Raw genomic sequence first — 72,089 nt, 5'->3', positions numbered from 1 at the left:
TTTGAGCTAAACTTTGAAAAAATATAGTAAATTCTATAGATTTCCAAAAATAGGGAAACAAAATTTGTTAGGTTCACAAAAATGCTATCTATAAATGGTGTAGTTAGTTTATAGTTAGCTATGATAATGATGGATTCATAAATTCAATTTAGGAAGCCTAGTATTAGTTAGCTTAATATCTGTAGGAATTTTTGTGGCAATTTGATGATAGCTTTAGCCATGAAATTTTTATAGTAGGTTCATCAGATTATTATGTACTCACTGTAATTTTTGTAGCCTTAGAGTAGGTTGATAAATAGAGTAGCTAGTACTCTTTGTTTTATCATAAATAGAGTAAATCGGTATTAAGAGTAAGAATGCCTTTAGTTGCTAAGATAGTACATGCCATGTTTCATACTTGTTGGTGATAACAATAGGTAACTTAGCACCTTAGTTGGTAGAACTAGCTTAGTAGCTTGATAGATGTATTTTATTTTAAGAGTTGCTGTTGTCGTATTACTAAGTGTTGCATCATCATTTCATGCATGTAGATCATGAGTTGGTAGAGTTCGTGCCTGCATAGTTCGTGCCTGCATATGAACAAGACTACGAGGAGATTATTAAGGAGTACGAGGAGGAGGTGTCATACAGGAGGGAGCCCTGGAGCCGTTCGTTGCCTAACTTTGTTGACACACCGCTTATCCAAGGACAAGCCCCGGTGCATAATCCCTATTTTTGAATGATCACTGAATATATATATGATGTGCATTTACTGTTATAGGCATTTTATGAAAACTACCTGCATAGATATACTTACCTATGAGTCCTACTAGTATAGGTCGAGTAGCTGCTATGCTCAGTGTATCGGTAGCGTGAGTAACCTACCGTTTCTCACAATAGGTGAAAATTTTGATCACTCAATGATAAAATGGTGGAAAGGAAAAATGGAGACCGGACAGGGATATGGTTTGGGTATTGGTGGGTGTAAGAGGCTATGTCCTAGTGGCCAACAGAGCATAGCTTGGTTATACTTTTTTCATGTCTGTATCGATTAAAGACCGACCGTTGCATTGGGTTCTAGGCAAGTCATAGACTTATTATCCCAAGCACATAGTTGGGTATGGGCTTAGGGAAGACTTGTTGCTCTCTTATCGTGGCTTCCAGCTCTTTCTGGACCGATTGATTAGAGGCGGGGATGGTGGAGGTCCTTGCACCGCACTGAGTCTGGGACTTAGGAGCAGGAGCTTAGAGTCCAAGGTTGGACAGGGGACCTAGACCCCGTGACAGGAGAGTGATGGGTTGGTCCTGCTTATGCCTAGGGTACAAGTGGGGCATGTGTTTTTAGGGGTACCCAGCTGGGGCATTGATTCGTGAATCACCGGGGTTCTGGTATGGTTTGTCTATAGTCTAGTACCGTAGTAAGAACTGAAAGATAAAAGGTGATGAAATAAAACTGATTGCTCAACCCTTGCTTGAAAATAGAACAGGTGCTTACATAGAATGTCTAGATAATAAATTAATCATGACTGCTAATAAGAACATAACTAAGGACTCACTATTAGAATTGCTTTCTGCAAAAGAAACCTAGCAAATCATAAAGCTTTGCATATCTCGTGGAGTCAAGAAATTATTTCCACTAGGTCGGATAAGTCTTGCGAGTACATTGTGTACTTAGGGTTTATTTACCCCTATTGTAGGTTCAACTTGAGGAAGTACTCATTGTGTGAAGGATTCTTCTAGTGGGCACAGACGAATCCTTGTTCATTATCGATAGATGTTTATTATCATTCCGCTTGTTTAATATTCCGCACTCTAAATTTGGCAATGTAATAATGAATTTCTAAAAACTCTGGATGTATGAAATGGATTAAGTATTGTAACTCGTTCTCATTATTAGATCCTTGGGAAAAATGTGGACTATTTAGTCTTTCCCTTGAGGTGTGCCCGATGGAACCCGCCCGCTCGAGCTTAGCTTTCGGGGTGTTTAATGTCTAGGTGGAAGACGAGCACCTTCAGTAAATGAGTTATTTCAGGGCGGCTTCTACCACAAATACCCTACGAAACTAGTCTCTTCATCCCCTAGGCATTTTGGGCTAGTTTCTGAAGGGGGTTTTAGTGTTCCAGGAGGACAAATCCACTTATAAATTATTTGAAGGGAATTTGGTTGGTTTCTTGACAGACAAAATCAGATGGATCAGGGTCACCCATAGGCCCAGAGAAAATAGACATTGGGAGGAACAACTGATAGAATCAAGATGTCGTTCCTCATTTCCTATAAATCAGATTAAATAAATTTGAGAAGAAAGGAAGTGTTGGGTAGCGGCTGTTACTTGGAAAGCAGGGAACTTGGAAGCATACCATAGGGATGCGATCGCTGGTCGCCATTGCAGCCAAAATAGATCTGAATCTAGGAAGGGTTGCTTGAAGAATAGCTTGATGAAGCAGAGGATTTGCTAGGATTGAGGCCTTGGCGATGGCGGCTTTGGTTGTTAAGATTTGCTTGAGAAAGAAGGGAAAAGCAAATGGGTCGAGTGAGTTGGAAAAGATACTGTTGGGATATTATATAAGACTTGGACCGAGAAGTCAGGAGTCAAGCGTATATCTCGGAATAAAACGGTTGTGACGTCGTAAACAGATAAATAGGAATTTTGGAATAAAATCACTTTTATCTCAAAATTAGGGAGCATGTGTGTACATTAAAATTTGGAAAGAAGAACAGCAGGAACTCAAAGCTTCTAATATTATGTCAATCAAGGAATCGATTGCATAAGAATCGATATCAGCTGATTCAAATGCGGCACTGGAATCGGCTCTCTTCGAATGATGTCAGCAGATAACGACAATGAGATACTGGTTGACGTCGGGAAATACATAGTCAGACTCTACAAAAGGGAAAGATTATGGTCCAAGTTATCTTAAGATAGGAATGTTTTCTTTTATACCAAATATTATAATGAGTCGTACTTGAGTAGGATTCATGCTTAGGCTCCGGGTATAAATATTGGACCCTGGCTATTGTAAAAAGATATCCAATTAATCAATATAAGTTACTTTTTTTCGTCTTTATGCCGACCCTTAGGAGTAGGAGTAGTATAGATCTCGGTGAGTTCTTCAACAAGTAGGGCTGCATCGGTCCGGCCGACCTTCGGCTTGTCTGTAAGTACCGTCATGGCTTATACTTCTGTTTGTATAGCTGCATCGGTTATGTTTGACCTCCACTGTGAACTCTAGTATAAGCTAGTTATCGACTCTTATCTAGTTTAAGTACGGCTGCATCGGTTAAGTTCGACCTCCACTGCTCGAATTAGATTAAGGTCAAGTTATCGGCTCTACCTGAGAGTGGCATCCTTTGGGTAGATTCATTAAGTTACCGATCTTGCTGATGTTTTTATTGTCATTAATTTTCAGCAACATCAACCCGCCCAGTCAAGATCGATCTAGATCGGCCTTACATCCTTTTAGTCCGTCGTTTGTTTTGTTATAATACGATGTTTCTTACTTTGAGCGACGGGTTATGTTTCATTGGTTGTTCTATTTCAATCTTGATCGTGCATAGTACGCGGTTAAGGCATGTTTGATCTTGAGGAGGTTTGCTGGCTGGTTAAATCTGGTCTATAGTTCGCTGTTATGGCTGCAACGATCCGGTCGATCTCCACTGATGGCACTTTAGATCAGAGGATGCTAGTTAGGTAGATTTGTTCTCGATCAGACGTGACCTTAACTGTTTACTATGCCTGCATTGGCTAAATAGCCGATCGCCTATGCTTTAATGCCTACAATGTGTCTTCATAATTCTGTTAAATGTGAATAAATTTGTTTACTTTGAAGGTTTGATTTATTATCTTTATCACGGCTGCCATCGATCTGGTCGAACCCCACTGTTAGAGATAGCAAGTGAAGTATGATGAGTTCATAGATTTATCCATGTTAAATAGTCGATTCTTCACATGTTGTAGTCCTTTTTCCACCTGAATCGTCTATTTTAGCCGATTCGCTTGAGCTTTCACGTATATAGCATGTCTTTTGGAAAGCCTGACAATGTATAGATGGTTTTACGGATTCTTCGGTTTTGGTTTGTTATTATCATCATAGCTGTCGTCGATCTGGTCAAATCTCACTGTTGATGATAACAGATTAGATTCAGAGCGTTTGTAGATCCTATTTATACTGAACAGTTGATTTATTCGCATGTTATAGTCCTTTCTCGTTAGATTCATGGGTCCAATGCTTTACACTGGTAATACTCACCTAGCTGATGATTTTACTCAAACCTACGTGTATTGTACTTGTCAACATAAAATCAATTATGATCCATGAGCTTTACAGTCCATAACAGCCGATTTCTTCGCGTATCGGCCATTTAGTCGATTTTTTCTGTCTGACTGCTCCCGAAGCGGCACACTTAGAACTGTCTGTGTAAAACCGGCATGTTCCACCTTAAATTACTGATAAACTTTCTCTCCTTATCAATTGCAGGTCAAATTGACTGGCACGTGTCGGGAGGAATTCGCAGGGTCGGCTAGCCTTACGATTGAAGCCAAGCGGATCTCCAGGCTCATCCTAAGCAGATCCTTCCGGCTTGCTTTGTGCTTGGCGCATCGACACGTTTTTGCGTCGACAACATCAAACTGAAGCAAGAGCATAGTTGACAGCAAGCTGAAGTAAGAGCTTAGAAGCACAATAGTAGTGCTAAAGGTTCATTTTGAATAATACATGAATGCTCGGATAATTTCTATATGGAAAACTAACTATATCCTACAATTCTCTATGCAAAATTCATTCTAGACAGGCCGTGCATTATTGGACTTAAGCATTTGTATGAGATGAAAGGTTTGTGGAATTTTCAGACGAAGCAAAGACATCTGTTGCCAACCAAAGGATAACAAAGATTAACTAACCATATTAGCAAATTGGTTCATAAAGGGATGGATTGAAAAACCATTATCCACAAAATAAACTTGAAATTTTATACAATCTATATCTAATATCAAAGAGCCAAAATTTCTACCATATTTTTCTACCTATCAGTCCCGTGTTTTTTTATCAGCTCCGCCTCCCGTATTAGTTTTGATCCGTGGTCAGTTATTTTGGAGTTGATTTGTTGTTTGCTCTGTGTTTCTGTTTCTTCTTTGTTGTGCTCGCTCGGTTATCCGATTTGTCGTTTGGTGTTTTCTTTTTTCCATTGATTTATCGTCTGCTCCATGTCCGGTGTTTCAGTTTTTTCCATTTCTTTGTTGTGCTCAGTTATCGGTTATCCAATTTGTTGTTCACTCCACATTTGGTTGTTTTTTATTTTCTGAGGGTTTTTTGCGCTCCATGTTGTTTTCCTTTTTCCTTTTTTCCACTTGTTATTTGGGTCTAGATTTTTCTTGTTCATTCTGACAACTATAAAAAACAAACAATAATTCAAATTATTGGTCTTTGAACCATTGACCATTCCATAAAAACAAAGATTTATACTACTAAGTGGCTAATGTAGTTTTGGTTAAAAACAAAAAAAACTCATTCTTATTATAATTGATCGCCTGATGGTCCAACCAATCAAACGCAAATTGAGTCTTATTCAGTCTAAATAAATGTATCTCTGCAATCCCCAACGAAGGGTGCCATGTGAAACATCGAGAGAGGTCTCGCTTCATAATCATCGACAGACAAACCAATCCGCAAGTAACTCTTACCGACTTTAATTAGAGATTGAATTACATATTTTTATGGATCCTCAAAGAAAATCAAGTAAGAGCTATCAAAGTTATGATATATTTATGTCTAAATATTTCTCTGCTTTGCAACAGGAACTATCAAAGTTGTATTTTAACTCGATACAGGCTTAATAAAATATTGTTATATTATTGCCAACGTTAACTTATATTATTGTTGTCATGCTTGTCATAAAATAAATTATGGATTCAAAATTTTATAGAAAGAATAAAACATAAATAAATATGTATGATTCTACTCATCATTTTTTACTAATATTTTATAGTTTTTTTTATTTACTAGATTTACTAAAGTTTCTTCGACCATTTCTCAGTTAATGAAGGGGCAACAATAGAAGCTCAGTCCATAATGCACACAATGTTTACAATCAATGACTAGGATAGAGTCTATAGTATACTAACGGATCAAGAGACGTCCCAATCATAATCTTCAGAACAATTATACTTGTTAATTTCTCTATCCCACCATTCAAAGCACATTCAGCAAAAACCAAATTAAACAAGGAGAAAATCGCTCACCTGGAATGCCCGGCTTTGTTGTGGTAGGGAAATTGCCACCGACCAGGAGCCCTCAAGAACCCACCCTCCCTCTAGGAGCCTGATGGAGAATCAAGAGAGAGAGAGAGGAGGGAGGGAGGGAGGAGGAGGAGGAGAAGAAGAAGAAGATCAAAGGGAGAGGACATGGAACAATGGCAAATCTCACAAAAAAACCATGGATTTGAGAGGGTTGTCGGAGGAGAGTCTAGGTTGCCGATGAAGGGAGTGGCACACTAAGGGCGACATGCACACATGGGTCAATAAAGATGTGGATGCTGAAGTGGAAGGTACGAGGAAGCCTCCCGCCGTAAATTGACACCGTGCGAGAGGCAAAGCAGCGTGGAAGAGGGCGGCGAAGAGCACACCGGAAGGACCAGGGGCGGCGGGGTATGATTTTTGTCGGATTTGTGACTCCGTGAAGGGAACGGGTAGCACTAGGAGGGGAGAGGTCCAAACAACGGTACCCATTCAGGCTGTGAATCATTGATGGGATGGCCAAACAGCCTCTAAATGTGGCTGAGGCTGAGAAGAGGAACGAAGGTTGATCTGAACGGCTTCACGCTGCTCGGAGTATTGCTAACTGAAGTTGATGTCCTAGAGATACAAACCCAGTCGATCACCCACTGGCCAAGGATATTATTGCGGGCCACCAAGGATGCTCGTGCTCAAGGAGACATACATGTACATATTCTCTGTTTTGTTTTTTCCTTAGTTTTCCCCCATATCTGTTCATGTTGACCAATGACGACGGTTTATTCCTATCCAAAAAACATAACCTTGTTTTGTTCTAGTCTTCTGCTTGAAGCTGTAGCTAGGATATGATTATAAGAAATATAGACTTGAAATTCCCATTTGGATCATTCAGGAAAAATCCCTGATATAGGTATTTTTCCCTACTCATGCATGAGACTCGTTCTGCTTTTTTGTTTTTGCCACACCACAAAAATGGTAGGATGGTAAGGTGAAGGATGCAGAAGGTGCTATCAGTAGCACTCGTCATCAAGCATCTTCTAACACACTGCACTCGAGCGCTCGTGCTGGCCTGGACCTGCTGGGGGAAACGCTGTTCATGCGATTTTCTCTCGTCCGGTAGTCTGTGCCTCTTTCGTGACCACGGACCACCGTCTCCGTCAGGCTCTGTTCACAGCCACGATGATCACCGAGGTCGAGGTCTCGCCTACACTGCCTGTCCACCTTACCTTTCCTCCGAGCGTTGCTGCTGCTCACAGCCACGATGATCACCGAGGTCTTGGCCTCCGTTTACATCTTGCCCTCTAGCTAGTTGGCGCGTGCTTCACACAGTGTGCCACCTGCTGGTCGCCCACATGCTCGCGTGGCACGTCCGCCCGTCAATGCAGTACATAGCGGTCGGCCCATCCAGTTAAGCTAAAAGCTAAATGGGCTAGTCATGAAGCTTGCCGTTAGTTCCTAGTTGTTGATTAGCTGTGTTCTCTAGATGCTTAGGATCAAGTCGTTGTCAGGAGCTATATATGTGTGTGTACGTGTTGCTTAATTAAGGTGCATATCCAAGTGCATTCGTGCTGCAATCGTGAAGCTTGCTGTTTAGTTTCATTGTTTGGTTGTCAGATGTTCATGACACGGGTTATTTGTTCAAGAGCTACTTGTGTTTGTTTTTTGAGGGAACAGGATCGCCCCTCAGAAATTTATTTTTTAAAAAAAAAGAAAGAAAGAAAGAAACACAATACAAGAAAGGGCTAAGGACGGAGTCCAGCCAAGTAGTTCAAGAAACAAAAAAGATGAGCTCAATTACACAAGTTGCTCTAGCCATAAACTAATTGCAGGGAGATATTTTTTCTTCGTCTGTAGAATAACTGGCCAAAGGCATTTTTGAAGACACTTTTGTATTTCTGGGTATTACCCTCCTCTCCTGTGAAGATGGGGTTATTTTTCACTGTCCAGATGCTCCAGGACATGATGATGATGATCTCCATGAAGAAAGAAGCTACTTGCGTTTGTTGGTCAAGGATGATGGGACTAGTGATGAATCTAGGCATTACCTGGGGGGCATATGGCCCCACAGGTTTTGTCCAAACATGTTTAACCCTTCATATAATTTGTCAAAATTTATACTAATTGATTTAAAATTAATAAGCTTGGCTCCATAGGATTTGAATCTGTGGATCCGCCGCTGGATGGGACTCATGTGAGGTCCGTTCCGTAGACGACGCTCTCGGCTCTGGCAGTGGAGACAGTGGAGACGGATCGGAGGTGGACGGACCGAGGAGCCACAGGGAGAAACACACGTTTAGAAGAAACCCAAGTTCGTTTAGAAGAAGGCCGAAACACACGTTTGGTCCACTCCACGGGCTTAGCTCAGCTTTTAAGACAAGCTCTTCGTCCAATAAACTGTTCTAATAAACAGGCCTATAAGTTTTTCAAAAAAAAAACATAAACAGGCCTATGCCCAACGTGGTTTTGGTTCAGTTGCTCGGCCCTTAGCTCGCGTTGTCTAGGACTGTCGTTCGTCACTGTGATTTGCCTGAAAGAAACAACCAAAGATGCAAGGCTGTTGTCAAAAAAAAAATCCAAAGATGCAAGGCTCATAAAAAGCAACAAAGATTTATACATTGTATATGTAATAAATAAAACGAAAAATAATAAATGCCCTGTCTACCGGGCAGGGTCACGAGTGCACTCATGGTCTAATTCAACAAGGTACAAAACCAAGGATCTGTCGACCACACATAATCAGCAATGAAATTAAGTAAGAGCAAAAGAAACCTCTTGCTACGTTACAAACAAGGATCAGGAGGACAAACCTAATAGAAATCCTGTGAGTGCAGAAACCCTGCACCAAGCCGTTCTCTTACATGCTTTTCAATTTTGCTAACTTCAAATGTGTTCCAACTTGAACACCGGCACTTAAGCGCCGAGTTAGCTTTTCAAAGACATGTACCAAAGCATTTTCACTTGATCTTTACCATGTCACTAGGTTAATGCACATGCACAAGTAGACAACACCTAGTGTTACTAGACAACCGTAATTGCATTAGAGTTACCCTCTTGATAGTACGACTATCTATCATAAACCCGACAATGCACTCTATTGCATCTCAGCCAGCAAAAACAAAGCCCCATTTTTGATATACCTTTGCCTTCGGGCATGCTTTCCATCTCCCTCTCTTCTCTCCATGGGTGAGCACTTGCTTCGAATGGTCATGATCATCATCTTCACATCTCCTCGCATTTATCAACTCCATCAAGTGGACCAAGCTTAATCATCTCCATTGAAAGCATTTGTCGGGTTCATAAACTCGGGGTCCCTCATGGACCGGCTTCCCAGCAAAAGCTCGGCCCAGCAGACGATGTTGCGAACGACGCGCAAACTCCTGGGCCAACCCAAACAACTAAACGACAGGCCAGAAGGGCGATCCAATCTCCGACCGGAAGGCCTCGCTAAGGAGGAACAACGCTCGCTTCCGACTCCGGCCCGTCTCTCCGACCGGAAGGCCTGGCCAAAGAGGAACAGCGCTCGCTTCCGACTCCGACCCGCCTCTCCGACCGGAAGGCCTGACTGAACACCGCTTTCCCTACCACAACCGCCATTCGACCGGTTCCTCTATGGCCTCGCATCCCCCGCGGACGCATACGCTCGGGGGCTTCAAAGGACGCTGGCGCCGTCCCCTCTCACATCCAAATTCGTGGGAATGGCGAGCTGTGCTCCCACCACTTTCCACGAACTCCTGGAGGACGAGGTTGAGAGCGACAGCTTCAGCATCGGTGATGTGGCACCTAGCCACCGTTCGTCCTAGGAGTGCGCTATGGTGGATGCTCCAGGACAGCCACCGGTGGTAGCGGAGTCCTTACAGACTCACACCCCTCTAGACCCTCGTGCGTCGGCCCTCACGCTTGCACAAGAGCACGCCGAGGAGCTTTGACAACGGCGGCAGAGCCAGCCATCACCTGCGTCGGAGCGCTCGGTGCAACACGTTGTGCCCCATGCACGTAACCCAGCGAGCGGTGCCCGGGGTCACGCCCGCTAGGTTCAGCGTGACATCATGGACGAGGGGAACGACCCCCCATAGTTTGCTCGGGCTAGCCAGAACATCGCCACTGCGGCAATGCTTCTGCGTGGCGTTCCCGAGCCCATCGACCCCAGGAGTGGGCGGTCCACCGAAACCTTCAGGCACTGGTGGAAGCCACCGCCGTTTAATAGGCGGAAAGCTCCGCATCAAGACTCTGACTCGTGGCCTCTCTCCCCACCAGGGGAGTGGGGATGCACTAGACGGGTCGCTCCATCCGCTCACCGCTACAGCCACCAAGCACGGCACAGGAGGCCACAGCTGTGCCACGGTCCCACCTAGCGCCTGCTCCACACCAACCATCGGTACGCGAATAGCTCGGTCCGCACCAAGATGCTCGCAGCGTCATCAGCAACCGGCATCAGGCCCAGCATGATGATGACGTCCATCAGGCGGCGGTGAGGGCAGGTGACACGGGCCCTAGCCCGACCATCGAGGGGAGCGGAGAAACGTGCCCTAGGCATGTCATCGGCCAGACGACTGGAGTCCTAGTCCAGATAGCCTAGGACCACAAGCCTTTGGCCGGTGTATCCATAGAGCGTCGTTCCCACAGCGCTTCCGACCACCCACCAACATCGCCAAGTACAGCAAGGAGACAAACCCTAGTATTTGGCTTGAAGATTTTTGGCTCGCCTATCGAGCCAGAGGGGTGGATGATGACCATTTCATCATTCAATATCTCTCCACCTGCGTGGGGGAACATGTTCGGGCATTGCTTGAATTCCTCCAGCACGACAGCATTTACGATTGGGCGGACCTCAAGAGGATGTTTGTCAGAAATTTCCAAGGGTCATATGTCCACCCTGGTAACTCCTAGGACCTCAAGAGCTACGAGCAGGAGCCCAGCGAGTCCCTGCGGGATTACATCCGCAGGTTCTCCCAATGATGCAACTACCTCCCTGATGTCGTCGACGTGGGTCATCAGTGCATTACTCTCTAGGACAACCTACGAGTCCCTGATCCACAAGCTTGGTTGTCTGAAGCCCCATACCACCCATGACCTACCCAACGTCGCCACAAACCACGCCTTCCGCGAGGAGGCGGTTGGAGCGATCTTCAACGGAGTCTGGGACAAAGGCAAGGCCAAGCGCGAGGACCAAGACAATGGCCCCTCCACGCAGAGGGGCAAAAAGAACAAAAAGGATCAGCGTCGCTCAGCCAACACCGCGTTGGTCACCGCAGCTGATCGCGTGGGTAGGTAGCCCTAGCAGGGCCTGCCTAACCACTTCAACAAGCTCATGGATAGCCCGTGCACCAACCACGCCTACCCCCATCAAACACCTCAACAAGGACTGCGAGCTCCTCAAATGTTTCCTATGATAGGCCGATGGGCCAAAAGAAGGAGACGACAAAGAGGCAGCAGCCAAGAAAGGACGCATGGTGAGCAAGGATGGGGACAACTTCCCTAACCCTAAGGAATGCATCATGTTCTTCGGGGGATCCGACACCATCTGCTCCAATCACCAGCACAAGGTACGCTATAGAGAGGCATGCATCACCAAGACGACCGTCCCCTCCTTCCTTAGCTGGTTAGAATCTCCGATCACCTTTGATCAGAGGGACCATCCCTCCCACGTTGCTAGACCAGGATGCTACTCGCTCATCGTTGATCCCATTGTCTACATGAAGCGCCTCACCAAGGTGCTGATGGACAGAGGTAGTGGCCTCAACATCCACTATGTCGACACCCTCAACGCCATGTCCATCCCCTGATTGGACCTCCACCCAGTGGGCTCTCCCTTCCATGGCATGATCCTGGGAGCGCAGGCATACCCGCTCGGGAGATCGACCTGCCCGTCACATTTAGCAACCGAGCCAACTTTTGCTCGGAGGTCCTCACCTTCAAAGTGGTGGACTTCCCAGGGTCCTACCACGCCATCTTGGGGTGGCCATGCTACGCCAAATTTATGATGATCCCCAACTATACCTACAACAAGCTAAAGATGCCGGGACCGAACGGCGTCATCACCGTGGGCAGCACCTTCTCGCATGCCTTCACCTGCGACCGCAAGCATTTCGAGCTCGCTACCATGGTCATCAACTTGTCCGAGCTCCCGCAGCTCGGGGAGTCATCGACCCCTACAGTCTCGGACTGCAACAAACCAACCTCCTCGATGGCCTTCCGCCCACTCGAGGAAACCAAGGCGATGGGGATTGACCCCACTAACCCAACCAAGATGGTGCGGATCGGGACCCAGCTCCCGACCAAATAGGAATGTGAGCGTGTCGACTTCCCGCGCACCAATCACAATGTCATTGCATGGAAGCCATCTGACATGCCGAGCATACCACGGGGCATCACCGAGCATGCACTATGCCTCATCCTAAGCTTGAAGACCGCTAAGCAATGCCTACATCGCTTCGACGATGAGAGGCGTAGGGCCATAGGTGAAGAGATCGCCAAACTCCTAGCAGCCGGATTTATCATAGAGGTATTCCACTTTGACTGGCTTGCTAATCCTATTCTTGTTAAAAAGAAGACCAGGAAATAGAGAATGCATGTTGATTATACTAGCCTCAACAAAGCATGTCCAAAGAATCACTTTCCTTTACCACGCATAGACTAGATAGTCGACTCCACCTCGGGATGCAAGATCCTCTCCTTTCTGGATACCTACTCAGGCTATCAACAGATTGTGATGAAAGAGTCTGATCAACTCGCAACCTCGTTCATCACCCTATATGGTTCATACTGTTACATAACCATGCCTTTTGGTCTGAAGAACGCTGGCGCCACCTACCAAAGGTGCATGCAGCAATGCTTCACCGACCAAATCAACCCGCTCGATCAGTCTGATCAAACCGAGCAGCCAAAATCAGCAATCATCGTCTATGTTGATGACATAGTGATCAAAATGGCTCAAGCTTGCGACCTGATCGCAAACTTGGCCACAATGTTCATGAACCTCCAAAGGTTCAACATCAGATTGAATCTCGAGAAATGTGTTTTCGAGGTTCCGAAGGGGAAGCTGCTTGGATACATTGTGTCCGAGCACGGCATCAAAGCCAACCCCAAAAAAATCATGGCCATCTCCAATATGGGTCCTATATGCAACATCAAGGGCGTACAAAGACTCATTGGTTCATTAGCTGCCTTGAGCCGATTCATCTCCTGGCTTGGTGAACGGGGGATGCCACTCTACAAACTCCTTAAAAAGACGATCACCTTCGTCTGGACTAAGGAAGCTCAGTAGGATTTGGAGAGCCTCAAAGCGTCACTGATGTCGGCCCCAATCCTTGTCGCTCCTGAATAGGGAGAACCCCTCCTCCTCTATGTCATAGCAAGCAACCATGTGGTGAGCACCGTCCTAGTCGTTGAAAGGGAGGAGCCGAGACACCACCTTAAGGTCCAGCGACCCATATACTTCATCAGGGAGGTACTCATCGACCCCAAGGTCTAGTACCCCTAGGTGCAGAAACTCCTATATGCCATGCTGATGGTGACCCAGAAGCTCTTGCAGTACTTCACCGACCACGAAGTCGTGGTCGTCACTTTATACCCGCTCGGGGACATCGTCCGCAATCGCGACACTGCGGGATGGATCTCCAACTGGCACTCGAACTCATGGGCCATGACATCAGGTATATCCCCTGTACCGCTATTAAAACTTAGGCTCTCGTAGATTTTGTAACCGAATGGATGGAGGTCCAGCTATCGATCCCGGACGTCACCCATGGGTACTGGACAATGTACTTCGATGGGTCCGTAATGGCACCCGGCTCAGGGGCTGGAGTGGTTCTAATCTCCCCGGATGGGAGTAGGCTCCGCTACACCATCCACCTCCATTTTTCAACCTCAAATAACGCCGTGGAATACAAGGCCTTCATCAACAGGCTATGCATCGCCATCGAGCTCGGCGCTATGCGACTCTACGTCCACGGTGACTCAGAGTTGGTCATTGACCAAGTCATGAAGGAGTCCTCCTGCAAAACCTCCCTCATGGTAGCATACTGCTAGGTGGTGCGCAAGCTCGAGGACAAATTCCAAGGGATCAAGCTACATCACGTCCCTCGAAAGGACAACGATGCCGCCGATTTTCTCGCAAAATTGGCCGCCAGGCGGGATCCGTCTCCAAGCGGGATCTTCATCAATGATCTCCATGAGTCATTTGCCCGTGTCTTGGAAGGTCCAATCCTGACACACCCCGATGCCAAGCCGACACCTGGGGGCTCTGACCCTAGTGCCTCCATGACGACGTCGCCCGCCAACGTCACCGTGTTGGCACTCGATCAAATCGACTAGCAAGCACCGCTAGTCACCTACCTCCTCGAGGAGATTCTCCCACCCAAAAGGATTAAAGCCCAATAGATCGCTCAACATGCCAGGACCTTCGTCATGCTTGATGATGAACTCTACAAATGGAGTCCATCGGGGGTGCTCATGAAGTGCATCCTTACCAACCAGGAGAAGTAGCTTCTCCTCGAGGTCCATGCCAGGATCTACGGACATCATGCAGCCCCGAGGTTGCTAGTCGGAAAAGCCTTTCGCCAAGGTTTTTACTAGCCCACCACACTATGAGATGTAGAGGAGGTCGTCTGGAGGTGTGAGGGATACCAATTCTATGCTCGGTAAACTCATTTGCTGGCACAAGAGCTTCAAACCATCCCCATCACCTGGCCATTTATGGTCTAGGGCCTCGACATGGTAGGACCCCTCAAAAAGGGGTTGGGTGGCTTCACTCACCTGCTCATAGCAGTCAACAAGTTCACCAAGTGGATAGAGGCCAAGCCCATCACCAACATCCGCTTGAAAGAGGTGGTCAAATTCTTCCTCGACATCATCTACCGGTTCGGCGTTCCTAACTATATCATCACTGACCACAGGACTAACTTCACTGGGAAGAAGTTCCTGGACTTTAGTGATGGATACATCATCAGGATCAACTGGGCCTCGGTCAGACATCCACGTACTAACGGTCAGGTCGAGCATGCTAATGGCATGGTCCTCCAAGGACTTAAGCCACACATCTTCAATCGACTCAACAAGTACGTTGGGTGATAGGTTGCAGAGGTCCCAGCGATCCTCTGGAGCCTGAGAATGACCCCGAACCAATCCATAGGGTTCACACCCTTCTTCCTGGCGTACAGAGCTAAAGTAGTGCTACCCTAAGACCTCGACCACGGCGCCCCAAAAGTGAAGGCTTTCGGCCGTAACCAAGCCACGGAGGCTCAGCAAGATGTAGTCGACCTGCTCAAGGAGGCCCGCGAGACGACCATCATCCACTCTGCTCGCTACCAGCAAACTCTTCGTAGGTACCACGAAAGGAAGATCAGGGGGAGGATCCTCGAAGTCGGTGATCTCATACTCCGGAGGACCCAATCAACGAAGGAGAAACACAAGCTCTCTCCACTATGGGAAGGCCCTATACGGTGATCGAAGTGATCTGACTAGGCGCCTACCAACTGAAGGATGACAACGACAATGTTCTCACCAACACTTGGAACATTGAACAGCTATGTCATTTTTTCCCTAAATTTGATCTTACCGCTTTTATTCAACACTTGCTCCTATAAAGCACCCTAGCCTGAACACTTTCAACCCGGATCGCTCGGGGGCTCCATGAGGGTACAATACTAAATACTACCTCTCTTTTTTACAATCACATGGTAAACACTTTCTGCCCAAACAAAGGGGTGTTGCCCGAGCAAAAGGGCATTCCATTCCTTTTTTATTACCCTACATGACTTTGTTTTTGCTCCCGACCGAGCACACCCCACCATGACCTATGGTTACAAGCAGCCAAGCCTCATAGGCCACTCCTAGGTTCTTAAAGTTGCAACCTACGAAACAAACGGGCAGGTGCGAAAAATAAAGGATAAAAACAAAGCTATGCTAGAATAAAAAACAAGGAACAGATAGTGATTCTATCACAAAGCAGAACTGATGTATTCATTAATATAAAAAACTGTTCACACGGGGGCTCCCCCACAAACTTAACAATTACATTTGCTGACTACTTCTACTCCAAATGCTACTGTGGCCGCTCGGCGGCATCGGCTGATGTAAAAGGTGAGGCCACGACACATGTCACCAGACATAACCACCACCACAAGGGTCCCGCATGGTTCCGCTTCCTTGACTTCGACGAGCACAATGGGTACCTCAAGGGCGTCACATCTATAGATGCTTAGCAGAAGAGTATGGAGCTCTGGACCTTCTCAGTCGAGGCAGCTCCTGTACAGGGATGCTGCCCACCAAAGTATGGCCGCCGTGGCTAGAGGATGTCTCATCAAACTTTATGAACTGACCAACCTGAGCAGCTACAAGGGCAAAAACTCCCACTAGTGCAGTCCTAAGCATCTTCCCCTCTGACAAGACTCACTCAAAGAAGATTCACCGGAAGGAGTCCACATGCGGCTCCATCCTGATGAAAGCCTCGTAGACGGTGATGAAGCCGGTGACGTGTAGTACCCTCTAGTACGCCACCTCCTTTGACAGAAGCAGCCCCTTCTCTATGAAGGCGGCTAGCACCACCTCCTTGGCCCGAGGCAGCCCCTTCTCAGTGAAGGCGGCCAGCACCACCTCCTTCGGCGGAAGCAGCCCCTTCTCGGCAAAGGTGGCTAGCACCACCCCATCCACACTGGATGACCTCCACCTCAACATTACGCTCCAAAATCATGAATGGGTCTATGAGTTCTCTTTCCCCTCTCCCTTCCCCTATTTAAGGAGGAGATGCAGCAGTTGAAGAAGGGCAAAGGATTGGGGCAAAAAACCCTCTCCCTTCCCCTATTTAATGCGGATGGGAAACGATGGGATGCGCCCTGACCGATGGGACACACCCTGCCCGACAGAATGGTGCCTGGTTAGACGGGACGTGGCCTAGGTATGGCCCACCACTACCACATGCCGGGGGCGAGAAACAAAGTGCCACCACACGTAGGCGGCCCTCCACCTTCCTAGGTGGGACTTGAAAAGGCCCAACTATGGGATCTCCACCCAGCAGAGACCATCGGGCTTCCTAAGTTGATCAGATGGCTCAGGCAAACACCGAGAGACAGGTAAGGAGCAGAGGGGCACCCCATGTGGGCCATGCTGACTCCGTCACAAACAACGAGCATGGATCCTAGTCGAACATTTCTAATTGGAGCTCCTCAAACCCCGTCACTCAAGTCATCAAGGTAACATTACCAATCCCCACTATTTCTTTATATAATCATTCATTCATCTATACACGCCTTCATTCATACAATACATCTGAGGCATCGCATGTGTAGTTAAATGCATCACAACGCTCCGTGTTGCATCACGAAGCGGTAGTTGCCTCATTCAACATGAGCAACGACCGATCGGGGTTCGAAGGCCAGCCCATGAAGGGCTCGAGGCCGCCTCGCATCAAACAAAGCCAGGGGAGAAAACATAGATGAGCCCCGAGCGGCCCTCGCCTAGTCTACCCCAAAGCAGACAGGGTCATCTCAACCTTCTCGTTCGATCCTAACCTCTAGCCAAACCCACAGAATCTCCATCGAGGGGAGGCCAGCGGGCCATCTGGGTCAGTCTCTGAAATGACCCAGGCATCTATCGGGTTGCATGTTAAGGAGCAGTGGAATGTCACATGAGGGCTATGCCGACCCCATCACGAACGACGGACCCAAATTTCACTCGAACATGCCCATTAGCGAGCTCACTGAGCACGTCACTCGAGTCATCGAGGCAAGCAACGTTAGCTCAGCCCCTCCGATTGCTAAAACCATGGACGGGGTAATGCACGAAACTCAACCAACCCCTTCTGAGCCCAACGGGGCTCAGGGGCACAAGACGTCCAATGCCTCGCCTACACCCAACGCTAGGATCCGCGACTCTATCTCACCCGATCCCTAAAACTGCCTCGGCTGCGCCCGATGCTAGGATCCACAAATCCCATCTCGCCCGATCTCTAAAACTGCCTCGACACGTCCGACGCTAGGATCCACGAACCACATCTTGCCTGATCCCTAAAATTGCCTCGGCACGTCCGACGCTAGGATCCGTGACTCCCTCTTGCCCGATCCCTAAAACTGCCTCGGCTACGCATGACGCCGGGATCCACAAACTCCGTCTCACCTAATCCCTAAAACTGCCTCGGCATGTCCGACACCAGGATCCGCGACTCTGTCCCACTCGATCCCTAAACTACCTTGGCACGTTCGACGCCAGGATCCGTGACTCCGTCTCGCCCGATCCCTAAAACTACCTCAGCACGTCCGACGCCAGGATCTATGACTCTGTCTTGCTCGATCCCTAAAACTGGCTCACCACGTTCGATGCCAAGATTCACGACTCCGTCTCGCCTGATCCCTAAAACTGCCTCGATTGCGCCCGATGCCAGGATCCACGAACTCTGTCTCGCTCGATCCCTAAAACTACCTTGGCACGTCCGACGCTAGGATCCGTGACTCCATCTCGCCTAATCCCTAAACTGCCTCGACCGCGCTCAATGCTAGGATCCGCGAACTCCATCTCGCTCGATCCCTAAAAATGCCTTGGCACTTCTGAAGCCAGGATCCATGACTCCATCTCGTCTGATCCCTAAATTGCCTCGATGCGTCCGACGCTAGGATTCGTGACTCCATCTCGCCCGATCCCTAAACTACCTCGGTTGCGCCCGACGCTAGGATCTGCGAACTCTATCACACCCAATCCCTAAACTGCCTTGGCACGTCCGACGCTAGGATCTGTGACTCTGTCTCACCAGATGAAAGGATCCGCAAACTCCTTCTCACCCAATCCCTAAACAACCTCAGCTGCACGACCAACACCAGGATCCTCGACTCCGTCTCGTCTGATCCCTAAACTGCCTTGGCACGTCCGACGCCAGGATCCATGAACTCCGTCTCGCCCGATCCCTAAACAGCCCGCTGATAAAAACCCCCAGGCGATTCTACCCAAATTGCCCGTGGGCTCAGGGGCTACACCTATGGGTACGCTCGAGTGCACCCACTGACCAAACCCAAAATTCCCCTGCTAGCAACATAAAAAACCCGGACAATTCTACCTGAATCACCTGGGGGCTCAGGGGCTACACCCGCGGGTGCGCTCCCGCGCACCCGCCGTTAAGACAAAAATCCCCTAGATGATTCTACCCGAATCGCTCGGGGGCTCCTGTTGGGTTCATAAACTCGGGGTCCCTCATGGATCGGCTTCCTAGCAAAAGCTCGGCCCAGCAGACGATGTTGCGAACGACGCGCAAACTCCTAGGCCAGTCCAAACAACTAAACGATAGGCCAGAAGGGTGATCCAATCTCCGACTGGAAGGCCTCGCTAAGGAGGAACAACGCTCGCTTTCGACTCTGGCCCACCTCTCCAATCGGAAGGCCTAGCCAAAGAGGAATAGCACTCTCTTCTGACTCCAGCCTGCCTCTTCGGCCAGAAGGCCTAGCCAAACACCGCTTTCAAACTCCGACCCGCGTCTCTGACCGAGGACGCACCGAACCCCTGCTTACAGCTCTTCTCTGACTGGTGTAGTCAGAGCTGACTAGAACCAACAGACTGAGGACACCCGCTCGGTGAGGACCAAGAAACGAATGGAGCAAGTAAGGCAGGGCACTCAACCGCGATACCGAGGACCATACCCTGCACACCTATAGGACAGTAACCGATAGGACATGTCAGAAGGGTGCCCTGCAACCTTCCAGGGCATGCCAGAATCCAAGCAGTGTTGTGGGTGCCGACATTTGCCCTACAGTGTTGTGGGCGCAATCAACTCCCATACCAGACAAACATGGTAAGGCTCCCCCACATGCCTCTGGACATCAACAGTGTTGTGGGCGTCGTCATACATGGTGAATACGGTAAAACCTCCCACTTGCGTCTGACAACAATAGTGTTCTGGGCGCCTACCATCATCTTGTACCCAACGACGTGGGCAACAAGACTTAGTAGCATGCGTACTCTCTCTCTCTCTCTCTCTTGCTTGTAAGGCTGTCCCTTCATCTATAAAAGGGGATGCACTCTCTCCCAACAGATAGATCCTAGAGTTCACTCACACACCACAATAAAACCACTAGGTTCAAACCTCGAGCACACGCTCAAACACTTAGCACATAGCGGAGCTCCCGTCACTCTCAACCCTTCATACCAGAGTTTGACCAGACCTCTTGCACCCCCCCATCTTTTTCCCTTCCATTTGTAACCCCACAACAAACTTTGAGCACCTGGACTCAGGAATAAAGTCACCGACCGACTCAAACTGGACATAGGGCACGTTGTCTGAACCAGTATAAAACCTATGTCATTGAGTGCTAGGCCACATCCGATCACAACATACGGCAAAACTATAAATATTTATGTGTTGGTCACTTTCTGCACCGATAGTTGGCACCGTCTGTGGGGATAGATGATGTACGTTCACACTTTTGGTCATTGGATGGCCTACTTTTCCGCCATCTTTGCCATGGTGGACTCAAGCGATACAACTCGCTTCAGCTCACTGGAGTTTCCCACACTCCCACCTGTTGGGATGTGGGTTCCACCCATCTTCGAGTCATCCCAGGCCTTTCTCTTCGGAAGCCTAGACTTCGTCGCCGACTGGCTCGGTATACTACACCTCCGCGAGGAGGCACTTGTTTCAGTGCCTGTCGGAGGGGTGCCCTCCATCAGCTCCGGGACAGACGACGACTTAAACGACGAGGTGTCTGCGCTTCATTTTGAGCAAACGCTCTACTCAAACCCCGCTGTGAGTAATGTACATGCTGTTATTTACTCACTATTTACTATCTTCTGCCGATTCTCTAGAGGGACCCCACTATCCCTACCACAACCGCCATTCGACCGGTTCCCCTATGGCCTCGCATCCCCCATGGACGCATACGCTCGGGAGCTTCGAAGGACGCTGGCGCTGTCCCCTCTCACATCCAAATTTGTGGGAATGGCGAGCTATGCTCCCACCACTTTCCACGAACTCCTGGAGGATGAGGTTGAGAGTGATGGCTTCAGCATCGACGATGTGGCACCTAGCCACCATTCGTCCTAGGAGTGTGCTATGGTGGATGCTCTAGGACAGCCGCCGGTGGTAGCGGAGTCCTTGCAGACTCACACCCCTCTGGACCCTCATGCGTCGGCCCTCGCGCTTGCACAAGAGCACGCCGAGGAGCTTTGACAATGGCGGCAGATCCAGCATCACCTGCGTCGAAGCGCTCGGTGCAACACGTTGCGCCCCATGCACATAACCCAGTGAGCGATGCCCAGGGTCACGCCCGCTAGGTTCAGCGTGACATCATGGACGAGGGGAATGACCCCCATAGTTTGCTCGGGCTAGCTAGAACATCGCCACTGCGGCAATGCTTCTGCGTGGCGTTCCCGAGCCCATCGACCCCAGGAGCGGGTGGTCCACCGAAACCTTCGGGCGCTGGTGGAAGCCACCGCCATTTAATAGGCGGAAAGCTCCACATCAAGACTTTGACTCATGGCCTCTCTCCCCACCAGGGGAGTGGGGATGCACCAGACGGGTCGCTCCATCCACTCACCGCTACAGCCACCAAGCACGGCATAGGAGGCCACAGCTGCGCCACGGTCTGACCTAGCGCCTGCTCCACACCGACCGTCGGTACGCGAACAGCTCAGTCCGCACCAAGATGCTCGCAGCGTCATCAGCAACCAACATCAGGCCCAGCATGATGATGACGTCCATCGACCGGCGGTGAGGGCAGGTGACACGGGCCCTAGCCCAACCATCGAGGGGAGCGGAGAAACATGCCCTAGGCATGTCATCGACCAGACGACTGGAGTCCTAGTCCGGGTAGCCCAAGACCACGAGCCTTTGGCCGGTGTATCCATAAAGCATCGTTCCCACAGCGCTTCCGACCACCCACCAACATCGCCAAGTACAGCAGGGAGATGAACCCTAGTATTTGGCTCAAAGATTTTCTGGCTCGCCTGTCGAGCCAGAGGGGTGGATGATGACCATTTCATCATTCAATATCTCTCCACCTGCGTGGGGGAACATGTTCGGGCATTGCTTGAATTCCTCCAGCACGACAGCATTTGCGATTGGGCGGGCCTCAAGAGGATGTTTGTCAGAAATTTCCAAGGGTCATATGTCCACCCTGGTAACTCCTAGGACCTCAAGAGCAGCCAGCAGGAGCCCAGCGAGTCCCTGCGGGATTACATCCGCAGGTTCTCCCAACGATGCAACTACCTCCCTAATGTTGTCGACGTGGGTCATCAGCGCATTACTCTCTGGGACAACCTGCGAGTCCCTGATCCACAAGCTTGGTTGTCTAAAGCCCCATACCACCCACGACCTGCCCAACGTCGCCATAAACCATGCCTTCCGCGAGGAGGCGGTCAGAGCGATCTTCAATGGAGTCTAGGACAAAGGCAAGGCCAAGCGCGAGGACCAAGATAATGGCCCCTCCACACAGAGGGGTAAAAAGAACAAAAAGGATCAGCGCCACCTGGCCAACACCGCGTTGGTCACCGCAGCTAATCACGTGGGCAGGTAGCCCCAGCAGGGCCTGCCTAACCACTTCAACAAGCTCATGGATAGCCCGTGCACCAACCACGCCTACCCCCATCAAACACCTCAACAAGGACTGCGAGCTCCTCAAATGTTTCCTACGATAGGCCGATGGGCCAAAAGAAGGAGACGACAAAGAGGCGGCAGCCAAGAAAGGACGCATGGCGAGCAAGGATGGGGACAGCTTCCCTGACCCTGAGGAATGCATCATGTTCTTCAGGGGATCCGACACCATCTGCTCCAAGCGCCAGCACAAGGTACGCTATAGAGAGGCATGCATCACCGAGACGACCGTCCCCTCCTGCCTTAGCTAGTTGTCAAAAAAAACAACCAAAGATGCAAGGCTGTTGTAAAAAAAATCCAAAGATGCAAGGCTGATAAAAAGCAACAAAGATTTATACATTGTATATGTAATAAACAAAACGAAAAATAATAAATGCCCTGTCTACCGGGTAGGGTCACGAGTGCACTCATGGTCTAATTCAACAAGGTACAAAACCAAGGATCTGTCGACCACACATAATCAGCAATGAAATTAAGTAAGAGCAAAAGAAACCTCTTGCTACGTTACAAACAAGGATCAGGAGGACAAACCTAATAGAAATCCTGTGAGTGCAGAAACCCTGCACCAAGCCGTTCTCTTACATGCTTTTCAATTTTGCTAACTTCAAATGTGATCCAACTTGAACACCGACACTTAAGCGCCGAGTTAGCTTTTCAAAGACATGTACCAAAGCATTTTCACTTGATCTTTACCATGTCACTAGGTTTAATGCACATGCACAAGTAGACAACACCTAGTGTTACTAGACAACCATAATTGCATTAGAGTTACCCTCTTGATAGTATGACTATCTATCATAAACCCGACAATGCACTCTATTGCATCTCAGCCGGCAAAAACAAAGCCCTATTTTTGATATACCTTTGTCTTTGGGCATGCTTTCCATCTCCCTCTCTTCTCTCCATGGGTGAGCACTTGCTTCAAATGGTCATGATCATGATCTTCACATCTCCTCGCATTTATCAACTCCATCAAGTGGACCAAGATTAATCATCTCCATTGAAAGCATTTGTCAGATTCATAAACTCGGGGTCCCTCATGGACCGGCTTCCCAGCAAAAGCTCGGCCCAGCAGACGATGTTGCGAACGACGCGCAAACTCCTGGGCCAACCCAAACAACTAAACGACAGGCCAGAAGGGCGATCCAATCTCCGACCGGAAGGCCTCGCTAAGGAGGAACAACGCTCGCTTTCGACTCTGGCCCGCCTCTCCGACCGGAAGGCCTAGCCAAAGAGGAATAGCGCTCGCTTCTGACTCCGACCCGCCTCTCCGACCGGAAGGCCTGACTGAACACCGCTTTCAAACTCCAACCCACGTCTCTGACCAGGGACGCACCGAACCCCTGCTTACAGCTCTTCTCCGACTGGCGCAGTCAGAGCCGACTAGAACCAACCGACCAGGGATGCCCGCTCGGTGAGCACCAGGAAATGGACGGAGCAAGTAAGGCAGGGCACTCGACCGCGATACCAAGGACCATACCCTGCACACCTACAGGACAGTAACCGACAGGACATGTCAGAAGGGTGCCCTGCAACCTTCCAGGGCATGCCGGAACCCAAGCAGTGTTGTGGGCAACGACATTTGCCCTACAGTGTTGTGGGCGCCATCAACTCCCATACCAAACAAACGCGTAAGGTTCCCCCACATGCCTCTGGACATCAACAGTGTTGTCGACGCCATCATACATGGTGAATACGGTAAAATCTCCCACATACGTCTGACAACAAACAGTGTTATGGGCGCCTACCATCATCTTGTACCCGACGGTGTGGGCAACAAGACTTAGTAGCATGCGTACTCTCTCTCTTACTTGTAAGGTCGTCTCCTTTATCTATAAAAGGGGATGCGCTCTCTCCCAACAAATAGATCCCAGAGTTCACTAACACACCACAATAGAACCACTAGGTTTAAACCTCGAGCACACGCTCAAACACTTAGCACATAGCGGAGCTCCCGTCACTCTCAACCCTTCATACCAGAGTCCGACCGGACCTCTTGCACCCCCATCTTTCTCCCTTCCGTTTGTAACCCCACAGCAAACTTCGAGCACCTGGGCTCAGGAATAAAGTCACCGACCGACTCAAACTGGATGTAGGGCACGTTGCCTGAACCAGTATAAACCCTATGTCATTGAGTACTAGGCCACATCCGATCACAACGTAGGCAAAATTATAAATATTTACGTGTTGATCACTTTCTGCACTGACAGCATTAGTCCACTAGTTGTCACTCAATTACCAAAACCAAACTAAGGCTTCCAGCCATGCTTTTTTGGTCTAATGGGGCCGCCCGTCGAGCCTGGCCCATTTGGCATCTATAAGTACAAGATGGGCTCGTCGAGCCATGTAGTGGTGCAAACCATCTAGCTTGATTCTGTGGTTGGGCACCCCGGCCCCATGACGACAATCCTCAATCCCAATTTAGGGTCATGTGGGTCATGTTGCGCTGGAGAACCGACCACGGTGCATAGGATGGTGATTTTACCACTTGCCCATCTACCCGACGATGATGGGCTTCAATCCAATTCAGGTGAGTGCCTAGGTTGTGTGTGTGCGGAGATGGTTTCACTCGATAACGAGAGATGATCAAGGAGGGTGATCTGTTGACTTGGGCACAGACGTGGAGGATGAGATCGAGAAAAGGGCAAATGGCGACGCGTGGGTGTGCGCCTAGGTGGCAGGCGATTCATTGGCTTGGGCATAGACAATGAGGATGATATTGAGAAAAGGGCAGATGGCGGCTCGTGTGTAGAGAGTTTGTGGAGGTAGGCTAGGGGAGGCAAGTAGCTTGTGCGGAGCCACGGAGCGGTCTATATGCACATGCACCAAAATCGCACACGACACGATCATGTAGACTATGGAGGGCAGATGAAAATCATCGACCAGACGAAGGGGCAGACGACCGAGACACTTCGTACTTCATAGTTCTAGAGAATAAATTAGCTTAGTTAAGACTTTTTAAAACAAATATTCTTAGTTCTTAAGAAACCATCCAACATTTAAAATACTGATATTTATATTAGAAGATCGATCTCAATTTCTGTTCTCTTTAGTTCCTAACCCCAAACCTACACCATAGACCATTCTTCAACCCTTCCCCAACTTGTTTAACTAATCTCCTAGACACTTGATCACTAGCCCTCGTCCCTGCTCATGTCGTGGCGGACATGTACACGTACGCACTAGCTTTGCAAAATAATAATGCAAGTACATCACTGGCGCGAACTTGCACGCACAACATGGAGAAAAGAATTAGGAGATGAGAAGCAGACAAGCAGCATTGGCGCGCACATTATCGTAATCATTCATGCCCTGATGGAAAATTAATTAAAGTTGCACGGAGGACACCCGCATCATTGCACGATAAACTATACTAGTCAGGTTACGTGCGCAACTATTTCTATTCGGCTGCATGGGCTTTGTTAATGCTGGAGGGGGGTAGCTGTGTCTGCAGAGCTGGCGCACTTTGAGATGAGCATTGCAACAACTCGATTACTAATTAATTGTTAAGAATAATTAAGGACAATCTAGTGTCCTTAATCATGAGTCATCATCATGCAATGCCTCCGGTCTGCAGTTGATGAGCTCAAACAAATCCGTTTGGAGCCATGTAGAGCTCTAGGGTGCGTTCGCTGGTCTGACCAGCCAGTTTCAGCCGGCTGCTCCTCCTCACAACAACCAGCCAGTTTCAGCCGCTACAGTGTTTTTCTCTCACAACAACCAGTCAGTTTCAGCCAGCCGAACGGAGCCCTAGTAGCATTGAGTTTGACTCATTGAAAAACGAAATATGTATTTATTTTGGGCCGAAGATGTGAGACCGCAACAACCAGCTACCTATGTGTACCCAAAGTATTTTTCGGAACCAAATAACTTAGTCTTATTATTCTTCACATAGTTCTAGAGATAGCAATACCCAAATTTCTTAGTCTGAAGCTAAAGCTCGATCTATCAAACTAGACAACTGTAATTTGTATTGTAGTCTCCAAATTCCGAATTGTCATTCGTTATAATATTTATACAAATTCCTAGACCTAGGTTTTATGCTAATAAAGCTGCAAGCCTGCAACAAAAACTTAGAGATGGATATAGATTATTAACCATGCAAGACCCAGTCATCCATACATGCATGTTGATTTTGTCAATGCAAATAAAAGTGAACAAGTACCAATGTGCCATACTGCCAACCAAACTGTACCATGCATCTTACAATTTGTTCTCTTCGATCACCTAGCTAGCCGATGCATAATTGATAGCTCGTGTCCGACCGTTCGACGTGACGTACAGGTAAGCACGCGTAGACCCCGGAATTTTGCGCAACGAACAAAGCATCGGTGTACCAAACGAACGAAAGGTGCAGCAGCGATGCGATGTGTATAAAAAACAAACAAACACGGACGCAGCATCCGGACACGGGGAACAGAAGGCAGGAAAGGGAAAAGGCAGCAGAAACCACATACTCCTACGAGAGGGAGAGGCGGCTGCACTCAGCTCGTTTTCAAAAGCCGGCGGCATTCGGCGGACAAAAGCGTCGCCGGCCAGCACACTGCTGCACAGGGCCCGCCGCCGCCGGAACGGCGCCACGTACTTTGGCCGGACGGCGAACTAACACATCACACGTACTCCAGTTCAAGAACACTTTTTACTCATAAAAAAAAGCCTCCTAGCTACTCTCAGCCGCGTACATCTATCTTGTTGCAAATTTAATTTTGCCCTAGTCCCTTGACAAAATCACATACTACATGAGAGATCCAAATATGTGAGTCGACTAAAATGCAAAGTCTGAACTCAGAAGCTGCAGATGACAAGTTTTGGGGCATTGACATTTGGCGGTTTGACGCTGACAGCCGATCGACGTGAAGTTTTGAGGCCAACATGTCAGTGTCACTGCTAGCTGTGTCGGTTGTGCTATTAGTCGTAGCTAGTTCATGTGCGACCTACTACTAGTTTCATTCGCATGAATTGCGAGCACGCCCATCCTAGCTAGCCTCTCGTGAAATGCATGGGCCTGGTCTGGCCATAACTTGTGTGAATCAGCGATGTTGGAGAGGTTGATACGCAAGACGATGCGTTTCGTCTTCCCTGAAACAATTTTTATATATATACAAGTATTGGTGTGTTCCTGGAATGGGCGCTCACAGGTCACTTGCTCTCCTCTACATCGTGCGCGTTTCTCTCTGGCCTTGTCCCCCGGCGACCTTGCAGGCCTTGTCGTGTTTCTCCTCTATAAAACCCCAGCTCGAGCTTAGCCTCCCCCTCGTGCGGCTCGCAACTTGCAGAAGCTAGCTAGCTGAGCTTCTTTCTGCAAAGTAGTTGTGGGTAGGAGGAGAGACGTGAGGGAGCGAGCGACCACAGCATCAGGCGTTGACGCCCGGAGACGACGGCGGCCATGGCTTCCTCGGGCACCAGCGGCGGCGGCGGCTCCCCGGGGTCGCCGTGTGGGGCGTGCAAGTTCCTGCGGCGCAAGTGCGCGGCGGAGTGCGTGTTCGCTCCCCACTTCTGCGCCGAGGAAGGGGCGTCGCAGTTCGCGGCCATCCACAAGGTGTTCGGCGCCAGCAACGCGGCCAAGCTGCTGCAGCAGGTGGCCCCCGCCGACCGGAGCGAGGCGGCGGCCACCGTCACCTACGAGGCGCAGGCCAGGCTGCGCGACCCCGTCTATGGCTGCGTGGCCCACATCTTCGCGCTGCAGCAGCAGGTACATGCATGCATGCCCTCTCTGATCCTGCGTGTGCATGAGATTACCACCAGTACTAGCTAGCTTATGTCTCTCCGGCCGCGTGACACCGATGATGTATTATATATGTGCAGGTGGCGAGCTTGCAGATGCAGGTGCTGCAGGCGAAGGCGCAGGTGGTGCAGACGATGGCGGCGGCCGCCGGGCAGCAGGGGACGACGGGCAGCAGCCCTCTCCTGCAGCGGTGGCCGCTGGAGCCCGAATCGCTGTCGACGCAGAGCTCCGGGTGCTACAGCGACATGTACTGCGGCTTCGGTGACCAGGAGGAAGGCAGCTACACGAGATGAATCGTTGGCGCGCATCAAACAGCTAGCGCCACCGCCAACAGAGACGACTACCGCGAGAGAAATTAAACAACCGAGGCCCTCATGCTTTCTTGTTGATTTGCAGTGCGTTTTGTTCAGTTCAGCTTAGGTTTGGGGATCGGAGCCTTTTGATGCTTTGGTGCGAGACTGTACTAGCTTCTTGCCTGTTTCAGATGTAAATCAAATGTGCAGCTCATCATGCGGTTAATATAAACGGAAGCACAAATCAGAAATCGAGCTAGGATAATTTCTTCATATTGCCTAAAGCCTAAATGGATTTAATTAGTTAGGGCAATAATAGGACCGAGGGTAAGATATGAAAGCTTTGATGCATACATGTGGGGGAGATAGAACAGGCGGCGACAGGGAAATGAAATAAGGTAGAATTGGAAGCTTTTTGGAGCAGTCAAAAGCCCTCAAGTGTCAATTGACAATGGCAAAAGAGAGAAAGAGAGACTGTTCCCTTTGGTAGGCTAGAGAGAAGAAGGGAGTGCGATTGGACGGCCTCCGATGGCCGGTTCGTGAATGCATGTAGACTCGAGCTCGCTTTGTTTGATTGATTCAGAATATGCATGCGGTGGACTGGGCATGAGAGTGCATGACATGACCTAGCCCTGGCCCTAGCTGTGCCTGCATGGTCGGGCCAGCGCTTGATCTGCTTATGGGCCTCTGTGACCGGCATCAGTCATGTCATGTTTAAAGCCTTGGGCATGTTTCCAACTCACGGATTTATATATTTTACCGCATTCGTTAAAATAAGATATTTTTAATTTCAGGACAGTTCATAGTTTCAAAAAGGCTCACCGATTCCTACCAAAAACTGAAGTTTGAAAATAAACTTCAGACTTTACCCGGCCGCGCCCTAGCTGTCCTTGAACTTCAGAACACTCTAATGTCTAAATAGGGCGGGCTCTCGCGCTGCTGCTAAACTGCTAATTAAAGTAGGTTCAATCTGCACAATGCATCAAAATCCCTTCCAGAGATAAACAAACAAACGAACGGAATATTTGTGTTTCCATTTGCAAAATCATAAAACTATATATATATTTGCAACAGAGACGAAGATGAATAATATCTAGGACGTTTTCACTTCATCTCAGTTTGCATTGCATCGCGCGCGTTTCACAAACATGCTCACAATATTTCTCAAGGAAACATTCAGATGGATCCTATTGGAACGACATCATGCATCCGTATACATTTTTACATTAGACCGTTTTCAAGATTCAAATTCAGCGCTACCGCATGTAGTTTTTCTGTATATGCCCTTCTTTGAAGATATGGTGATATACTCGTCCTATCCCAGTCGATCACTCCAACAGCCAAGTCGCTCCAAGACTATACAAGGCTGTCAAGTTAATTTGCATTCGGTCGGGTCAGGAATCTAGATATGTCCATCGTCTGGTATTTATAGATAGATGTTCAGGTTTTCCTAAGAATCAATAATTATGTACAATGAGAGGGCATTCATTTTCCTAGACATGACAGATACATGTAGCGCTGTTCATTATGTCATATATTAGATAGATTTTGTTAACCTGTATATAAAATATATTGAGAAGATCGAGGGGAAGCATATATGAGAAACGTGTGTGTCCTTCTTCACTGTAAAGACAGCAATGATTGATGCTTTCATCTCCTGGATGATATGATATGGCTATTAAGTTTCCTTTGATATGTATGTGCTATTGATTAGGATGCAAAGTGACATCGTCCTTAGCTTTTTCTTGTATTTTTGCTTTCCATGTTGTATATATAGTGTTAATTCCACAATATGTGAATCATGTATCAGTTTACAAAATACACTTTGTGCAATATATATAAACCTATTTAGTATTTCTAGAAACAACTTTCTGCCACTTTAGTTGAACTGTTTCTGATTTTAATTTAAACCGCCAAACAGAAAATACACTTTGAGATTATTCACCCTTCAACTTAATAAGTCAGTACTCTATCAGTGGTCTTTGAGTCATATATTATATACAATACTACAGGCATTCCTCAAGAAGTAAAATGAATTATGTTTGTGTTTAAGTGAGTAATGACTAAGGCCCATATTATGCTAGCTTCAATTCCTGGGATGATATAAAAAATCTTAAAAGAATTAGTTTTGGAGCTATTCCACAAATCATGGAATGTGTTTACAAATAATGCACTGGAAATTATCAAACATTCCATCAATTAATCTGTGGAAAATGTAGAGTCGCTATACATTGATTTATCGTTTTTCTTCTATGATTAAAACTGCAAGGTACCAAAATATAGTGGGTATTCTTCTTACTCAGGTGTGATTTTTTTTAGAAATAGAATAAAAACTAGGACATCCTCCGCAGGGTATATTTGATTCATCGGGAGCTTTTATGTACTATTTCAGGTGGGGCATATATGATTTGCGTGACACCACATGAAAGTACAAGATGGTCACGAGTAAGTCTGGGCAAACACTATACAAGCCCTTGATTTTGAGTGCTTGTGGCCTTTGTCTGGAAGGCATTTGTCTATCAGGGCAGCAACCAAACAGGCCCCTAAGCTTCTTAATCAATATATCCTAATGCAAGCATGCAACTAGTACATTTTATGGAGGGTGGTTCACCCTTATAAGTTATATGCTCAATCCATTCAGGTGTATTCATAGATAATCCTTACCCTAGCTAATTATATGTTTGTATATATGCACCGATATCATTTGACCTGCTCCATATATATTTACACACGCATGTTGAGACCCATATTCTATCTATCTCCTATATAACTATGAGTTGCTTGTTCCATCCTGCTGTACATGTAACACGTTCAATCCTGACCTGTTTTAAAAGAAAATTTTCCTGGCCTTAAGATTATATATATGTTCATAGTTAGACTAGCCACTCATATAGATCAACAGTCTCAGTTTATGATTTTTTTTTTTTGTGAAACACAGTTTATGATTTTAAAGATGGTGTGTGTGTGCGTGTGTGTGTGTGTGTGCGTGTGTGTGTGTGTGCGTGTGTGCGTGTGTGTGCGTGTGTGTGTGTGTGTGTATAACGAGTAACGCCTCTACATAATGGAAACTTCTAACCAAAACTTTGTGTACAAATAAAGAGAACATCAGAAAAGGTTCTTATCAAATGTAGTCCTGAAAATAATGTAGTAGACAAATTATTAGACACAACACTAATTATGACGAGTAACCATAATTGTCCTCTTTTAAAGATGAATCGATCATGATTTAGTATATCCTACAAGTGCGTTAACTGCATGTGTTAAAATTAAGTTATTTGAATCAAGTAAGTAGGTAGGGTAATAAATCCAGATATAGGATAGTTATCAATTACTATAGTAGGATTCTCTCTTACAAGACAAAAGGCTCTATCATTTCATCTACTAGTAGGTATGTAGAAGATGTGTGCATGTCCCATCAGCAAGAGTTCCAGTAAAAGGAGTCAACGAAAATAGTAAGCTAATTGGATCTTCCACGTGTGGCCATGAATCAATCAGCTGTCTATCAATATGCTGGCATCTATATTCCTTGGAGTACATTTTTTGGCCGGCATGATAAATCTAATCTTACCTGCAGATACTGCTGCAGGTAGAAATAGAAGTGGAGAAGAAAACACAACTCCAAACTGACAGAACTAGCAACTTAATCATAGCAAGAATTCTTCTTCTTTTTTTGTCCAATTAACTAGGTTATGTTTCTACACTGATCAATATATGTGGATCTATTATATATATCAATGGACTCTTCTCACATGCATGCTTCTGAATTATTTCTAGCGGAGACCGATCTACAGATCGATCGAAAATCGCACATATATTTTCCCAAGCTCAAGTCTAAAACATGATCATATCAGGAATTGAGGACAGATATATATATCTATATCTCTCTCTCTTGTGATATATTTTCTGCACTAGTAGTTCTCAGTTCTTACGAGCGATGGTTCAGGTAAGCGTAAGCCACGCTCTGCAGGTCCTCGCAGTCTTGGTATCCCGACGACGACCTCCAGCCGCCGCTCTCCTCCGCCCCGAACGACGAGGACTCCGCCGCTGCCTCGAAGGCGTTCCCCTGCCGGCCGTCGTCGTCGTCCGCGCCGGCGTGCTCGAACTCGTGGTACAGCGACTGTTGCATGTAGTCCGACCCCAGCAGCACGGTCAGGGACTCGTGCCCGCCATTGCCGTACGCGCCCGGCTGCGCGGCGGGCGCACCCACGGCGCCTCCAGAGACGCCTCCATTGCCGTTGCACCAGGGGTAGCCGTACCCTAGCTGCTCCGCGGCGGCGCTGCCCACGTAGCCCTTGGCGTCCTCGTGCACGCCCGGCTGCCCCTGCGCCGCCTGCGCCTTGAGCGACGCCAGCTGCGCCTGCAAGGTCATCACCTGGATCGATTGGACGCACGACGGCACGGGTCAGCGATTAAACCCTATCATATCACAAGAGACAAAGCAGAGACGACGGCGACCGCGGCGGCGGCCGGGCAGTCGCGCACGCGCACCTGCTGCTGGAGCGCGAAGATGTGGGCGACACAGCCGTAGATGGGGTCGCGCAGCCTCGCCTGCGCCTCGTAGGAGATGGTGACGGCGGCCTCCGGGCGATCGGCGAGTGGCAGGTGCGCGAGCAGCTTGGACACGTTGCTGGCGCCGAACACCTTGTGGATGGCGGCGAAGTGCGCCGCGCCCTGCTCGTGGCAGAAGTAGGGCGAGAAGACGCAGCCGCGCACGCACTTGCGCCGCAGGAACTTGCACGCCCCGCACGGTGATCCGAACCCCGTCATCTCGATCTCCGCCAAGCACACTGCTGTCCGTGCTGCACGTGATCGCTCGCTCGAGCTGGATCGATCGGTGGCGATCTCTTCCTTCGTTCGTGCCGACTGCAGTGATCGGCGCGGTGAGGATGGGGGGTGCAATGCAAGACCCTCCGCCATTGCTTATAAGAAGGAGAAGGAGACGGCAGGGGTGGGGGATTAGGGCCAGGGGATTAAACAAATCCGGCGTGTCTCCCCGGTGGGCAACCGGCTCCATTATTTTGAGCTTCCAATCGCCCTCGCTCGTTGCCGCTAAATTTTATGGTGACATGCACCCTCCCTGCATGGGGCACCCCTACAACAAGCCTAGCAGCAGTACTAGTACTTGTGCAAGGGACCAACGACAATGGGGGCTGGAGACGCCAATCATTGCTAATCTTTTACTTAGGGGTTTTGCATTGGGTTTGGTCTAATACTACTTTTTTTTGTTTCGTTTTTCTGTGCCTGCTCATGCACCCATTTCTTTTGTGTGCAGTTGGGCTCGGCTGCTGCGAGGCCAGCGAGCACAGTCCAGTTCATAATTTGGGGATAAATAAAATAAATGCGTTTTTTTTATTTAAAAAAGTTCAGTGTACCGTGTAGTACATGCACTCATACATCACCTGGCTCCAGACGTGGAGTTGTCGCTGCTCGACCCTTTGATATTTTCTTTTGTTTTTATTTTTTGCGGGACTGGGGAAAAGCAAACAATTATGAGTGATGGGAAAGAACTAGTTCCGGTGTCACATCTCCCTTTGATTTGATTATCAGGAAACTATACATGCATATTGTTTTTGTTTTTCTGTAGGCATGTAAGTCCAACCACCGAGAAAAACAAATCTAGCAATGGCCTGCCAATTTGTAGCTTAAAATATGTGTTTATAAGAAAACTGAATTTAGTATAGCTTAAGATGTACTGTTTCTATAGTATAGCAGTTGCACCTATGAAGGACTGGAACAGGGCAGCAGAACTTCTGAAACTCTGTTGCCTCTGCTTCACAGAATGTTCAAAATTAAAGGGCGATTAGGACTGACGCCTGTAGTTTTATCCTAGCTAATCAGGCTTTTTGCCTTCCACTAGCCACTGGGAAGAGTTTGCTCAACCAAATTAGCCTGATGACCTATGCTAATTTGTTATTAGATGCCTGGTCCTGGCCTGTTGGCCTATGCTTATCATTACGTTATTATGTGGATTCCTCAACTAGCATATCCTGGCATTATTGATGGCATTGTAAACATCAGTCTACTGCATCCTAGATTCATAGGCCCAAGTAATTAGTAACAAAGACAGATGGAAAGGAATGCTGGCCTCAGCCTTCTGTTGTCCTCTTCCTTTATCTGTTCCAATACGGTGGACCTGTGGACCTGGTCACTTATGCTCTGAATGATTCCCATTTCTGACAAACAAATCACGAATGGAAAGAATCACAGAAACCACAACTAGCTCATCAAAAGTCAGAGCAGTGTGTGCATGCTCTCATGATGGAGCTTGCATTGAGATGCAACTACAACAACTACATATACCCTACCTCTTGTTGTTTGTTCTTAGTCATTATGGCTCTAATTTACATCAAAACAAGAGCGAAAGGTTATATTTTTATGAGAAAATAGACCTATCTTTGCATCCTATTTTCGAACAAAAAAATTACAGTTCACATTTATTATATGACAAGAATACAATAACTTTTTTAGAGCTCTTTTTTTAGGGCAAATAATGCAATAACTTCATCTAGTCAGTAGGACATTTGAACTGCCCTATGCTACTAGGGTGCTAGACCTGCATTTTACAGTTCAGTATCTAACCACTACAATTAACAAGTATCGCCAATAGCAGCTCAGCAACCAACCTCTTCCTGATAAGCTACGTAGGAACTACTGATGATGCGTTTAATGTCAAGCTAGCACATCAGTTTTTCAATTCAATAAGTTTACACCCATAATAACAAATCTCAAACCAGTAAATTACACCCATATATAATTACAGAGCTAAATTAGTCAGGAACTTTTAAAATTTTGCGTACAACATTAGCAGTTCTTAATACTCCCTCTAGTCCACTTTATAAGGCACACATGCATATCAAAATTCAAACTTCACAATGTTTGACTAATAATTTAGCCAATAAATTTTAACTATTGTAATATAAATTTGATAAGTTAGATTTGTAATCAAATGTACTATCCGATGATCATAAGTTTATAATCATAAACAAACATAAATAATGAATGATCAAAGTTTAATTTGTGATACCAATGAACTGGACCTACTATCTCAAGAAAAAAGAATGTAAATAAGCCCCCTACGGTTTCCTTTCTCAGTAGAGAAGTACGTGGATTTCTCTGGATTCACTAGGTAGGGTTGTCACTAGTTTCAGAAACACCTATAGGCAGTACTCCAGCACGCTACCTGGTTGGATATCCTTCTAATTTTTTTGAGCTTTGGGCTGCTGGATCTCCTTGTAGTTTTTACGTGTTTGTTTGCCCCGGTGTCACATCAAACCCTCCTTGTATGTATAGGAGGTGGCAAAAAATAGTGAAATGGAAAGGCTAGGGTAGGCCTGGTACGTACCCCAGGTCTATTGGCCCCACGACGGCCACTAATGCAGCTCTTTCTCTCGCCCTTGAACCTGGCTTGATCTACTTTTTTTTTTCATCCGGAACAGGTATTTTTTTTCTCACAACATTTCATCCGAAACAGTGTTTTTCTTCCACTTTCCTCCGAAAAACCCTCCCGCCGAACGAGGCCATTGTTTATCTAATCCTGCCGGTTTGTTCATCCTCTGGGAACTAGTAGCGTTAATCTGTCCAGCATTGGAAACTGGAGCAGAGACATTTCTGACTTGTTTATCGTTATATCTTCACATTCGAAAAGCTTGCGAGATGGTCTTTGAAAAAAAAAACTTGCCAGGTTAGGAGCATTTCATCTCTTCATTGTTGTGCAACAGAAACTTTTCTAGTGCAAGACAATGATCCTGCTGTACTCAGAAAACAAAATACATGGGATTCTGTACTTGTACAATCTGCACTAGTTGTACTGCATTTGGAGTGACCTGCAGCTGCAGGTACTGAATGGAAGATCACATCGCGCGTGGCTGTGGTACACTGGTACTGCAGAGGGAAAACGACCTGAAATAAACCAGAATAAAACCGAGACAAACAAAACCCAGAGCACGAGCATTGTGAACAGTTGCGAAACTGGCCGGCAAGCACTGTGGCCGTGGTGAGCCCCAGGGAGCGGAAGGGGACAAGCAGGCCCCGAAATGAAATGAAACCTTTCAAGGCCGCAAACGATGGTTGCCTCTTTGGAATGCTGCGCGTGCCCAGCGCCTGTCATTTCATTTTGGGGCCTCCCTTCCCCTCATCTCAGGCTATGTTTAGTTCACGAATTTTGAGAATTTGATTATTGTAGTACTTTTCGTTTTTATTTGGCAATTAGTGTTTAATTATGGACTAATTAGGTTCAAAACGTTCGTTTCGCAATTTTCAACTAAACTGTGCAATTAGTTTTTTTTCGTCTACATTTAATGCTCTATGCACATATCGCAAGATTCGATGTGATGGCTACTGTAGCACTTTTTGGGAAACTTTTTAGAAACTAAACAAGCACTCATCATCCAATCCATTCCAGCAGCCTGCATGCGACGTGGATGTCATGTGATGAGCCATCAGCAGCTTTACCTTGCTCCCCCAATTCTGATCGAAGCTGGCTTCACCAATCGCCACTAACCTTTTCTCTCTGAGATCCACATGCCCATCTTCCTGTCACCTCAGCTCATCCTATCGTCATACACTCATACTGCTACTACTTGCCTTTGAGCCTTTCTTTTACACATCTCGCAACCATATGAAAAAACGGGCGGCTTTCTTCTTCTGATCACCTCTCTACCCTAACAGTTCTACAGAATTTTCTACTAAAGAAATGGGACAATATAATGTCCATTGAACCATGGACAAGCTCCAAACAATGGCAGAATCAGATATGCCAACAAAGTACACTGCACTGCAGACAATGACACCAGTAGTCACTGAGGCACACTACAGTACTGATGAAAGAAGAAGTACCTAGCAGCAAGAAAATGGGGCCTGTGCTCTGCATGATTTAGGCAATGAAAACCAAAAACTACAGTACATTCCATCAGTTCTCAGAATTTAGGACACGTTTTAGAAACTTGTGCTGATCGATGCGTGGCGTGTAGCGCTTTAGTATTAATCAGACGTGCCCGGAGCCGGGGCCCAAGTAAGCGGCCGGGAAACCAAGGGAAGTGGGGCTAAAAACTATACTGTACTAGCTTAGCCGGATGGAAAAGACCCTGAGGAAGGTTGGCGGTTTGGCATGGCGTGCCTTGTGCTTGTTATGCAGATGAGGAGCAGGGATAGGACATGTTCCAAATATTCCTGGGGGGTGCAGCCGATGGGCCGTGGCAGCGCTTGGGTGCTTTAGCACTGGGTCTGGCAGGGAGCTCAGTGGTGGGTCTTGTTGTCTGTTCCACAAGTCCCATGGAGTGAACAACAGCTAGAGGTGCTCTCAACTCTCGTTCTCGTCCATGGACCCGCCGCCCGGCACACACATGAAAAAGTTCGAAGTGCTCAAAAAAAACATGAAAAAGCTCGTACCAAATACCAATAGCTGACTAAGCGTTGTGTGTGTTTGTGTTAATTGTTATGTTATGTCTTGTTCAGATGCTATGTTGTTCGTACAACACTATCTAGCTACTGCACTAGGTTTGGTTTGTTTCAGTGACCACCAACATCCGTAGTTAAGTTTTGGATACAAGTGATTATATGCATATATGATATATTTTGGCATTTGGCATCTAATGAAATGTTCACTCCCTAAAACTGTTTGCTTTATATATAGTACAATTTTACCCTAAAAAAACTAGTACAACACAGTTTAGCTAGGAACATCCTTACAAAACAAGGCTTCATATCTCCTCAATATCAAACGTCCAAACCAGCACTCCTTTTCATCCATTGCTAATCACAGTATGATATGAGGTGTGTCTCCAATCAGCAGTTGGGTCAGAAAGGCTTCATGTCAGGACTCCTCTCCCATTTCTTTGAGAGAGAGAGAGAAAAAAAGAACACGGACATACAGTCACAGATCCTTGACTGGGCAACCTTTGCAGTAACCTATTAGGATTAGGACAACACATTCTTTCCTTGCCGCAAGAGATTTCCAGCTAGCAGCGCAGCGCGTGGTTTGTCCTCCAGATGATCGGTTGCTTCAGCTCGCCTGCCCGGAAATCCGCTGGAGATGGAACACGGCCCTGCACATGCAACAGCAATATATATCCTGCTTCTGCACACGAGCGATCGAGCAGATAATCATTCACGCACGGATGCACTGTTGGTCGGAAGAATATTGATGCGACAGCGACTCGTCAAGGAAGGCCCAACAGCACACTAGCAGCTAATTAAGCTAGGAATACAGCAGAGCCACGTTGTTTAATTTAGCGTATCATTATTACTACCATTACCGTGTGTTGTATATGTAGCTGATGTAAGTCGCTGTTCAACAACGTGTGATGCATTGCATTGTCAATGTCATTGTGGCGGTGATAATTCTGCTTCGTCGTCTTTGCATATAGTCTCAGACTTTACGGATGACACAGACGCAGCAGGCTTGTTTGCCTTGACCAAACGCGTGCAGAGAGAGATTTTCACGCTGCAAGACGCAGCTCCGATGCATCAGTTCCTGCAACAATTCTTCGCGTCTCGCACGGTCCAGCCGTTCGTCCGTCGGCTAGCTTATTAGCTAGAAGTCTAGAACAAAGACAGGAAAAGGAGCTAATTAAATCATGAGGAATATATAATAGATCGTCGATCGATCATCAGCTGTGATCGAGTTGGGGGCATGTTCAGATGGCATCATCGATCAGCACCGGTCAAAGAAATGGGGAATTATTAGATGCAGAGCAGAAGGAGCCGCCGCTAAGGCAATGGAGATGGCGGCGTCACGGCTCACATGGCTTGCATAAGCTCTCTCGCAAGGCGCCAACCGGTTGGGTGGCTAGTCAAATTTGGCCGCGTCCGTGGAAGTGGAACGCGCCCCCCGGTCGGTGGTCCAACATAACTGTCCCTTAATATAACCTTCGTCCGGATTAACATTTGGGTTGCCTGCAGATCCCTCCCTCTTCAGTTTAACTGATTTTTCTATCTTTCCCTAAAAAACTGATTTTCTATCCAAAAAAAGTACTAATATTTGTAATATCAAATAAATATCACTTGATTCATGCATCATGTAGTATGTGATATATCTAGTTAGAATCATACATATAATAATTGTTGATATAAAGATTTATAGTATAATTTTTTGAGGGAAAAGATTTATAGTATAATTCAACCTGGCCAGTTGTTTATCCATTTCTTTTTTGTTTTCTGAAGAAACTGTTTATGCAGTTCTTGACCCCCCCCCCCCCCCCCCCCCCCCATTCTACATTCTTGCTTGCATGCATGGAGTCATCTGGTAAGTTTGCACGAAACTTGCTAGTAATGGCGATCAGCAGTGAAGCCAAAACGTTGTTTATTCCAGCTTCTTGTTCCTTACGCTGTGCTGCTGCCACTACGAACACTACAATGGAGCCAAAATGTTGGTCTTCAGAGCGAGTTCAGGTCGTCCTTGCAGTTTCTGTACAATGGAGCGTGTGACTTTCGCCGCGAAAGCTGAGAAAAGGACATGGACACGTCTCAGCCGCTGCCATTAACTCTGCCGAAGAGCACTGCTCTGTCTGTCGTCAAGGAAGCCATTATCACCACCATCAAACTCAAACCCCACAGCTCCCTTCTTGTCTTGTTTCTGAAACACGCATGGACATGGACACCCAAAGCAGACAGCAGCATCTCGTTCAGGCGCCTAGCATAGCTCGAGCTCTTTCTTCTTCGCGTCTCTCTGTCAGTGAATGACAGCGCACTGCCTGCCTGCACACTTCGCCATGCGTCGTCGTCAGCGTTCGGACGATCGCCCAACTGTTTAGCGCCTTGAATGTGCAGTTGGAGCTTGGACTTTTGAAGCCCTTGTGATGACAGAAACAAAAGGGTTACATTACATGTCGATCTTATATAACCTACAAAACTAGATTTGTCGGTGCCATTTACAATGGACGATGAAAGCACGACGTCTACGTGGATCCAGCTTGCTGCCTCTGGGCTGCAAGTAGCGTCCGCTTCTATGGGTGCTGTGATGTTACTATCACGACCGGTCAAACTCGATCTCAACACATGGAACAAGCGCAAGGACAGTGACGATGCAGTTCCAGACGGCGCTACGCAACAGATGTACTAGCAGGAGCACCAAGCTTTTGGCAAACCCAAATGATAAGGGCAGTGCTCTGTTCCTGATGAACTTCAGTGTCGTGTGATTGTGTCGTCCCTCTTTCGAGTTTCGTTATATGTAACAAGTTCTGAACGACCGTACCTTCTTTTTTTCTGAAAACGCCACTGAGTATATATAGTCAGGGGAAGCCATTCATCAGCATCAGCAGAACTCAACTATCCGTAGGCTAGACTATGAATGAGAGCGATTCCAGCTCGCCTCCTCCCGGCGGTCAAACCGATCGGTTGGAGTGTTGTGTTAGCTCACTGCCCCTGACCCTGGCCATTGAGTTAGGGCTGTCAAAATAACATATATCCTTATTATGGCTCTGTTTGGCTGGTCTATAAGCCGTTTGTGATGATTTGTACGGCTGATTTGTTGAGAGAGAGAAAATATTATACTATGGCTGATAAGCCGGCTTATATGTGTGCCTTATTGCTTAGAAAACACGTCCTAATGCACCAACATGCCATCCTCTCTTCTATCGGGATAACATTCTTGGCATGCCTGTTGTAGCCTGTCCTTGGCCTTCCTTGATAAGCTGCAAAAACTCCCTGTGGTCTCGGAAGCCGTCGTCGTCGTCTACTGAGCTCGATTCGAGCAGATTTTGAACTCAACGAGCCAGGAGCAACCACGGCCACGGGCAAATCAGTCCGCGTCGTCGTCGTCGTCGTCCGGAGGGGTCAGGTCAGGGGACAGCGGGAGGCCACACGGGCGCGTCCTGCCCGGCGGTCGCGGGACACGACGCAATCGCGTCGCTTTCTGCACGGAGACGGGGGCCAAAACAAATAAACGGTGTACCCGTCGAGATTGAATAAAAACTAAAACTAGTGAGCCATCTCTTCGAGCAGCAGCTCTCGGTCGCTATTTCGTTTCGTGCCGATTAAGCGCCCCGGGGGGACAGATCTTCCACCCCGCCTCTTCTAAATTAAATCTATCCTAAACTAAAAGCATAATCTAAACGCAAGATGGTGTTGGTATATATATATTATATATAGTTATATATTTGATGCAAGGCAATTTGAGCGACTGGCTCGTGAGTGGCTATTAATAAGCTATGGCAGATGATCGAGCAATGGTTCCTTTCCTGGGGGGAGCACAAGAGGACAGGCGATCGAGTCACTTCATGCTGCGCTGCGTGCGTCCGTCGCACGCCCAATGGATGCGATGCGAGGGTTCGTGACAGGGACTCCAGGGTTTGGTGTCATCAGGCCGTGGCAGCAGCACACTGCACGCACAGGGCAGCGCTCTGGGGTTTAGAAAAATCCTTGGGGTAGGGGGTTGGCCGCTATGGCGTTGGCCGTATTAGCGGACCGAGAAGGGCTTGGGTCTTGAGTCTTGACCGACCGGCCGTCCTGACGCCGGGCCTGCCTGCCTGTGCTGCGTTCTGCCGTTTCTCCTTGATGACTGTGATACTGTTTGCTCCATCCAACCGAACTGGGTTGCGTTCCACCGTGAAATACTCGCGTTCTCAGGTCCTGCCGCGCCGCGCGCATGCGTGCGAGCGTGCTGTGATGGCTCCGGTGGCCGGTTGGGGTTGGGGACGCTTGGAAGGAAGAGGAACGTGGCTAGCGACGGCGGGGAATAATTGGGGCCAGGATCCTACTCTACTCCTGTAGAGTTCGACGGCCTGGGCAGGCGTTTTTCTTGTTTGGGTTCTACACACGCTCCTAAAATTCATGTCACATCGAATATTTAGACACATGCATGAAGTATTAAATATAGATTAATTACGAAATTAATTACACAACTTGCGACTAATTTACGAGACAAATCTTTTAAGCCTAGTTAGTCTATGATTTGTCAACGTTGTGCTACAGTAAACATATGCTAATGACAGATTAATTAGGCTTAAAAATCGTCTCGCAAATTAGCCTCCATCTATAGAATTGGTTTTGTAATTAATCTATATTTAATGCTCTTTATTAATATCTAAATATTCGATGTGATATGAATTTTAGGAGCGACTACAAAATCAAACGCCTCCGACTTCAGAGCAGTTGAGCTGCCCTGCCTTGCAGCCGCTGAACTCAACTCTTGTCATCGTGCCATTTCACCTTCTTCTGATTTGCTACTCCCCGGACAATTCTGTCAAGTGTCCCGTGTCCCGTGTCCCGTGTCCCCGCCATCCCTGGACGCACATTTTAGCCACACCTCGATGTGCATGACAGAAATAGAACTTATCAGCTCGATTTATTAGGTATGATACAGTATTTTACTCTCACAACAAAACAACATCAACCGACTTATCAGCCGCAGAAACCATTAGCCAAGCATAACTTCGTTCTACTTTGGTCTCGTTACTGCTCTCCAAGACTGACATACTGCAATACTACTTTCCAAGGGCACGACTTGGATTCTGCATACCTACCCAACAAAGCGTGTGTTTAGCTCATTACCAAACATTGCACGCTGCGTTGCAGATTATATTCGTCAGTTTCTTACTTAGGCCTGGTTTAGATTGCAAATTTTTGCAATCTGGACACTGTAGCACGTTTCGTTTGTATTTAACAAACTTTGTCCGATCATGGACTAACTGGGCTCAAAAGATTCGTCTCGTAATTTACAACTAAACTGTGCAATTAGTTATTTTTTTTATCTACATTTAATGCTCCATGCATATGTCCAAAAATTGATGTGATGGAGAGAGTAAAAAAACTTAGAACTTTGAGGTAATCTAAACAGGCCTTAGGCTGTCATTTGATTTTCTAAGACAACTACCGAACTGCAAACTGTAGTTCCGTAGTTGTGGTAGAAAACCAAATGACTGTAGTTCGATAGTTGTGGTAGAAAATCAAATGACAGCCTAAGGTATGACGAAAAAATTGTTAGCATGACGATTTGAAAAAAAAACAGAGAGAGAAGTGGCAACACGTAGCCATCGTATCCAAACACACCAAGTCTGCTTCGATTTTGCACGTCTGCCGAAATTAGGATAAAAAACATCACATAAACTGACAAGTGACGGGGAAGTGAAGGAAAGCACACCATTCAATCAGTAGCGATTCCTGCACTGCTAACAAAGCCCAGTGCTACGATAAATCAAATGGATAAGATTAACCATTGGCAACCTAGTTCAACAAACCAATAGCAAGTACAGAATCTAGTCGCCTAACTGCCGCCCACTTTCGTTCGGGCCGTGCCCCGCAAAATGGAATCTGATACATGTAAAAGCGCAGCTCGATGCCATTGACTGCATCGCAGCTTGCTTCAAAATAGAGCTGTCTCCAGACACTGCCTGAGGCGTGCCAACTATCTAAAGAGACTTTAGTTCGTCTTCGCCTTGGGGGCCTTCTTCTTGCCCTGCCGCTTCGGGATGGAGTTCTTCATGCCCAGAAAGAAGAGGAGAGCTCCAATCAGTGCCACATCCTGCAGTCACAAGTTATCACGGGCTATTTTGATACTGCAACAGAATGTGTGTTGCATGGAACATTTCTAAACAAAGAAATCCATAATTACCTGGGTGAACTTCCCAAAGAGCTGCGCAAATTCTGCCTTCTCCATATCGTAGTTGTAGAAGTCATGAATGATAGGAGTGATCAAAGCAAGGTAAAACAACTGCAAAGATAAAGTGACTTCGTTAGCTAGTAGCTAGGGTAGCCACAGAGACAAACCAAAAGATCAGATCTGTCTAGGTTCACAATAAAAAGAATGTCACCTCAGTGCCTAAGTAGTAAGGATAACAGGAAAAGATAATAAAGATGGGAGGTCCAGAAGTAACTCATATAGCATTCTATTATAGCAACGTATTCGCAGGGGTAAGTGATGACCCTTAGCAAAACAATGGGCACTAGATAAAGCAACACCCCCATTTGAGCATTCAATAACCAGCAAATCAGCAGAAAAAAAAGGGGCGCTATGGACCTAAGGCAAGAAACATTAAAAAATACACTGTTCGTTTTATAGGATCAAAGATTGATCCTCAGTATTTCCTGGGAGTATGTATATCAGACAATGAATGGCATGGTGCCGTATAGGTTAACTAAGGCGAATTATGGAACATATATGGTATACCTTAACTAAGGCAAATTATGGAACATATATACTATCTCAATTATTTTATCAAGTAAAGAACCAGCATGGAACAGCTAGAAACAATACCTACCAGGTAAAAAAATGGATAAAAAAAACTATATTCAAGACATGTAAGTACACCAGGTAGGTCAAGATTTTTGTATCATAAGCATCATTACACAATAGTTTTAAAGATACAGATTGCATCATTACATACCAATTTTTAAGCCCAGATTGCAAAAGCCAACAGAATAAAGAAAATATGGCCTAAGGGTGTCCTTATCTGTTCCTCAATAGTCAAAGAATATCTATGTAGCCAGGTTCCTCAATAATCAAAAGAACAGCATAAAGTAATCACAGAACCAAAATATGTGTGCCGCAGTCCCAAATGAAACTCTATGAAACTAAGCTAAGTGTCTAAGTTGCTGACATTTCAACAATAAAACACATGACTACACAGCAATGCTTTTTGTATGACAATATTTACTAGACGAGTAATATTTCCATCATGCGCAGCATGGAGCAATGACCACCATGAGACCTGGAAAAGTGTTGTGTGGCTCTATATATACAGCATTTATTTACAATCGGGGTCGTAGAAAGAAGGATGAATTTGAAGGTGATTATTTACTTAAAATAGGATTGGTAAAAGATCAAAGGAAATAAATAACAGCAGCGCAAGCATAGTACATACCAGGAGATAAGCACCGAGAGAGCTGCTCAAAATAAAAAGGAGACTTCCAAGACCCTTAAGACCAATTGTAGCAGCAATCACATGCTTCAGCTGGATAAATCAAAGTAATGATGTAAGCAACATAAATCAATGACCCACAGAGCATACCACAAATCGTGTCATGAGAAAAAAGAAAAGGCAAATTCTCACCTCAATGTGCGGCACAGCTACTCCCAGATGAGCAGAGATATTTTTGACAAACACATTGAACTTGGGCTGGAGCGCCTTAGCTGCTGGCCCACCATCAGTACCGAATTCATTAAACCTGCATCCAGGTGAAATGAAGTGCCAGGACTATTAATTCATCTGACATATGGCCAAGAAGGAAGAGCAAATAATTGAAGCTAGACTTGACTCCTTCTGCATGTTCATTGGTAGCACATGCAGAGAAAGATTCTATACGACACTTATAATTAGATTACTTGTGAGATGTGCTTTGAGCGAGCAAGCTTCATCTCAATTGAAACTAAGACTAAGGGTGAACCTAATACTGATCCTGATATAAACAAAAATAGTATCTCGCACAAGACTTGATGTCACTACCCATAAAAACGCTGAACTAGCAACCCCTCTGAATGGATGGTCTCTGTTCTATAAATATTTCCTACTAGGCACTAACTATTACTTAAACCCTGTCAGTGGTAAAATTAAGTGGACAACACTGTAGTGATAGGACTTGACTATGAACCAATCATATCTTATCAAACCTTTAGATTCACAACCCAAAAACGCCAACCAGTTACTATATGACTGACTGACTGTTCACAACAGTTCAGACTCGGTGCAGATCATCCGATCACAAGTTAGATATAGGTCTCACAGCATTCTCATGTTATATAGTCTAAGTGGAGGTTACAAAGAGCTAAAGTGCAGATACTATTACAGAAAATGCAAGACACTGGTTTAAACCAATGCAAACGATTGCGATGCCTCCTTGAGAGAAGTGAAAAAAATGGAGACCGTCGCTTTAACAAACTTCCCTCACACAGCAGCAAGAAAATGAAGATCTTGGTTTTGTTTGTTCTCTTATCTCCCAAGGAGGCATAATAATTGATGATTGCAACTGAAATCAACACTCTTAAGGGATAGACTTGTGAATGGAACCATTTATTTGCTCCACCCAGCCCAAAAAAAACTCCCCCTTCCCACGTAGTACCTTGAGTTCATGACAATTGTGTTGCAACTTCTGTAAACCTAGAGGCATAATTAATAGCCGTGGAAGATTTGGCAGTGGACCAGTTTGGTCAAGTGGTGTTTCACACACCTCCGCAGTTCAGTTTATGTCACTACATGAAAATTGTCCATGATTGGTAGCTATTCTGCACGTACATGTTTGGCGGTATTCAACTACAAGATGAGGTGTCAAATTATGATTTATTTGTTTCTTATTAGAACAGCAAACTCAATGTGGTTCCACAACCCATGGTTAGAATCCACATATCCTAAATCTCCTGTGGCTTCAGGACCACAAGTTAAACAATGACCTAATTTGAATTTTGCTAATACAAGTCTATCGGGCAGTGGTTCAAATACATATGGTACACTAGAACATCACATCCAACAATCTACGAGGTAGATCAGATCATCAGAGTACAGCTGGCAAGAAGAAACTTGAAATAAGTAAATGCACACATTGTTCTACTCAGCTCCCTCCAAAGCTGCAGATCACTACCACAATTCAACTACCCAGATTTTCAAATAATGAAATATTCCAACCTCCACGTCACGGATGCATACATCCGTAATTCAACTGCACAGATGCAGATCGAAAGGCCTAAAACCAAAATTACGTCGTTTCCGTCTATCAGGCCGAAAAAACAGGAGCAGATCCAACCACGTCACGCCCCCACACCTCACAAACCAAACTATCCACCGCGAGATCCACGCACCAGGGAGCTCCCAGCCCACATTCTCCCTCGGACTCCGCGGAAGCCGCGCCAGATCTACCGAAACCGGACTCGAAACGACACGGCGAGCAAGCACGGCGGAAATGAGCAGGCAAGGGGAGGAAATGGGAGAGGCGCGTACTCCTGGTAGGCGGAGAGGAGAAAAGCGGCGACGAAGAGCACCCTCCCGACGAAGGAGACGAACCCCATCTCGGCAGCGGCGGCGGCGACGAGGCTACTACCGGGCGGGAGCAGGGGGGCAGGCGCCGCGGCGATGGGGACCTGGCCTGTTGAGCTCTCTCGGATTCTGGGATCGAGACGACCGGGGGCTTGTCCGAGGCGCGAGCCCCACACTGTACTTATAACGACGCCGTGGTTTGTTTAGCCCTTTGTGCTGGGACGAACCCCCTCGCCTTCTTCGGTATTACATCCGTGTCCCGCTCTTGCTCTTTGGTTGGAGTGGAGTAGTGGAAGCCTGGAAGGTCTGCGGGAGAATGTTCCGAGCAAGTTCCATCTACGTAGGAAAACACACAAAGGATGCGTACGTTGTATACTAGTTTAGTTGTAGAACCAAGGTTACGATATCGTTGGGAATGTTCTTGTATGGCCGAGAGATTACTTTATGCTGTTTAAATTACATTGAGAATGTTTTTCTCGCCTTTTTGATGTTGCGCTTGCGTGGAAGCAGGACAGTTTAAGGTTTCTTGGATCGTAGATTTACGATGTACGTATTCATTATCTTTTCTCGAGGAGTGGAAAATGTACTAAAACTCGGTCGGTACATCCTCAAATTATATAAAATAAAATACAAATGCAATATTAAGTCATTACATCTTCTTTCTTCCCACGTGGTTTTAGTATGTGCAAACGACACTCCAAATAAATAGAGCATTGTAAAAAAATCAAAACTAGAGTACACTTCTCAGTATCGAATCTGCCAACCAACATCGATACATTGGACACATCGCAAGGTATAATGTTTCGAAATCAGACCAAGAGCATCTGAGACTACAAAACAACAGCGGTTCAATCATCGAGTATAGCATAGGCTAAAGATTCAGCACCACCAACCCTGGGGTTCCTCTCTACGTGCCATCGACGACCCGGAGTTAATATCCCACAAAGAGTGTCCATGAGAACCCTTGCTCTTACATATAGTAATCACAAATTGACTTCTGTTGATAAAAACGACTACAATGGTGATCTCGCCGAAGCCATCGCATGTAACAAACTCTCTTTGCTAGTAGATTTATTTTGACTAAACCTAAGCAATATAAAGATAAGGAATTGTTTAGTTGTGAATGAAGAGTGAGATCCTCTTCTTCTTGCTATCGGCGACCTCGTCGGAGAAGAAGAAGGGCCTCTAGGTGGCGACAACAGAGCCCTAGTTGAGCAACAGCAGTGGCGACTTTTCAGATTGTCTCTTCCCCGTCGATAGATAAATGCCATCTTATGTATGATTACATGTACGCATCATGAATAACCCGACAAGAGTATCTATGTATATGACATTTTAACCAAGGCAAAACTATGAATAGTGATAAAAATAGTAGAAGCTTCTGTAAATATGTTATTTGGAAAAATATTTGGCTCATATGTTGACCTAGGACTTGATAGGCTCTTAGCAGTGGCGAAGTTATAATGTTGATTGTGAGTGCGGATGCACCTTAAAAATGAGAAAGCAATAAGTAGGGTCAAATTTTCATTATGGTTGCAGCTCTAGTTCGCACACCGGCACCTCCTTCAATATGTTCTAGCTTCACTGTTGGCTCCCAACAAATGGCCCATAGCGAAATGTAGATTTTACTGTGGCACATACAATATGAAAACACTTTTGTAGACTTCTGAATGAGCCTTAGCCTACGATGTACACAACATTAAAAATAGTTGATAAATCAATACAATAGTTCCTTTAAGCGGCCATTCGCTTAGAACATATGTAAGGGGTTGCAACTATCTTTTTTTTTACTAATATATGCTCTTGTTCCAACCATTAAGGGCACATCCAATAGCAAGAGCTAGGTATGGACTCTTGAATGTTATCTTTATTTCTCACAAGCAATGTGTTTTTTATTCATATATTCTCTTCCCACTAGATCAAAGGGTATTGACCTTTTCTCTACACAATGTGGTATCTAATACTTACTTAAATTGAGTAATTGGAGGTGCACTAATGAAAAAAACACTCAAAACACTTGTCTCCTAGGATCACACTAGTCCCCTCACGGGCATCCGATGGAAGGTGACAAAAGTGGTATCCATGAAAATCATTCCGCTGCATAGATTTACTTTATTAAAAAACAACACAACTTTTTTATCTGGGCGAATCCCCTCCATAGGCAGAGGGTTAGGGGGCAGTATAGATTTTTATGAAAGACATTTATTAACTAAAGCCCCCTCAAGGGGGTTAGGGGGATGAGGACTTCTTTCTCAAGAGGAGGTGGACTTATCTTTTTCTAACCGGTTTAGTATGTAGTTGGTTAGCCTTTAGTGAAGTCTTTATAACTGGCTCAACCATTCCACTCCTTTTGGAAGAGGGGGTTCAGATGGTTGTATTCCACCGTTCTAACTTACTCGTTTGCAAATAATGCAACCATCAATGATAAATAATGTCCATAACGAGCATTTGTAGTTAAAGAAATTGTGATTCATCCTAATAATTTGGATGGTAGTGAATTTCATAATCAGTATAAAACAAATCTAAGCTGCCAAGAACGTTAACGCATACTCTCTCGCTCTATCCTGAAAATAGCGGATTTGAATTTTCACATATCATAAAAAAGGGTACTAATATTTATAGCATCAAATGAGTTTTATTAGATACATTATGAAATGCATTTTTCATAATTTACCTATTTATTTTCTCTAGAAAGAACTTAGTTAAACTAGAAATAATGTAACTTCATGGCTGAAATCAAGTTTATCCCTAATGGAGGGTGTCCGGTGTGTCATAATGGGGCGGAAGATATTAAACATATGATCTTTGCTTGTGATTGAGCTAGAGCAGTATGGAGTTCGATAGGAGTTTGGGAGAAGATCGGATACTTGCTGGATACTGACCGATCGAGGCCTATCATGTTGGAAGAAGTGATCCATAGAGGAGAGTAGGTCCATGGCCTGGAGATAGGACTAGCCGAGCTTATTTTGAACGGTGGCTGGTACCTGTGGTGGGAAAGGCGGCAGTTAACGCACGGTAAAAATATACAGCTCCCATCAAAGTCAGGATTAACTATTGTTTCTCTAGCAAATAATTAAAAAGATGACAGCAAAGGAGCCAAGTTACGACAAGGATGGAGAAAACGTCCAGAAGGTTATATTATGTTAAACATAGATGCTTCATATGATGATGATAGGGGATGCGGAAGTGCAGGTGTAATTATGTGGCAGAACCGCTCGAAATAACACGCTTACGGAGGTGCTTATCTTTCACTAGACACTAAGCACCCCTAAAGGTGAGCTACATCAGGCAGTTCTGTCGAGCACACCCCGAGGAAGAACTCAAAAATCCATATTTTTCACCAGGATCATAAATAAGAGGATAAATCTTATAACATGCTTAACCATTTCTTACATCTCTTTTAATGCAACATCAGAGTATTACACCAATTGATTATAACAGCGGATTATACAATGTTATCAGAGTTTTCAATGGAAACCAAAATTTAGGTAATGACAGTTCAAACGATGACATAAGGAGCATCTATATACATGGAATCATAACAGGTTGTAATTCTTTCCTTTGTAAAATGCTTTTGGGTGAAAGTTATAAATAACTCTATGTCTGCATCGTAAGGAAATCCTCGCTGAGCCCACCAGGAGGTTTTCACACACAAGTGTCAGCCCTAGCATTCACCTGTCACCTACAATAGGGGGGAATAAAACCCTGAGTACTCGATTGTACTCAGTAAGACTTACCTGACAGGAAGAAAATTAAAAGACTCCAAGGATATGCAAGGCTATTTAGGCTTGTGAGTTGTTCGTATTGCATGAAGCATTACTAAACGTGCGTCCTTATATTCAATTTTATTAGAAGCCATCATTAGTTCATTAACTAACCTATTCTATGTAAGCACCTATGCTACTTTCAAGCAGGTGGTAAGCAATCAGAACCATTTTATCATCTTTCATGTTCCAGTTCTTACTACAGTGCTAGATCATAGCCAAGTCGTACCGTATCATACGGCGATTCATAAACCAATGTATATCAGCTAGGTACCCCAAAACACACTGCCCCTCTTATACCCTAGACATAAGCAAGACTAACCCACCACTCTCCTATCAAGAAGTCCAGGTCCCGTCCAAACTTGGACTCTAAGCCCCCACCCCTGAGTTCGAGACTCAGTGTGGTGCTTAGACCTCCATCATCCCCGCCTCTAATCAGTCGGGTCCAAAAAGAGTCAGAACCCATGACAAGAGAGCAACGAGCCTTCCCGCTCTCATAAGTAAGTATGTGCTCAGTATAATAAGTCTGTGACCTAACTAGAATCCACTACAACGGACGGTCCTCAATTGACACAGACGGGATAAATGCAACTAGAGCCTCGCTCGGTTACCTAACCAAATCCAAAGTATAGTCCCGCCTGGTCTCCAATTATTATCCATATATATTTTCATGTGATAGTAACATGATAATAGTAATAATAATATATTTCATCTCTCTCGCGAGTGACAAGCAATCACTCGACTTCTATCGAAGTCTTGTAGCATAGTAATCTACACAATCCTATCATACTATTAAGACTCATATGATAAGGATATATATATATATATATGCAAGTGGGTTTCATTCAACTCCTTAAAACTTAATGCACAAGCATAAAATTAAGTGCGGAATAATAGGGTTATGCACTAGGGCTTGCCTACGTAAGATATAACCAAAGTTAATGTTACATCATGATGACACGATCATCAAGGCACCATCTTCTTCACGATCCAACATCGCATCATAAAATATGTGGATGCAATGTAGGGACGTAAATAATCAACGGCAACTGCAACTCTAAAATATGATTACGTCTCACAAGCTAATGAGCTAGCTCTGATGACTAACGTACTAGACCATGTATCCAAGTTGTCGAACTAGGCGCTAATTTCTCATAATATTTTAGTTATAAAATCCCTAGGTGTTTTGACATTTTATTGATTTAAACATATATTTTCGAACTAGGGCTCATTTAGCTACTTAGCAAACTAATTATTATGGAGCTACAAAAATTACAGGTGAGCACCTAATAATGTTTGGAATCGATTGTAAAAATTTTAGAGCCAACACTACTATCAATCCATCACAACAATTCCTACAAGTTTATGTTTTAACAATATTAAGCATCTCGAATTAATTAGATTACTCTTGAAAATTCTATGAAACTATCGGCATGAAATTTTATCCCGTGCCAGAGGGCACACGAGCAAGCCAAAAGGGTCTGTTCGATAGAGCTAGAGATCCGCCTAGCTTCAACGCAGGGATTATCGATCCTACGCACTTCTCCTGAGACATGTCAGTCAATTTGACCCTACAATTGATAAGGAGAGAAAGCTAATCAGTAATTTAAGGAAGAATATGCTGGTGTTGTTATACAGTCCCGAATATGTGGCTCTGAGAGCCGATGTGGAAGGAGTCAATTTCCAACATACTCATAAGAATAAATCAGTTAAAGCTCATAAGGTTGTAGAAGAAAAATCGGTTATCATTCAGGATGAATATCATTATTTAGACAAATATTAGTCAATAGCAATAGGATGTCAATAATAATCAGTTTATGCTAAGCCAATTACTGCAAGTAACCGAATCCCTTTTTATATAAAAGAAATAGCTCATCATCATTTAACCATTTAATAGAGATAAATCTAATGAAATATATTAATCTTATCTATCGTTATGACCAGTGGGGCATGAGGCAGAATCATACAGGCCATAGAAACAGTGATAAATTCGATGACCCTAACTTATTACTAATATCAGTAGGGCATGAGGCAGAATCATATAGGCCATAATACAATAATAAGATCATGGGAGTTAATACATCTTTCAACCTATCTTTACTTCAACTGATCTCTTGACGTGAACTGTATATGTGAAAGCACTTGATATCGGCTAAAATAGCCGATTCAGGCATAGCGCACAGTTAAGGTCATGCTCTATCAGGAACAAATCTAACAAGTAACGATCCCCTACTCCACTGGTGCTAACAGTGGGGTGTGAGGCAGACTCACACAGGCCATGATAACAGGCCATGAAACAGTTTTCGTTAGCCAATAGATCTATTCAAGACCAGACATGCTTTAACCGCATACTATGCATGATCAAGATTGACATAAATCAGTCGATAAAACATAACTCCTCATTTAATATGTAGATTAGATTAGTTTAGATTAATAAACGATGGGTTAAACGGGATATAAGACCGATCTAGATCAATCCCAATCAGCCGAAGTGATATTGTTGTAATTAAATAAATAATAAAAACAATAAGCAATATCGGTAACTTAATAAATCTATCCGAAGGACGCCACCCTTAGATAGAGCCGATAACTTGATCTTAATCTAGTTTCGAGCAGTGGAGGTCAACCGGATCGATGCAGCGGTACTTGAACTAAACAAGAGTAGTTAACTAGCTTATACTAGAGTCGCAGTGGAGGTCGACCGGATCGATGTAGCTGTATGAACAGAAGTATAAGCCATGACGGTACTTATAGACAAGCCAGAGGTCGGCCGGACCGATGCAGCCCTTCCCGCTGAAGAACTCACCGAGATCTACTCTACCTCTACTCCTAAGGGGTGGCCAGAGCCAAAAAAAGTAAGTAACTTATATTTGATTGATTATGTGTCCTTACAATAGCCGGGCTCCAATATTTATACCCAGAGCCTAAACATGAATCTTACTCGAGCACTACTCGTTACAATCTTTGGCATAGAAGAAAATATTCCTAATTTAAGATAACTTGGACCCTAATCTTTCCCTTTTTTGTAGAGTCCAATATGTAGTTTTCTGGTGCCAACCGTAGCTCATCATCACTATCTGCTGACGTCATTCAAAGAGATCCGACACTAGAGTCGTATCTGAATCAGCTGATATTGATCCTTATGCAATCGATTCCTTGATGGGCACAATTTTGGAAGCCTTCAAATTCTCACGTTCTTCTCCTAATTTGGTGTAAACAGCATGTCCCCCAATTTTGGAATAAAAGTGATTTTATTCCAAAATTCCTATTTATCCGTTTACCACACCGCAACAGTTCTATTTCGAGATATACGCAGGAATTCCTGACTTCCCGGCCTGAGATTTATATAATATCCCAACTAGTACCTCTTTCAACTCACTTGACCTTTTTGCCTTTTCCCTTTTCCTTGAGCAAATCTTAATATCCAACACCAGTCATCACCAAGGCCTCAAACCCTAGCAATTCTCTGTTCTATCAAGCCGTTATTCAAGCGTTCTTCAGTCAGACTCAAATCTACTTTGGCTTTAATGGCGACCAGCGACCACATCCCTGAGGTATGCCTTCTGAGTTTTCAATTCTTCGAGTACTAGCTGCTACCCTGTATTTCTTTTCTCCTTAAATTTATTCCATCCAATTTCTAGGAAATGAGGAATGAAATCTTGATTCCATCAGCTGTTGCTTCTAATGTCTATTTTCTTAGACCTATGAGTGATCCTGGCCCATCTTATTTTATCCATCAAGAAATCAACCAAATCTCCTTCAAACAGTCTGTAGTGGACTCGTCCTCCTAGAATATCAAAACCCTCTTCAGAAACTGGCCCAAAATACCCAAGGGGTGGAGAAATTAGTTTCGTAGGGTATTCGAGGAAAAGGGCGGAGATTGGGAGGTGTATGATTTGAATTAATGTTTGACACTTTCATTGTCCGAGATGGAGAGGAATGATTCATTCTTGATTTCCGCATCCTATTTCTGGTCTAATACCCTAAATGCTTTTGTCTTTGGTCATAGCCCGATGACTATTATCCTGAGCGATGTTTACATGTTGACCGGCCTTAGGATAACTAGGTCAGTGTGTCCTTATGAGTACTTGAGTGCTAGTTCCAAAAAAATTAGCCAAAATATCAGACTTCACAGGATGGGCAAGTTACTTTATGAACCATATCGGAGACGAATCGACTGTTAATGAAAGGGAAATATGTGGCCTTTCTAAATATGTGGTTGGAGAGATTCATCTTTTGTGGGCCATCTTGTGGTCTGACTTATAATCACAAACTCATGGCAGAGCATCTAGCAGTAGGCAAGGACATCCCTCTTGAAAAGTATCTGTTAGGAGCTGCTTATCATCTGATATACCAGGTAGCCACACAATTACTGAAGAATGAACCAGTGCATACCATCAGTGGCCCTTAGTGGTTGATACAAATGTGGCTCAACCTTTATATGCATAAGATTGTAAGGCCTGATCTCAGAAGCCTGAGTTTCCCTTCCTCCAACTTTGATGAGGAATATAGAGGTGAAGAAGGAAGAACTCGGTAGTGCATGAGCTATGGTGAGGCTGCATCGGCCATAATAATTGATTTTGATATTGGCCATCTCTTCAAGAAGTTTTACAGAGGCTTTCATGTAGACATCCTGACTTGGCTACCATACGATGATGATGAGTTGATCTTCCCATTCAAGTTTCGATTTGAGTTAGGTTGTTCGGACGAGGCGGCGGTTGCAATTTTTAATTCCTTCATCAAGCCCTACGTTCTTTTCATGGAATTTTGTCATGGTCATGGCAAAATGGCTACAGGCTCCTCCCTTTCTAGGCAACATCCCAACTTATGAGTTCTACAATCCATCTTTCATAGCCTATCAGTTTGGCTTTGGCCAGCTCCCCCCTCAATTGTTCTTTAGAAACATATTGAAGCTAAGAGAAGACATCAGTGAGGTGATGGAAGTCTCTAGAGTTTTCCAATTGGGATCGGACCTTCCTTCCCTTTGCGTGCACGACTAGATCAGAGTCAACTCCTCTTCCACTCTCTTTGACTCCTGGTGGCAAGAATGGCACTCCCATCTTTTCTGCGGGTTGGTCCATCCTTTGTGTATATCCCTAGATGGGGAATTTGGTTCTGACGGAGACATAACTTGCCAATTCTTTTCAAGAAAACTACTCGATGAATTCCTCTGCCAACTGTTCTAATCGACCTTTTCAGGATGCTGAATTTTCGAGCTTGGATAGGAAGGGGCGTCCTATAGATTACTAGCCATCGTGCCTAGTTTCAAGAATGGGATCAGCTGCACCTTCACTAAAAAAATTAATGAAAACTCATGCTGCCTCTACTATTGTAACATATCATTCTTCGAAGCGCAAGGTGGCTCAAGGGACAACCCAAAAAACTACTACTGGGAAGATGCTCCATAGAATGAGACCGTCAGCTGCTTAGGTAAACAATTCATTTTCTTCCCACAATGATATTCAATTGCTGACCCCGTTCCTTCATAGTTATTGAGCATTGTGTCCCAACCTGCTCAAGGTGCGGGACTGCTATCTCAGGCATTTGACTCAGCACCAACTGAATCCCCATCGGCTAATCCTCAAAAAGAGCCTATTTTGGTTGAAATAACCGATGCTTCCATAACAGCAGTTTTATCCTTGATGCTTGTCAGAGCATTTTCTTTAACTTTTTGATCTACTCGGTTTCCATCCTTCACCTAGCTTCTTACCATGCCAGATCCTTGGCCATTAAGGGTAATCTATCCCCAGCTCTCTCTAGAGTCTTGTCACCTTTATCTATCTTTGAAGATCAGGCCCTGAAGGTAAAACAGGCTCAGAGGAATCTGTTTGATCGTGAAACTTTATTGGTTAAGGGGAACTCTAATAGGCAAGAGGCTAAAGGGCTGACACAGTTGATTGACCATTTGAAGAATTTCTCTCTCAGTATTGATCTAGAATTGTCTCAACTGAAAGCCAGGCGTGCAGAACTTGAGAAGGAGCTAGAAAACATGAAGGCTGTCATTGACCGTCATAAGTCCACCCTAGCTCAAATACTTGATGCCATCAAGCAAAAGAAATAGGAACTGCTGGCCAAAGTCAAAGAAGGCAGGGCCATCCAAAGTAGCTTCGAGAACATTCCTACGCCAGCCAAAGGAGATAAGCAATAGATCATAGAAGCTGATGCTATCTGGCTAGAAGTACTGAAAGCAATCCAGGATGTTCTAGATTTGTAATTCGTGTATCATATATCTTGTGTAGAATCAATGACAACCACATTCTCTATTGTCTCACTTCTTGTTTCGGCTAAAGAGCTGATTTGAAAATAGCCGATTCTAGACTTCCATCCTTAATCTAATTAAGTCTAAAAACACAATATTTATTATTAAGAGAACCCTTCGATCTTCTATCCTTAGTCACCCGATGTCGTATTCTCTTCGGTATTAGTGAGGTGGCGCTTCACCTTTCTATTAATTGTGGTTGCCTTTCACATGTCCCGAGGGGTCCACCTCTTTGCTCTGTGGCTTCAAATACTAGCCAAGGGCTCTAGTCTCGAACACATCTACACTTGCAACCGCTCCTGTTCCTTTGCACTCTTTCACCCGTAGCATTCTTTTCCCCTTCTTGTAGATCCAATGGCCGGTGAGGATAGCCAAGGCAAGCGTGTAGCAGAAGAGATTCTAGAGGAAAACATGATAGCGAGCCAACGCCTTCGACGCATGAGGTGAGATCGACATCTTCTGCTTGTGATGATGAACTATTCTGACTTGCCTATAGGTTCATTGTGAATGACAGTCTTTGTCCTCTCTCTAGGGCCGGTGAGCCTTTTGATGTTGTATCTTCTATGCCGACCTCATCATCGGACTCCTCCGACTCGTACAACGGCGATGATACCAGCCGCTTCCTCTGGGAGTGGAGGGTAAAGATGGCAATAGGCATGGTGCCCATGGATGCTACCTTCTTATGCCCGTGCCCACCAGCTAAATCTCTCACCCGCGCCCGCGCCCACGACCCATCACGAGCAACAAACCATGCTCGCGCCCTCCATCCGCAGGCATGAAATGCCCGCGGGCATGCCCGTGTGCCCGCCAGGTTGAGCATATACATAAATCATAGTGCATTACAAGAGATACAAAGATACATATTCACAACAAATCATGTATATATATATATATATTTGCTTGTAGGTCCCACATGTCAAACCTGTGGAGCGGGTCTGGCAGATAAGCGGGCGAGGATAGCAAATTTCTTTACCTGCAAAGAACTATCCTCTAGGTTCAGGATGGTGCCCGTGCCCATGCCCGCGGGCAAGAAGTGGTGCCCGTATCCTTGCCCATCGGGTTCCATGCCTGCGGGCATGCGGGCATTCTGTGCTCATTGCCATCTTTAGTGGAGGGCAGCCTAGGACCGCTATTCCAAAGCGACTTAGGAAAACGGCCAGCTCGAGATCCGCTTCAGGGTTTCTCAAGCTACCCTTCACACCGCTGAAGAAGAGGCCAGTGTTGTTCGGGCGCGCCTGGCTAAATCCAACGCCATGGTGGTGGGTAAGATGAATTCCAGGAACACCTCCATTCTAATTTCTACTGCCTTTATCTTGATAGTCTTTTTGTTCCTATGATTGCTAGCCATAACGGTGTAGTTGGAGTCTCTCCAACTGGTGGTGAACGCGGCCGCGGACACCGTCAATGCTTAGGGTTCCCTCATCAACGCTTGCCTCCAAGACATTTTAGCCTATGTTCAGGAGATCGCTCTCCACGGCATTCGTCATGGCGCGTCGGTGGCGCTGACCGCAGCGCAAGTCTAGACTAGGTACGAGCTCCATGCCATGGAGACTGGTTTTCCAATGGGCGATGGCCCCGAGGAGCATGAGGATTTGCTTGAGGAGTTTGTCATCGTGGCAGAGGCCATTGTGGACATCACATCTGCTCAAGATGTGGTGAACAAGGTCTTCGATTAGCTTGTATCTAGGGCAAAATGATGAATGAAACCTTCTATTCTTTCATGAATATGTCTCAGTGCAATGCCCCTATGTGTCATGAATGTCTTTGTCTTTGTTTTTGTTTTTGCTCTAGAGGCGATACATATCGTATCGGCTTTTATATATTCGAAGACCTTTATTTTTTGAACTAGAGACGATACCTTTCTGGTACTGGCTATTAGAGCCAATGACTAAACAAATCAGCTATCAAGTGTTGATCAAATGCTAGTATAATATCCCTTCAATAATATTTCATCGATCGTTGTTGATAGGTTGCACTAAAACTTTTTAGACCAAAGGTTAAACAATTGATCGATCTAGGCTAAGCATCTCATTAAGTGAAACAAAACCTCCTTTAATAGATTTATCAACTCTGGATTGCACTTATGATTTGACTTAGCATTTGTGTACGTCGGCCTAAGCCTATCTCTATGACCAATGCTTACTCCCCTTATTCCAATGGCCGAAGCAAAGCCATGATTATTTATCAAAAGAAACCCTCAGAGTCGATTGCTTGGATCGGCTGTTGGCCTTCATTACTAATCTCAATGAAGCCTCCTTCCCATAATTTACCAGAAAAACATTCAAAGTCCCCTAATTCCCAAAAGACTGGATCGATTATTGCGATACTCACAGACTCATCAGCACGAACCAGCTCGACATCATCTACATGCCATTGAATCAAACACTGATGCATGGTCGATGGTGCACAACAGTTCATATGAATCCAATCATGACCAAGGAGCAAACTGTACGACCCTTTTCCATCGATGACGAAGAATGTGGTGAGCAGAGTCTTACTCCCGATTATTAGTTCAACATCCATTGCCCCCGGGGTCTTAGACGCATTACCTCCAAAGTCCTTAAGCATCATGTTAGTCTCAATTAGATCTCCTGGTCCCTTGCTAAGCTTACGAAAAGTGGTGTAAGGCATGAGATTAACAGAAGCACCTTCGTCTACCAACATCTTGTTCATCGGCTTCCCATCAACCAAACCTTTTACATATAAAGCCTTTAAGTGTCGATGCTTGACTGGTTTATCAAATATAGCCTGATGTATAACCGTTAGCTTGGCAACTATCCCTTCATACTCTGATTCATCAAAATTCAAATAAATTTCTTGATCTGCCGGAGCTCTGAACTCTGATGGCAACAGAAAAGTCATTTGAATATTAGCCGATAGTTGCTTTTTATTGGTTGTTTGCTTAGCACGCCATACTTGAGGTTTACTGGATGCCTGAGCCTATTTCAACTCTTTATTCCTTAGGCGTTATACTCTTCTCTTCTGGCTTCTTGTCAAACCTTCTAGACACCATTGGCCTTCCTGTCAAACATATTTTCTCTCATTGCCTTTTTCTTCATAATCAGCCTAGTCTGATCAATAACTATTTTTCCAAGCCAATTATGAACGCTTCCATTTTTTAAGTGTTGATCCATGTTATTATGATGACATGCATCTTAAGCACGGATAGACCAGCGGTTGGTTTAAGATTGTCTAAACTCCCAAAATTGATCACTGCACCCTAGACAGTTATTCCTGGTAGACAACTTCAAACCTTCATTCCAGCAATGTCTGAAGAAAGGACAATTCTAATGTGATTCAGCTTACTTTCTTTGATACCTCTCTTTTTCCAGTTGATGCTGGTATTCTTGCTCTTCTAACCAACGCTGATAATCATTTTCCTTCTACCGCTATCATTTATTCAACAGAATTTGAGATGTAACCCGTGGCTTTGTCGCCCCACCTTTTGATGTTTTTCCCTGCTTATATCGGCTCTTTTGCTTATCGCAACATCTTCTAATTTCTCTGTATTCGTCAGCCGATATGTGCATCTCGAGATCGACTATTCTAGTTTCTCTTGATTTGGTTGATGTCAGGATCTTAGTCTTTCCTTTTAGCAGCCTAGCATCAACCTTATTTTGATCTCCTGGGAAAGGATTATCATCAACTTTCATTTTTCGAGGCGTATCAAATTTGAGTCTTCCTTGCTGAATAGTCCTCTATATATGCTGTCGGAAAATTCTGCATTCATTAGTGGAATGAGAAGTAGCGTTATAGAACTTGCAGAACTTCTTATTCTTCAACTAATCAGGGGGCAACATAACATGATTATCGGGTAACTTGATATGTCCCTTCTCAAGCAAGAAATCATAGAGCTTGTCTAATTTTGTGATGTCAAAGTCATAGCTCTACTCGACTCCTCTTTCCCAAGGATTTGGCACCATTATTGTCTTTTTGCCCCTAATTTCATTCAGTCGTGGCAACCTCTTCTTCTTCATCTTTGTAGCCGTCATTGACTGAATATGGATTATAAGCTTCGGCCACTGTGGTACTCTTCTAGAATAGGGTATCTCTGCACATACTCTAGAATTGGCTATTGAGCGCCGCCGCTCATTGAGCCAATTGACCCAAGTTGTCAAACTCTTGTCCTAGCAGTTTTTCTTTCCATGTTGGCAGCATCCCTTAAACAACCAAAGCGGCTAGCTGATCATCAGCCAATTTTAATGATAAGCACAAATTCCTAGTCTTCCAGAACCTCTGAAGAAACTCAGTACCCAATTTGTTAGTTTTCTATCTTATAGTTGTCAAATCGGTAATCTTCTTTTCTTCTGTCCCAATATAAAAATATATATGAAATTTCTTTTCCAGGTCAGCCTAGTTGGCAATGGAGTTGACTGGTAGTGATGAAAACTAAGTGAAGGCTGGCCCTGACAGGGACAAGGAGAAGAAACAAACTCGATGGGCCTCTTCAACGGATGCTTCGCCCAACTTTGTAAGATACTAATCGACATGTTCTATTGTGCTTATGCTGTCTTAGCTAGTGAACTTAGCAAACTCTAGGAGCCTGTAATTTATAGAAAGTGCGACCAAATCATACCATTCTAGATATGGGCATTTATACAAAAAAGGTCAACCCTTTTGGCTTCAGACCAAACTGATTCTTCATCATCTTGGTCATCTTTAGCAACAACTCATCAGCATATGAATTTAGATTTCTCTATACTTACTGACCCATCTGTGGATTGAAATCTCATATGCCTTGATACCTTGGATTCGAGATCATATAAAGGGTGTTATAATCTGTGCCATAACGATACCCCTGTGGAATCTCTATCTACTAAGTCCTTTGCTGGTTTGCTGCTTAAAGTCTCTGGTTATAGACATTAGGATCTATATCTCTATGGATCCTTTGAATTGATGGTGCTATTTTTTTAGTCGACGACGGTATATAGCCTGATGTGCCAAAATTAATCACCTGGTTCTGACTCTGCCTCGCCGGCTGTTGCACTGACGATCTAGGATTATACTGTATCTGATTTGTAGTAACTCCTTGAGCTTGTTCAGATGAACTTTGAACTGCCTGGACATCATCATTACCAGCTGGTGCCGCTTCTTGACAGCTAGTACCGGTTTGATTAGTCCCTTAAGTCGATGGATGTGGAATATTGTAATAAGCCGGTCCAACCTAATCAACTGGAAACCCATGAAACACCTCTTTCATGGTGTTATGGAATGTGTTCAAGAAAATTTCATTATGGTTCGATATGGCATCATGAACATACTTGTTTATAGCTTCCGTAAAGAAACGCTTGTCTTCAGTCTCATCTGCATCTGTCTGCCCATGCAATAGAACTCTAGGTAGTGAATATTTCTAAACAATTATATTATCACGTGTTTTGGTGTAGGACAACAAACACTTGTTCTAAAATTCTTCTATAGCTTTGCCGATGACATCTTTATCTCTATTCGGTAGGTCTTCATAAGGTACCATAAGGATGTCATTGTTGTTGTAAGCCGCCATGACGATTGTGGGGTCCCACCGAGCATGCCAGAACGTGTGTCGGCACGAAATTTTGTCCTATGCTGAGGGCACATGAGCAAGCCGGAAGGGTCCGCTTGATGGAGCTAGAGATCCATCTAGCTTCAACGCAGGAATTATCGATCCTACGCACTCCTCCTAAGACATGCCAGTCAATTTGACCCTGCAATTGATAAGGAGAGAAAGCTAATCAGTAATTTAAGGCAGAACATGTTGGTGTTACCGGACAGTCCCAAATGTGTGGCTCTGAGAGCTGATGTGGCCGATTTCCAGCATACTCATATGAATAAATCAGTTAAAGCTCATGAGGTTGTGGAAGAAAAATCGATTATCATTCAGGATGAATATCATTATTTAAACAAATATTAGTCAATGGCAATAGGATGTCAATAATAATCAGTTTATGCTAAGCCAATGACTGCAAGTAACTGAATTCCTTGTTATATAAAAGAAGTAGCTTATCATCATTTAACCATTTAATAGAGATAAATCTAATGAACATATTAGATCTCATCTATCGTTATGACCAGTGGGGCATGAGGTAGAATCGTGCAGGCCGTAGAAACAGCGATAAATTCGACGACCCTAACTTATTACTAATATCATTAGGGCATGAGGTAGAATCATGCAGGCCGTAATACAATAATAAGATCATGGGGCTAACACATCTTTTAACCTATCTTTACTTCAACGGTCTCGTGACGTAAACTGCATATGTGAAAGCACTCGGTATCGGCTAAAACAACCGATTCAGGCACAATGCACAGTTAAGGTCATGCCCTATCAGGAACAGATCTACTAAGTAATTATCTCTACTCCACAGTGCTAATAGTGGGGTGTGAGGCAAAATCACACAGGCCATGATAACGGGCCATGGAATGGTTTTCGTTAGCCAATAGATCTATTCAAGACTAGACATATCTTAATCGCATACTATGTACGATCAAGATTTACATAAAACAGTCGATAAAACATAACTCTTTGTTTAAGATGCAGATTAGATTAGTTTAGATTAATAAACGAAGGGTTAAACAGGATATAAGGCCGATCTAGATCAATTCCAATTGGGCGAAGTGATATTGCTGTAATTAAATAAATAATAAAAATAATAAGTAATATTGATAACTTAATGAATCTATCTGAAGGACGCCACCCTTAGATAGAGCCGATAACTTGACCTTAATATAGTTCGAGCAGTGGAGGTCGACCAAATCGATGCAGCCATACTTGAACTAAACAAGAGTCGTTAACTAGCTTATACCAGAGTCACAGTGGAGGTCGACCGGATCGATGCAGCCATATGAACAGAAGTATAAGCCATGATGGTACTTACAGATAAGTTAGAGATTGGCCGGACTGATGTAGCCCTATTCGCTGAAGAACTCGTCGAGATCTACTCTACTCCTACTCCTAAGAGGTGGTCGGAGCCAAAAAAAAGTAAGTAACTTATATTTGATTGATTGTGTGTCCATATAATAGACGAGGTCCAATATTTATACCCAGAGCCTAAACATGAATCCTACTCGAGCACGACTCGTTACAATCTTCGGCATAGAAGAAAACATTCCTAATTTAAGATAACTTGGACCCTAATCTTTTACTTTTTGTAGAGTCCGATATATAGTTTCCTGGTGCCAACCGTAGCTCATCATCGCAATCTACTAACGTCATCCAAAGAGATCTGACTCTAGAGTCGAACCTGAATCAACTGATATCGATCCTTATGTAATCGATTCTTTATGGGCACAATTTTGGAAGCCTTTAAATTCCCGCGTTCTTCTCCTAAATTTTGGTGTAAATAGAAACTATGTGAATAAAATACACTAGAAGATAGATCATGATTTTATAAACTCAACAAAATTGGTTTCACAATTTTTGGGTTCCTACACAAATCTCTATTGAATTTACAATTTTAGCTTAGAAGCTAAATTAGCAAATACTTGGAAAAAAAGAAAAGGGCCGACCTTAACCTAATCCGACCCGACGGCCCAGCATGGGGTATGGTCGTGTGGGCACCATGATGGCCCAACGTGGCCAAAGGCTGAGACGCCCACGCGTGGTGGCATTCTTGCAAAAGAGACCCTATTCTTCTACGTAATAGCACAACCTCACTACATACTATTCTCCTAGTCATCATTTTTGCAAATGGGCCCTCGAATGTTGCCGACTTCACCATGGGGAGGTCCTAGGACTCCCCATGCTTGCTGCCACGGCGGTCGACGATAGAGGGCCGCTACGCCGGGCTACCAAGGCTCGCTAAGCATAGGAGTAAGGGGCCAACCTCAATCCATGGCTAAACGCACATGGCTAGGTGGCAGTTAGGGGCTTGGGGACGTAGTACTATGAGCTACAACGATGAGCAGCCATTTGTGGTGGTGGCGTGGCCGTTTCCCCAAACCTACGCGCTCACAGGAGAGTAAAAGTGGTGGAGAAGCATTAGGAGCTCACTAGGGTTTTTGCTATGGTGGCGGTTGAGACAGAGGAGCGACGAGATGACCCAGCCATGTGCGCCCGCACCTCATGGTGGCATGCCGAGCGTGGCACCGATGCATCATCGCACCGATGGTGGGCCTCCTGGACAAAGCAACGCGAGCACTAAGTGGAGGGGGGTCAATGTGAGTTAAAGGTCTCAAGCAATCGAACTTCTATCGCTCCAATCCTACGTCTCTCCCCAGTTCTAGGTCATGGCGACAACCAAGGCCCACGACGAGCAAAACACCCAATTGACCGTTGATAGCCCTTGGATGGGGGTGGAAGAGATGGAGCACCAAGTGGGCCTCCAGTGCCCTCTACTGGCGTAAAGAATCAATTTGTGGAGGACCCGAGCTAAACGAATTGGAGGGCAGAAAAGGTGAGCTCTGGCCGTGCCCTGCCATGGAGAAGCACAAGCGCGTAGGCGAAGGCTTAAGACGGCCAACCCTGGTCACTAGCTGCGACACGAGCAAGTCCATGCGATGGACGAATAGGAGACTTGGCATGACGCTCTTAACTCAGAGTGACTGAACCCGAGCCGAGCTCTCCAGGGCATCTAGCGGGGCAAGCCAAGGTAGGGGAGCGTCCTATCGCTTCTATGGTCGGGCCACCATTACGACACGGAGGCAGGGCTCCAAGGCATAGACTGGCGTGGTAGGTAGAATGAGGGACTGGGTGAGCGCCACGTCGACCAAGCGATGCAGCCACAACCTCGGTAAGGCCCAGCACCCAGTCATGCGAGCACGACATGCATGCAGTAGTGGGACCAGGCCGCGGCCAGCTAGGGCTGGCCATCGCCTATGGCAAGGCTGTGCGGCGCCAACCAACGCAAGCTGGCCAGCGACCGTAGCCCGATCATGACACAAGGCCGATGCCAGCAGCGCCCAAGCGCACAGTGACCGTGGTACAGGCCGTGTGGCAGCAAACTGCATCATGCATGCATTTTAAAGCTAAACAAAAATAGCTAATTATATCATCTAAGGTTCAACCACATATGCTAGTTTAAAGCCAACACTACTCGGTTCCTAACAAAACAATTGTTATGATCACATAGCAGCTAGGGGGGAAGATAAATGAGTGCCAAGGTAAGCTCGTCACTGAAATTTTGGTTCACAAACAGAGAGCCAATGACATGATTCACAGCACGTTCCAACGTAGTTCGGGCAATTTTTACGAGTTCCACGTGACAACCAACACGACTATAACCTACACCATGCCCAAGTGCTCATCTTGATGCAACCAACTTGTCGGTGTTTCAAACCGGTGGGCCCTCAACCAACTAGTAAATTTGTACTACGTGTTCCCAATTCTGGATGGTGATGTAAAGAGACACAAGGCTTATACTAGTTCGGGTAATGAGTGTCCTACGTCCAGTTTAAGAGATCGATCTTGTATTCCTTGCACCAAAATGCTTGTAGTAGGGGGTTACAAGCAGGGCGAGAGAGGGAGCTAGTCCTAGGTCTCTACGTGGAGCGGCGTAGATTGCTTGAGATGTTGATCTCAGGCAATCGGGGAAGCTCGAGCATTCACCTGTGCGTTTATGCGTGAGTTCATTGCGTGGGCATAGGCCTAATCGTTAGTTTCCTATCCTAGAAATGGCCTAGGTCCCTCGCTTTTATAGTTGAAGGGGGGACAAGGGTGATACATTCGCTAGCTACACAGCATCGTGTGGACGGAGGCAGCATGTTCGAGCCCTGTAGCCTATTACTGTGGCAGCGTGGGCGATGGAGTGGTCTCGTCCTTGAAGTACTAGGGCGATGCGCCAGTCACATCCGATCCTATGCATCGTGGGAGCTCCAGTGTTATCTCAAAGCGGGCGTGGCGGTCGGCGTGCTAGTCACTATGTGTTGACTGCGCGAGAAGCTAAGGCTTAGTTGGCGTCGAGGCCGAGCCATCGTGGGGGTCTCAGCAGACATGAATCCCGAGGTTGCCGAGACCTTGATGTAGATTGCCGAGGCTTGGTGGGAACAGTTGGTCTCGTATGCTGATTCTGAGGCTGTGGTGACCCAGACTAGACTCCCCATGCCATGTTGTCTCTAGGGTGGGGGTTACATGGCACAGTGTAGTGCAGGCGCTGATCGTGGGCACAGCACCAGAACATAGTGGCCAGTAATCCTAGCCGCGCCCTGTCTTGGTCGGTATGGCGTTGATATGACTTCTTGTCCTGTCGGCCACTCTGCGGTGTTGAGCCATCATCCGGCTAAGATTGCGGGAGTGATTGATGAATTAATGGGACATGACGCTCTATTAGGGAGCCCGGTCAAGGCAGAAGCGATGAGTTATCGCTGTCTCATTCGAGGCTTTACGCGTGGGGCCTTGTGCGAGACGGAGAATTGGTTCCTCATCGAGGCCTCCCATGTGAGGCCTCGCGCGAGGCGGAGACTTGGCAGGCCGTCGAGGCCTCCCGTGCGAGGCCTCGTGCGAGGCGGAGAGCCGGTGGGCTCGGACAATGTCAAAGGTCAACCGATGGTTTACCTTTTGGCTTTGTCTTTGATAGGGCTTAAGTGATTCTTTCGGTAAATGTTCGGGGTACCCCATTTTATGGTACCCGATAGTAGCCCCCGAGCCTTAGGGAGAGCGTGAGCGCTCTTCTTGAGGTTTTGACGAGGCTTGACTTATGGCAGCTCCTGGCGGACTAGTGTTTCATACTTCAAGGCCTCGGTGGGTGCGCGCGAGCGCACCCACTGGGTGTAGCCCCTGAGGCCCTGGGGGAGTGGATTCATTCCTCTAGGGTCTTTTTTCTCACATTGATCGAGGGATGTTGTCATATTTGCCGAGCCCACAAGTGCGAGTTTAGGTCATGGGGTCTCGGCAAGATTACAGGAAGAACCCCCGAGCATCTGCACGGAGCGAGAGGGTGATCAGGAGTCCTCCTGACTTTTTATGTGACCCTCGAGCTTCCTTTTCGCTCGGAAGGAGGGGTGGAATATGCCAGGCTACCCTCGGTGGGCGCGAGTGGTGACACTTTCTGGTGAGCTATTATTGGGTAAGTCCGAGTGGAGGCCCATGCCCCATTCGCTAAGGGTCGGCTAGCGGTCCAGAGATGCACTCCAAGAGTACTAGAGGGTTTCTCTAATGGGTGCCAGGGCCGTTCACTAGGCCCCGGTGGCTCGATGCCTCCCTACGATGGGATCCCATTCGGAGACCTCCCTACCGGTCTCAGACACAACTTAGGGTGTCCCAAGCATTTTGCTTGCTTGGGCCTTGGCCCCATACGGGCTCACCCATAGTTGTCCCTAACTCTGTTGCCCTAGGGCATCTGTCAAAACCCTTAGGGGCCCAGCCTTCGAACCCCTAGACCATAACGGGCTCAATGCCCTTTATCGCATTTTCTTGAGTCTTCAAGTGTGGGCTTAGGTCGCTTGTCTTTATCTTGGGTGCAGGAGGAGCCCCCGAGCCTCCGCACGGAGCGAGAGGGCGGTCAGGGGTCCCCCTGACTTTTTTGTTCGACCCTCGCACATCCTTTTCATTCGGACGGAGGGGTTGTTTGCCGAGCCCACTCGTGTGCGAGCCTAGGTCGCTGGGTCTCGGCAAAATTGCAGGGAGAGCCCCTGAGCCTCTACATGGAGCAAGAGGGTGATCAGGAGTTCCCTTGGCTTTTTGTACGCCCCTCGCGCGTGAGGGTTTGCTTGCTGAGCCCCCTCGAGTGCGAGCCTAGGTCGCGGGGTCTCGGCATATCTGCAGGAAGAGCTCCCTAGCCTCTGCATGGAGCGAGAGGGCCGTCAGGAGTTCCCCTGGCTTTTTGAATGACCCTCGCATGTCCTTTTCGCTCGGAAGGAGGGGTTGTTTTGCTGAGCCCCCTCGAATGTGAGCCTGGGTTGCTGGGTCTTGGCAAAGTTGCAGGAAGAGCCCCTTAGCCTCTGCATGGAGTAAGAGGGCTATCAGGGGTTCCCCTGGCTTTTCATACGACCCTCGCGCTTCCTTTTCGTTCGGAAGGAGGGGTGGAATATGCCAAGCTACCCTCGATGGGTGCGAGCGGTGGCACTTCCGGTGAGCTGTTATCGGGTGAGTCTGAGTGGAGGCCCATGCCCCATTCGCTAGGGGTTGGCTAGCGGTCTAGAGACGCACTCCAAGAGTACCAAAGGGTTCCTCTAGTGGGTGCTAGGGCCGTTCGCTGGGCCCCGGTGGCTCGGTGCCTCCCTACGGTGGGATCCCATTCGAAGACCTCCCTGCTGGTCTCGGACACGACTTAGGGCGTCCCAAGCATTTTGCTTGCTTGGGCCTCAGCCCGTGTGGTCTCACCCATGGTCGTCCCTGACTCTGTTGCCTTAGGGCGGCTGTCGAAACCCTTAGGGGCCCAGCCTTCGAACCCCTAGACCGTAATAGGCTCGGCGCCTAGTTCCTTCGTCTAAAAGGAATAGGGTGGAGGGATATCTCCCCCATCAGCTCGACAATGGCTAGCGCGCCTTTTGAGGTGCTTTTCTCAGGGAGGTGGAACGACGCCTGCCGCTGTAGCGATCAGACGCGACGTGGTGTCAGTGGATGGGACGTAACTGTTCCTGCGATTAACGAAGAAAAGGTGGGCACGTGGGCGGTAAAATCGGATCAGGATTAACCGTGCCGAATCTGAGGGAAACTTCCCCGATTTCATCGCCCGTCCATTTCACCTTCCTCCTGCATAAATACGCGATGAGCCTCACCCCCCCTCCCTCCTTACCCTGCCTACATTAGCTTTGCTGCCTTTGAGCCATCGCTAGAGCAGAGAGCCCTAGGAGGAAGAAGGGAGAGAGGCGAGGCGGAGAGAGAGGGAGAGAGAGACTCACCGTCGTAGTCGAACCCTCCATCGCACTCATGGCCGGCGACAATGTTGTCATCGAGGCAGACCCTTGGGGTCCATCTGATGTCACCATGGAGATGCTTCAGTTGCTCGTTGACGGTGGACTTCTTCATCTAGTTACCGACCCCAACAGGCTAGAGTGGATCACTCCGTCGGGCGAGCCGGAGCCGAGGCCTCATGACGGTTATGTCATGAGCTTTGTGTCTTTTCATGAGCACGGCCTCGGCCTTCCGGCGGACCGGTTCATGCGGGCGCTCCCACACTACTACGGCGTGGAGCTCCACAACTTCAACCCCAATTCCATCGCATAGGCGGCCATCTTCGTCACTGTCTACGAGGGGTATCTGGGGATTGCTCCCCATTGGGAGCTGTGGCTCCACCTCTTCCGGGCGGGGCATACCACCAAGTCGACGGGTATGTCGGGCATGAGGAAGGCGGTGAGGGCTGGCGGCTGCACTCTCCAAGTGCGCCAAGACCGTCAGCACCTCTACATCTTAGCCCAGCTCACGTCAACCAATCACTGATGGTACACGAGCTGGTTCTATCTTCATAACGACAACGGTGGACTTCCCCCCTACACTGGGCAGATCGTGGGGAGCTGCCCGGAGAGGTGGAAGTATGGTGTCCCGAGGGAGGATCAGCCCAAGCTACAGCCACTCCTGGAGGGGCTGGAGAGGCTGCGGGACCATGGCCTTACTACGGCTATGGTCATGGCCGCCTTCCACCGCCGGAGGGTGCTACCGCTGATGGCTCAGCGGCAGTGCCTATTCGAGATGAGGCCGGATGAGCCGATCGAGGGCATCTGGATGTCTGCCTCCGCCCTTTCTGACGAGGAAATTCTTCACCGAGTGAGGGAGACAATGGAGGCGAAGCTGAGGGGCAGTGGCCTGACCCCCTTCGCGATGTGCCTGTCGTGGGGATTCCTGTCGCTGGTAAGTCACGTGCCGCTGTAGCCCCCGAGGCCTCCCTATTTCTCATTGATTCTTGTTCCCTTATCTGTGTTTGTTGTTCCCACAGGGGATGAGGGACGTGTGAGCCTACCCGCCGCTCGTTCCTGAGGACGCAAGGCGGCGAGCGGCCAATTGGGCACACGTCGAGGCGCAAAAAAGGCGGAAGGATGCCAAGGTGGCGAAGCACACGAAGAAGATACTTGCACGTGAGGAACTAGAGAAGCACCATCGGCAGCAAAGGAAGGACGGTCTCCCATTGGAGGCGTCCCCGTTGTCGTCGCTATCGACAGACGCCTCAAACGGAGATGATGAGGGCGAGATAGGGTGGGGTCCCCTAGACCATCTCCCTGACATCGAGGAGATGGTGCCTAGGGCATCAGCAACTAGCCTGGTGCTCCCAGGGGGAGGAGGAGGAGCTGCCCTGGGGTCAGCAATCACCCGTCCTGTGGCCGAGGCCGACACGCCCGAGGCACGGGCGTTGGGAAAGCGTCCCGTCAGCCTAGTGGGCTCGATAGCAATGGTGGAGCAGGTGGCAGCGGGGGCGACACAACTGCCCCCACAGAGGACCGAGGGGGCGCCGAGGTCCACCAAGGACTGACCGGCACCGATAGATATAGAGGTCGTGCCTCTGCCACCGCCATCGCCTTTGCAGATGAGGG

The 72,089-nt window shown here is 46.4% G+C and overlaps 3 protein-coding genes across 3 annotated transcripts; 1 reads left to right on the top strand and 2 right to left on the bottom strand.

The window, feature by feature from the left end:
* Positions 1–27,972: 27,972 nt before the first annotated feature.
* On the top strand, positions 27,973–29,026 carry LOC136540649 (LOB domain-containing protein 16-like). The gene is made up of 2 exons (XM_066532658.1): positions 27,973–28,465; positions 28,579–29,026. Exons 1-2 carry the CDS (start codon positions 28,160–28,162, stop codon positions 28,789–28,791), a joined length of 519 nt encoding a protein of 172 aa, XP_066388755.1. The 5' UTR covers positions 27,973–28,159; the 3' UTR covers positions 28,792–29,026.
* A 3,515-nt stretch (positions 29,027–32,541) lies between these two features.
* On the bottom strand, positions 32,542–33,698 carry LOC136540648 (LOB domain-containing protein CRL1-like). Its single transcript, XM_066532656.1, has 2 exons — positions 33,280–33,698; positions 32,542–33,163 (listed from the first exon to the last, which is right to left on the bottom strand). The coding sequence occupies exons 1-2, from the start codon at positions 33,556–33,558 to the stop codon at positions 32,717–32,719; spliced, it is 726 nt and encodes a 241-aa protein (XP_066388753.1). The 5' UTR covers positions 33,559–33,698; the 3' UTR covers positions 32,542–32,716.
* A 10,154-nt stretch (positions 33,699–43,852) lies between these two features.
* Positions 43,853–47,860, bottom strand: LOC136540647 (uncharacterized). Its single transcript, XM_066532655.1, has 5 exons — positions 47,655–47,860; positions 45,777–45,891; positions 45,588–45,677; positions 44,339–44,437; positions 43,853–44,248 (listed from the first exon to the last, which is right to left on the bottom strand). The coding sequence occupies exons 1-5, from the start codon at positions 47,720–47,722 to the stop codon at positions 44,147–44,149; spliced, it is 474 nt and encodes a 157-aa protein (XP_066388752.1). The 5' UTR covers positions 47,723–47,860; the 3' UTR covers positions 43,853–44,146.
* Between the last annotated feature and the right edge of the window lie 24,229 nt (positions 47,861–72,089).

Source organism: Miscanthus floridulus, chromosome 2 (assembly GCF_019320115.1).
Source record: "Miscanthus floridulus cultivar M001 chromosome 2, ASM1932011v1, whole genome shotgun sequence".
Classification (NCBI taxonomy): Eukaryota; Viridiplantae; Streptophyta; class Magnoliopsida; order Poales; family Poaceae; genus Miscanthus; species Miscanthus floridulus.
This window is presented reverse-complemented; position numbering and strand designations above follow the sequence as displayed.

Excerpts from the sequence above, each read along its gene's own strand:
- LOC136540648 (XM_066532656.1), bottom strand. The coding sequence starts at position 33,558 with ATGACGGGGTTCGGATCACCGTGCGGGGCGTGCAAGTTCCTGCGGCGC. Across the intron at positions 33,164-33,279 it reads TCTTCGCGCTCCAGCAGCAG|GTGATGACCTTGCAGGCGCA; the intron begins GTGCGCGTGCGC and ends CAATCGATCCAG.
- LOC136540647 (XM_066532655.1), bottom strand. The coding sequence starts at position 47,722 with ATGGGGTTCGTCTCCTTCGTCGGGAGGGTGCTCTTCGTCGCCGCTTTT. Across the intron at positions 45,678-45,776 it reads TAGCTGTGCCGCACATTGAG|CTGAAGCATGTGATTGCTGC; the intron begins GTGAGAATTTGC and ends TGATTTATCCAG. Across the intron at positions 44,438-45,587 it reads CTCTCGGTGCTTATCTCCTG|TTGTTTTACCTTGCTTTGAT; the intron begins GTATGTACTATG and ends TTATCTTTGCAG.
- LOC136540649 (XM_066532658.1), top strand. The coding sequence starts at position 28,160 with ATGGCTTCCTCGGGCACCAGCGGCGGCGGCGGCTCCCCGGGGTCGCCG. Across the intron at positions 28,466-28,578 it reads TCTTCGCGCTGCAGCAGCAG|GTGGCGAGCTTGCAGATGCA; the intron begins GTACATGCATGC and ends ATATATGTGCAG.